Below are 64,059 nucleotides of genomic sequence, written 5' to 3'. Positions count from 1 at the left end.
CCCGAGTTCATTCAAGAATCGTTCCACATGCCAACAGTACCCGCATGTCTTCATTTCCGGAAAATGTGGTAACGCAATCCGGGAGGGCATGAGATCGGATATCGTGTAAGAATGATGTGGCAGATATTCCAAATTGGGCAAGCAATTGTGAATACATTAATTCTCTCCCCTTATTTTTGTAGTGGGTTGTCAGATAGTCAGTGATTCACAAAATAATTGTTTACACACCGCTTGAAGTTAGTCCTGTCTCCTCCAATCTTTCCAATAGCAATTCCAACTTTTACCCCGTCAAAGTTTTGAAAAGCACCAGAAGTGTAATCATTTTCTCGTTGACAAATTATAATACAGCTTCTGGTTGTACAGTTGTTAATGTATATTGCCCAATAATTTCCCCTTTATAGTGACACAACTGTGATAGCCAATAAATAACAGACTTCTGTTCTGGTTGGATGAAGTTCATAGTACTATTACTGAGCAACACACAAAAAAGTTGAATACATTTTGATCGAACCAAACATGCAAATAACTTTTATTTCCAATGATGCGGCCTGTGTTTTGATGTTTCAAATCATTATTTTGCAACTGGGTAATAGGTTCTAACTGCTGACTTCCGCCTTCAAGTCGCACTTGCCCTTGTAAACTTGTCGCAGGCGGAGTAGTCTGGTGACGGAAAAGGGGTCTGTTAGGGTAGACTAATGCGACAGTCGCTCATTACTCGACACAATTGCATTGTCATTGTGTACAGGTAATTGAATCATTGGGGCTGCCTACAATCAGCAAATTGCGCTTTACGCGTTGACAAATTGCATGTCCTGCTCTGTGGCGGGCGAGCTTATTCTGGCTTTTCCATGCAGTCTCTCTCACTCCCGGGGGGCTCTCTTACTCTAAGACGCGATCGAGGGAAGAAGGTGAAGATCGGATAAAGGGGAAAGAAGAGGAGAAGGGGTTAGAGGAGGAGGAAAAAAGGAGGTGGTTGCAATGTTAAGAAAGTTTGATGTTTTCTGCGAGTAAGAGTTTGAAAGAAAAAGAAGTAATTTTTCGCAGATGTCGGTGCGAACTGGGACAAGTTCACAAGATAGTTGGTCATAATGTTTCAAGAAGCAGTGATATCGCCCTCGGCTCCTTGTCGGAGGATGTCGCCATGAGAATTAAGCCAGTGCAGTCGTGTGGTATTATTGCATCATGAGTGTGAGTTCTTTCCCTTGGAATGTTGTGCAGGAGGAAGAACCAGGGTTGGGGTTGGGGAGGGGGGGGGGGGGGGTGAAGGGAAGAGAAAAAAATGAGACCTAGCATCAATTGTACAGCATATCATGAATGAATGCTGTTTTCATTCCAGGCTGTAGATTTACGGAGTGAAAATAAAGAGTTCTTTAATAGTATGCCCCAATGTGACTTGTACATATAAGTGTACATCTTGATGGAAGCACAATTATGTGCAATACGTAGAGTTCTGGTTGATGTTTTTTTTTTTTTTTTTGGGGGGGGCTCTCCTTTTATGCTTGCTGCACTGTGCTGTTTAAGGTCGAATATGCGACTTGTATGTATAATCATGTAGTCATGCTCGTAGACCAGACATGTGGGAGTGAATTTGGCGCCGTGTAGTATATATCATTGTATAGCAGAACAATATAATTATAAGAGTAAGTCTTGATGGGGGAGGCACAATAGAAAGGCCTTGATCTATCAAACATTTTTCTGTTTGAAATTGGTATACATATGTTTACATGATACCATTGTATGAAAGATTCCATTTTTTGGGTTTTTTTTTTTGTTTCAAGTATTCCATATTTGGTCCTAATGAAAGTGCAGCTCAACTCCACTCCATTCAACAGGTGTCCTGTTGGTAAACCATATCAAGCAGCAAACAATGACTTCTCTGAAATACCAGGAATATTCTGCCTTTTATGGGGCAGCCAGAGGCCAAACTTTGGCGCAGATGTGCCACTGTTCTGATCTGTTCACACTTGGACCAAAAAAAAAAAAAAAGCCAAAAGCCAAAGCAAGTTTTCGCCAGTAGCAGTCAGGTGTAGGGTGCCTCCACTGTGAACACTTGGTAGGCAACAAGTGTGAGTATGTTAGAGTGTGTAGGATGGGGGGGGGGGAGAGTTTGGTGCTGTGGTTGTTTCTCTTTGTTCTCTTACACTTCGTCCTGGTACATAGGGTAGGCATGTCTCAGATACTGTCTTTAACCCGTTGAGGACGGTTTGATTTTGCTACAACACCTATTTCCCATAGACGCGAGTATACTCGGGGACTCGTCCTCAACGGGTTAAGCAGTGCCTACAAGTTTGCACACAGTGCACAGTGCCGGCTGCGAGAAACGAGACATGATTGACGAGAATTTTAGCAGCAGCAGCAACTGGCCCTAATTGATTGCCACTGATCACGTCCGTACGAACATGGCTGATTTCCCCGGTGTCGGAAGAAAATGAGCGACTTCTCAACCAGGTCATGTGACCCGGGCATCCCACTCTATCAGCAGGCACGTTGTCTGTGGTTCGTCATAGGCTCATTTCTGTAAACCGTCACTGTTTTGCCTTGGACTTGTTCCAAAGTGTCATCCTGACAATCTCAACACCCCCCCTTCCAATTCTGGGAGAATGAGCAACAAATTTCAGCTGAGAGACAAAATAATGTTACAGGGGTGGAGGTTAGTGCACAGTTGACTGACAAAAGCAATATTGTGTACATGCTCAACTTTCGGTGCTCTTGGCAAATTTTGAGCACCAGGGTCCGATCGGCGACTTCTCCAATGGAATTGTCTGCTTTGCTAATCTGTGAGCTGTGTCAACATATTTGTGTGAAGAGCGCACAAATTGATTATTCATCACATTCCACTCAATGTGGGAAAAGGCTTCTAGGTATCTTTGTACATTCGTTTGAAGTAAACAATTCCATTGCATTTTACAAAGGAACAGAGCATTCAGCATAAGGCAAGCATTTGAGGAATGTGATTGTGTCACATGGAACATTGATTCACACAAATTATCTCTGCAGGTATGTTTCATTGTTTAATCATGAAAGAATTCATGGAAAAAAAAAAAGATTTCCTGCATGGATGAAAAATTTCCTGCATGGATGAAAAGGCACAGCTTAGGAAGCTTTGTCTTGCCATTCATTGTTGTGTCAAAAATATTATTGCCAATTTGCTTGTAAACAAAATTGTGGCAAAGGAACAGTGTAGCAATGTGCCTTAATATATTTCAGGCAATGAAACGTCTACCCTGTCACATATTATATTCTCCCCTGTTGAATTTCCTGCTATGCCAAGTTGCCAATTTAGTGATCACTCTGCCCGAAGACATTAAAATAATGCCATACCCTTTCTTATTTTTTCATCCTTTTCCCAACCCCCCCCCCCAAAAAAAAAACAGATACAGCCCCGATGATGATAAGTGGACGGTCATTGCCCCAATGAGCACAAAACGTATCGGAGTCGGGTGCGCTGTGGTCAACCGGCTACTCTACGCTGTGGGTGGCTTCGATGGGGTCAACCGACTCAACACGGTAGAGTGCTACCACCCGGAGAATGATGAGTGGACGATGGTGACCCCCATGCAGACCAGACGCAGTGGGGCAGGTGAGCCTCCTCCTTCTAATTTTTGTCCTTTTAGAAGATTTTTCTATTTTTCATACCTATATTAGGTTTCAGGGGGAAAATGTGAAATTGAAATTGAAACTATCAATCGTTATATCAAAATTAGACATCAAAGCCATTTCAACATGGTAGTAAGATTTAGAGTTTGATGTAAATCAATCATAGTAATTTTTTGCATGCCTATATTCCTCCATGGCAATTTGTGACCAGAACTGTGCTACAGAAATCTCTAAATATGTAAAAGAGGGATAATGCTGACCATTTGTGGCCAAGGTTGCTTTAAAGCTCTAGATTGTTGGGGGAAGAGGTGCATCAAAGTTCCTTCAAACAGTGAAAGGATGTTTTTTTAGGGATGTCTTTACAAGCATAGAGTGATCCCTGGCCTATGATATCAAGTATCTTGATTTTTCCCCCCTGTGCGTTCACAGGAGTAACCAGTCTGGATGGCTACATCTACGCCGTGGGCGGTTATGACGGCATGAGTCAGCTAAGCAGCATGGAACGCTATGACGTCGAGAACGATCGCTGGGAGTTCATGTCCTCCATGAACTCGCGGCGGAGCGCCCTCAGTGTTGATGTGGTCGGCGGCAAAGTTTATGCTCTTGGTAAGTGCTTTGTTTCTTGTAAGAGGGAGGTGAAGGGAAGGGGGATAGTCAATTGTCGAAGGACAAATCCAGCTGTTTTTTTTTTTTTTTTAAATCTCTTCACCAATGAGGTCTGTCTACGACACTGAGCAATGCAGTATAAGCGAGATAATACAATGTATCAAGAATAAAGGCAGTATTGTAGCTCTGCCCTGACGAAAAGTGGACACCCTTTCCAGATGTGCATGTTTGTTTTTCTTCTATCCAGGTGTATCATATTCATGCCATACCTTGATGAGAGCTCTTCCACTAAAGAAGAAAAAACCCAAAAACTAATAGAGTAGTTTTTGTAAATTTGTTTGTCGCTGACTATATGCACAATTCTTGGTTATTCCCGTTTTCCGTAGGTGGCTATGACGGGCAAGACTTTCTGTCATCTGTGGAGTGCTATGACCCGGGCACCAACACGTGGACAGTGGTGACCAACATGTGCACGGGCCGGAGCGGGGCGGGAGTGGCCGTCGGCATGGAGCCCTGCAAGACGGGGATGTGCGGCGGGGCGGGGAACTCGAACCGGTGACACTAGTCGTGAGGCGGTGCAGCGGGACGCTGACACATAACGTGTCTCCTTTTCTAACGCTTTCTATTTCTGTCGTTTACTTTCTCGACCTCTTTCCTTGTCTCTTTACTTTTTATATCGTTACAGAGCTCTGAGACTTTATGTCATACATGTTGATGGGTCGCCCTCTTCGCTTCCCCTTGTGGCTATATATCTCATTTATGTTCGCAATAGGGATCATGCCTGGCATGTAACAATCTCGGTTCCCTCCCCTGCTGTGTATAGAATACATTCTCTGGGATTATTGTGGTGTTGGGGAATATTTTGAAGAGTGTCAGTGTGTGTGTGTGCATGTTATTGTCAGTTATACTTTAATAGTTCAGTTTTGTGGGCATTTAAGGCTTTTCCATAAATGATAGCGTTGTGTTAGCCATGTGCCCCCATTCAATATCTTGTGCTGTGTCCCCCCGCTAAAGGGGAATTCATGTTACTCAGACTTCAATGTGTGATTTCCCAGATTCTTTGAACTATCGTGCTACTTCTTGTGTATTCATTTATTAGTGAGTGATGCTGTAAAACTGTGTGAATTTTTTCTGACATGGTTTCAAAACTGGCGTCCATATATCCTTTATGCCCCGCCCAGTTTCACCTTTCCCAGGTATATCTCCCTGCTAGTGATAAATCCCCCCCCCCCTCCCCTTTATGGTTACCTGGAGCTCATAGTGGAAAGAGAAAAGCTTCTGAAAATGGAGGTGATATATATCCTGCATACTCTTGCTAGCAGCATTCAGCCATATTTGACTAGTCATGGTTGTTTTTTTTCTCTCGACCAATGCTTTTATCCCAATAGAGAGTTTATTGATTTATCAGACGATGTATACTTGTCTTTGCCACACCAAAATTATCAGTTTACATACAATGTATTCGGTTACACTGATACATTATTGATATCCATGATAAACACTACTTCGAAAAGCCATACATCTAAGGAAACGGGGAAAGGAAAAAAGAAAATTGGGAGAAAAAAAAAATGAGTGTTATGTTCACTTTGGTGTGAAATGAGAACTTTGCAACTCAAAATATCAAGTTTGGAACCTTCCAGAACAGAGGAATTATATTGTATTTAAGTTGTTTACCCTTATCTTTCTTTCTTTCTTTCTTTCTTTCTTTCTTTTTTTTTTGGGGGGGGGGTGGGGGGAGAGATGGTGATATGTAATAGCAGTAAATGTTTGGTTTAAACTGGAACACACCAGTTTAGATTTGAGTCTGATGTGTAGACTTTATCTGGCCTTTCTCTCCTGGTGTCACACCACTGGGATCAAAGCAAATATTTGAGAACTTCCCAAGATAGAATGGATGATCCTCTGCTGCTTAACCCATTTGGCACCAGTCTGGAGTATACTCTGGCTTTGGACAACAGGAGGAATGAAACCCAATGAAAAGGGATAAGGAGTGACCTCCAGCAGGCTTCAAGATCCTAAAACAGTAGTGATATGAGAGAGAGAGAGGTTGGGTGGAAGGGGGAGGGGGGGGGGGGGGGGGGGTGGAGAAACGGGTCAATGTTTTGACATTGCAGATCATTACCCTTTGAATAGAGTCTGTGTTTGGTTTTGCTCTCTTTATTTTTTTTTTAAATCTACTGCATGCCAGAAGACATTACTTCCATAGGATAACAACTGAAGTGTGGACAGTACCCCACATTGCTGTAGAGGGGATTTTAGATCCCATCAAGTGATAACATTGTGTCTTAAAAATGCAGTAAGCGTCCGACAGACAAGGTCTGTTCATTTTAGTTTTTTGTGTTTCCTCGGCCTACTCTGAAGGGGGATTTTTTTTTTTTTATTTATGCTTGTATTCACTGAAGCTGATGAAACAGACCGGTTTCGAAGGAAACTTAAAATTTGGCAATATTTATCCCTGTGTCACTTCACTACTGCACTGTCAGGGCTCAAAAAGAAAAGTGTCTAACAGAAAATGTTCATATTTTTTGTAAGGCAAGTTGAGTCTCATATCAGTGCGAGTGTCAAATGGAAGCGTAATTTTACCTCCATAGCTTCAAGTGAGAAAGTGTATGAATGGAACATTGTCATTATTTTCTCTTCAATCCAATGTATGTATTTGTTTTGTTTGTTGGCTTGATCCCTTTATGTGTGATGAGTTCATGTGATGCTCGCAAATGTTTGTTACCATATCAATGCACCAAAGAACTTGCCAATACAATGTACATGTTTGCGTTATTGGTCTGTGGAGAAAATGTAGTAGATATTTTAATGGAACGTGATTATACCTGTTGTAGCAAGGATGAATGAGTCCAAGAGTGACATTTTTGCATCTCTCCTCCCCAAACATATGAGTAGATACTGCTTTTATTCTTATTTCTGTTTTCAGTAATAAATTTATGATTACAGGTTTTGGTCAGAGATGATTAGGAACAAAAAAAAAGAATCACATTACACTGAAAACTAATGACTTGTTGACTTCATATTTGAAAGAAATAGATTTAAGCTACATTACCTGTCGAAAAGAGTTTGGATGAAGACTAGGCTGAGTACTGAATTGATTCGATTGTTGGCAGAGTGCAAATTTCTGTTGTTTTTTATTAGTTGTTTTTGTTTCTTTCCCGAGAGGCAAGCCTGCTTCGTATGTGTTCTAAATGTTGCGTTAGCCCGTGATAGCCCAAGTTATGTCAAAACTTTAGCATTTTGATAGAAGAATGTCATGTTCAATCTTAAAAATTGCAAGACCAATAACACTTTGCTTATCACTACATTCACACAGGGAGACCAGTGAAAATTTCATGTTACGGTCAATTATACCGGCCCATAAATGTTCACACTGCTGACTTACATTCTTGATCAAATTGACTTTTCATCTTTAACTCCAAGAGATTCAAATGTGGGTTACGTTTGATAGATGACTAAATGTCAGCCAGGTTGCGGTGAGCCATCTTTCAAACTTGTTCAACAAACATTGCGTGTGTAAATAGGAGAGCAGAGAATTTACTGTATGAAATTTTAAATTGTACGGACTGGTCCCCACGTGGGGGTCAATTTTTTTTGTGTCTGTATGTGCCCTCTTCACAATACCCAAGCACAGATGTCTGCAGTTTGTCTGTACGCCCTCTTAAAGTTTGTTTTGTATGTTCTGTGTGTCACAGAGGCAGGTGTCTAAAGTTTCGAAAGGTGCGGCCGAACATTATCCCATCTCAATACATTTATGTGGGTGGCTGTGTTTGCATTTTCTTCACGATGTATTGCTCAGACCAACTTGGGAGTCAGAATAAATATAGGTAGAAAGCTATGTATTTTTGTTGTTGTTGTTGTTGCTGTTTGTGTATGAATTTCTTTTAAAAAGGAATTTCCAGTGTCACTTTGATTCTCGTGGGTACAGCTCTATCTAGCGTGACAACAATATCGTTGTCAAACATTTCAGGAACAATTTCAGCCAAGGTTTGGTCGCGAATTTTGCGTGAACAAAATGTGTGTAAAGTTGTGAATACTATCAGACATCTGGGCGATAAATTATTATTATGCTTCTGTTTTTGAGTGGTGATTCAGATTTGTCAAGAAGGTGATCTCTCTTGAGTGAGAGGGGAAAATATTTGTGTTTGTATTTTGTCTTCGCTGTCAAAATTTGCAGATTATGCAACCACTAGATCTTTGGGAGAAGGTGGTATTTATGTGTAGCTTATATCACAGCGGTAGACTCAATTCATATCTTTTTTGCAGCTGCAAACACGTTTTTTTTTTTGTTGGAAGATTTTATGATATGTTCTAGTGTATGCTTGCCCTGATTTCTGGGGGAGGGGGAGAAGGGGGGTTAGAAATCAAAATAGAACATTTTGTTAATCACAAGCTCAACAAAAGTGAACAATGATTGAATACCTCATCACCATGTTGGGTTTTAATTCATAGGTGCAGTCTGAATTTCAAGTGTTTCCCTATCCCAGTATTAAACATTTCTGCGAGCAAAATCTTACGACTGTGTACTGCACAAGGTAAAGCATTCAGTCAGGACTGCTAGTGAAAAGAAGCCACATGGGGTGTTTAAAGTTATTAAACCCTCTGTGTGTTTTGAGAGCTGATTTGCACAGAAAACCCCATAGCATTGTACACACCGTCCAAAGCCTGCGGCAGAGAACTGGTTAACCTTGACGTTACTGTGAAAGTGGAAATTTTTATGGTGTGGAATAAATTTTTTCATGCATTTCATGTGACATTGAAACTAGCACTTAATTAGAAATACATACATTTTTCGCTCGGGTGTAATACTAGATGTTATATTTGAGTCCGTGGAATTAAAACATGCAAATTTCATCTCGCCCGACCGAGCGTGAAAAATTACTCGCACAAAAATTTTCACTTTTAACAGAAAGTTGATGCGATTAAGCCATCACCTGTATGTGTAGTCTTGAGGTATGCCATATATGTCTCATTTCTTGCATAGATTTTCACTTTAAAGGATGATTAAGAAAAAATATAAGTGTCACAGACACTTCCAGGAGTATTTTGAGGAATCGTGTATGGGAATTACTAGAGAAATATCTTTACATAACCAGCACTGCTGCAATGGCACTGTAACTTGAGTTGAGGGAAATGTTTACATCTGATTGAATGCGTGGGACCAATTACAATCGCCAGTAATATTCATGCAATGACATTTTTAATTGTATCCTTGCTATACTCTATTTGTATATTGTTTTATTTTCTTTTGCGTAGAGAGAGAGGGAGGGAGAGAGAGAGAGAAAGAGGGAAAGAAAGAGAGAGAGAGGAAAAGGAAACTAGAAGAGAACACTGTATGCCAAACAAATGAGTGGTGCAATGAAAAATAAGTAGAGTGTTTGGCGCAGCACTGAGACCAGACTACAAACGAAATGTGCAAATGTCTCCGTTTGAAAAAAGAAAAAAAAATTCAAGCACATACAGAAAAAAAAAAGAAGAAAACAGCTTCTTGAGCTGAACAACTCGTGCAGACCTTTTTACATCGAAAAAAAGCAGGGTTTAACAATTTGCTCGTATGATATTGATTGATGTGTTCCTGAGTGTCACCTATTTATTGCAAACATGAAACTTTTGTGTATTCCTAGTGTGACATAGAATAGGGTTGTAAAAAAAAATAATAAAATATTACAAATCTGTGGAGCGTTATTTGTCTTTTTTCGCATATGAGAGAAGACGGTTAAAAAAAAAAGGCATTTCTTGCTGATTGTATTGTTCAAAAGGCTTAATGTCAAGAAGTATTACAGTGTCTTCCATTTTATTTTATTGGTCTGATTTAGATTTCTTTTTTCTTGAAATAAATCACCAGTGTGGGAGTTGATCAAGGAAAATATGTTTCAAAGATTTATTCTAAATGTGAGAATAAATGATAAATGTGGCAATGCATATTATGTTCCCTTGGCTGTCATCTTTCTTTCTTTTTTTGGTTGCATTATATCAAAGAGTGATGAGAGAGCGAGCGATTGTGTGTGTTCGACTGTTTGAGTGCGTCGGGTGTGTATGTGTGCCATCACACAGGCTTCACGGGGAAATTATACAGAAATATTGCCTGTTTTAGAGGTGTGATATAACACTGGACACCCACGCGGGAGTATATAACACTGGACGCCCCCGCGGGAGTAATATTTCCCCCCGAGAGATTATATTTTCCTAGAGCACACGTTGCTGAAGGATAGTACAGTCACATTGTTTCGAGGGGAAAATACATATGTACAAGTCCCACTTGACTGTCTAGCGTTTTATTACATCAATAGACAAGGCGATTTGTTATATTATTATGGTCTTCATACACTGTAAATGCACATCATTTCATTTTAGTCCCATTGACGGCCGGTCAAATTCTGATATATTTGTTGATGTGATGTCACTGCAGGAAATAGAACAGTTTTAATCCTTTATGCATTACTTGTGTATTTGCATGATGACCAATGAGCGAGAAGTACTTTTATGTAGACCCATTTAATATTGGACCATATAGCCCAGGGGATGACTATATTCCATCAAGCCTATGTGGTACAGAAACTGACCTGTGGGGTAGAATGTGTGTCTGTGTGTGTGTAAGGTAAGCATGTGCACATGTGTGTGTTTGTGTATGTGACTGTGTGTATGTGGGTATGTATCTCTGTTAATGTTTTATGTGCATCTATGTGTGAGTAAATGTCTGTGTGCTCTTGTAATATAGTATTATGTTGGCGTGTTTTCAATATTGGAATGGGAGGGCAAAGAACACTACTGAAAATGCTATGAAACATCAGGAATTATCAGTAAATAGAAACATGACATTTCAGAAAGGAAAAAAAATATCCCAGAGATCAAAGTTCTTTAGAATAAAAGCAGTGAGAGCATACTGTATGATGTAGCATCAGAGCAGAGGAAATTTGCGGAATATACCAGACATACATGTACACATGTACGAGGACTTGAGACAAAGGCCCAACTTCATGAAGTACTTGTACAAAATTGTACTTCATATAACAAATCTTTTTCACCTTTCCCAAATGAATAACTTGCATATATTTTTTTTTTCTTTTTATCATTGTCTAATACAGCAAAATACCTGATATACACTTTCCTCCCATCAGAAAGGTATTTTATGATAATTACATTGAACACAGAGTAAACATGTCATATGAATACAATAAAACACTCAGCACGTCATTTGGGTTTTCATTCATGGTATTAAAAATTTTAATATGTCATGTCACGCGCTTGATAAATATATATCATCGTATCTTACAATTTCTCATCAACACAGCACATGTTCTGTACATGAATCTGGTCCATTGTTTCATCTCACTCTAAAGGGCTAAAGTAAACTGATCACGCCTCAAATCCTGCAGTAGAAGAAGAAGCACCTTTGTACAATGTACCAGTCCTATTAAGAGACCCTTGTTCTAGCTATTAGCGCTGACAATCACGAAGGAGAACCTGTCAATGATTATTGTTCAGAAGCCAGCAGAAAGCCCAATACGCTTATCACTCCTACTAAATAACTCAGCGCTGAACAATTCTGTTGGACACTTCGACCAATAGAATCGCTGGATTCGCTAATTAGTCCTCAGTGCAAAATGCATTATGCACAAGTTTCTTTGAATAGAGATCTGCTGATTGGTTGTGATATTTTTTTGCTAACAAATGCTGTTTGCGACATTTGGTGCTTTGTCCAGGGGCAAAAGTTCTGAAATTCTTCAAGTCTTCAGCTGGAACTTCAAGAGTAATACTGACTTCAAACAAATGAATATAATATTACCACATTTACTTCTCGTGGTCTGACATTCCCGACAAAGACAAAGAAAAACAAATAACAGAACTCTCACTTTAACTAAGTGACGGCCATTGGCTGTAAGACATTTCAAATTTAGACACTGGCAGTGTACATTCAGTATCAGTAAACTAATCAGTGAAGTAAAATCCAGGGTTGGTGGAAAAACCTCTAACTTGTTGAAGACTAGTCCCAAGTATACTCCGGCAGGTGTCTATGGGATATGCGCGTTACAGCGTAATCAGCTCGTTCTCAATGGGTTAAGTGTGATGGGTGTGTGAGGGGAAAATGTGGTCTTGAATCCTACAAGCTCTTACCCAATGGTTTGAAGAAAAAAAAAAAGAAGAAGAAAATTAGGATTAACCTTTTCTGTGCTGAAGGCTTTGGATGGTGTGTAAAATGATATATGTATTTTTGTACCTACCAGCAATCAAAGTAAACAAAAGGGTTGATATCTTGGGCACAGAGTCTAAAAGGATCTTTACTAACAAATCACTTCGTTAGTCAAAATGCCCAGCTATATATCACAGAGCTCAAAGCCAAATGGAAAGACCGACAGCAAATTGTGTATCTGCACACAAGATTGAAAGAATTCAATGTACAAATCACCTCAATACAACAACATGAAATTCAGTTGCTTTCGGGTCATGGCATGCAAACCAACATACACTGTACATCATAACGAGGCATATAAATGTGCCACAATATGATGTGGGAACTAAACTGTCCACATAAAGTACTCTTATTCTTCAGGTTTACGAGAGAAATGAATATAATATTTCCTAATCTTTTCAATAGAACATAGGTATGATGTGTTCTTATTTTCATTCAAGCCTGCAGTAGATCTATGAACATACCGGGTTATGCTTTCCAACTAACCACCAAACTACTGTACATGGAGAAATTTTCATTTCGACTGGATTATATTCCTGAAAAATTGAAGGTCTGCCCGAAAGCAGAGCAGCAAATTTGTTCACTGGCCTTCCTTCTTTTTCTTTTGTTTTTCTTGTGACTTTTTAATCTGATGTATATGTTTGGACAGTTTTGACCAATTTGCAGCAAAACACTTGAGCATTGCTCTTAATCTTTTTTATGGGTGGGGGAAGAGTTAGAAATTGAAATTATAGTGTTATGCACATTAATATCAAATGTGTCACTGCAAATTGAGACCATTATCACAGAAAAAAAAAATGGTGCCCATAATTAGGGTAATCTGTAATTTATCATGACAGAAACCAATGAAATATGACCATAAATAATCTTGTTATTTATGCTGTAGAGAAAACAGAATTTCCAATATCATATCTGTGAAAAATTCAAGCATTAATGCCACACCCAAGTCAATCTAAATAAAAAGATTAATACATCTGAAAAAAAAAAATCTTCAAATTATCAAAAATGTAGATATTCTTTATGTGATATCTTATTCTACCGATAACAATCTCTTCATAAAAATGCACATTTAATGCACATGACTTTGCTTGAATTATGAAGGTATTTGCATGATAAATTCCATATATACAACTGACTCATAATTCCAATCAAATGTACATTTTGATTTAATTACCTGCTATATTACACTCTTAAAAGGAACCTCACACAAAGAATGGAAGATTCAAATTTTCAAACATCCCATCATCATTCCGGAATTACAGAATGGTTACATACGTGACTGATATGTCAAATACAAATATTATTTGCAAGATGAGTCACTTGAAGTCAAGACTGGCATCATTCAATTAAACTATCAATTGCATCAATATGACATCATCTTACTTTACCAAAAATTAAACATCCAAACTTAAATAACATGGTATCAATGCCATTTGACCAAACTCATCCTGTTTGGCTATATGTCTCCTGGCATCACTTTAAATAAACATTGAGGATGTTTTCACACAAAAATGAACTTCACGTGACTAAATTACGAGAGCAAATTTGGTAAACGTATCACTACAATCACGTCATGGCGTCAGTAAAACATTTACCTGTTAAAACAACAGAGATTCTTAACGGCCAATCTGAATAAAGGGTGTGAAGATAGTAGAGAAAGGAAAGCTTTCCACCAAAATATGAATTTGATTTCCAGAAAATCTGTTCTTGTCAAAACAACATTGTTGTGATGCATTATTCAGAAAGAACTTTTGATCTTCCGGTTGATTTTCAGTGCTAAATACATTGCCATCAAAATTGAGAACCGATTCCAGTCATGGGGTGTGGAGAAAATGAAAAGGGTTTACGATTTCTTACATTGTTAGAGAATACAATTTACAATCAAGCTGCATGAGTCCTGGGGGCATTTCATGAAGGAACTTGTCGGATAAAATATCTGACAAGTCAATTATATCCGACAAGTTCAGAGAAATCAGCCAATCAGACTAAAGAATTTCTCAAAACTTGTCGGATATAATTGACTTGTCGGACATTTTATCCGACAAGTTCCTTCATGAAATGCCCCCCAGTATTAGGAAATAATTCATAAGCTTCATCAACAAAATGACTACAATATATTGAGGTCTTACAATCTAAAATAGACTCGACTTGTTTTACTTAGCACTCATCTAACTTCAATTTTCTAAAAAATGTTTACAATTGGGAATACTATTCTAACACTCAAGTGTGTACAGTCCTAATTCTTTCACACATACAGTGTAGAATGGAAACATCATGGCAGCTGCACTGAAAAAAAGAGGAAATAAAAAAGGAAAACTTAATTATAAAAACAAAGACAGATATCACAGCTGAAATCAAGAGATTTATGTTGCTGGTACTTAGCATCTTTTTGAATTTGAAATTATAGTCTTTGTCAATGCCTTGTGATGTATTTTGGTACAAACAAGCTCTTTGCTTTTTCAGAAAGTATGCCTTCACATGAATTGATGAATGTCATTCAAAAACTTGAGTGTAGACAAATCGCTCCTAAGTTACAAGTCTGATACTCTCTGTTCAACATTCACAGAATGCATCCAATGTGATTCAGTAAACACGGCCCTATCCCTTGTACATTTGGCACACGAGTTGATGAAAAGGAAGAGCAAACACACAAAGAACACACTGAGAAATATCATTCATAAAATATATCAACAGCAAAGTAAATCCTGTGGTTTCTCAGAAAACAAGATATCATTGTTGAGACATATCTGATATTCCCCTAAACCAAAACAACACGGGGTTCTCCTCACTGAGAACTAGTACTCGTAATGACAATCGTTCTAAATTGCACTTCATACAGTAACGAGCGTGACGACCGACCATGTGTCCATCCAACTTTGGAGGCCAGCGGACTGGTAGCAGAAAAAGAAGCAGACGCAAATAAAGCTGTGACAGAAAGAACGCCCCCTAGTGCTTCTGTGCACTGTACTCTAAAAGATCTACCCTACATGCCAATAGAAAACATCATTTTTTTTAAACTCAATAGCAGTATTCACGGTCTCAGACTAACCCAAACGTAGCTTTGTTGTCCGTGAAGTTACGAAACAAATTTGAAGTGTGCTAAACACAGATACAACTGTAGGCAACTACAGAGACATTGGTATTCATAATGTTTGGGCGATCAAATTATGATTTTGACATTGTTGTAAGAGCACCGCATGCATCAATACTGAATCAAAGTTCCTGCAAAAGAGAGAAAATCTTTAACGATTTCCTTTTACAGTTTATTGGAAATACTAATTTCAAGTTTATTGGAAAAGACTATTGATCGTTATCATTATTATTACAAATCACTCAACAGAATTTGCTGTGATTTAAGACACACAACTATAACATGGATCTGACTGAAATATCTATTTTAAATCACAAATAATTTCATAGCCCATACCATAACTTACTCCTCTTCTACATGTACAAAGTGAAACATTATTTAACTTTATGACAAGACCATGAAATTTCATTCAATTTGATAGTTCCAAAGTTTGATGAAAGTCAAAACATTTTTTTTTTTGTCTTAATTCTACACTCGTACATCAATACCAAAACATTTATGAGGCTAATTCATCTTACTCTCCACGGTGTTAACACATGCATAGATGATGCTTTCAATCATGACCCGAACTCGATGGTGTCTTGGTCGATCCTCTTGAACTCATACGAGCCCCGCCCGTCAAACATCAGATAGTACTGAAAAATACAGAAGACAAAAGATGAGAAATTGGGTCAATACACAAGATTCCCAACTTAAGGAGAGACGACTAAAGCAGCAATTCACAACTTACTGAAAGTATAGAACTGGTGGTGTCAATCTACATCACATACAGTGAATATATCATATTCACATATATATCATATTCACTTGAATTTACTAAGGTTAAGGTCATTATCACCAGCATTTGATTATCACTGACAGTATTTTTTTTTCTTTGGGTGCATGAATATAGTACGAAAAGCATTATGAAAAGATAACATGGATGATATTTCCCATTGTCACAGGCCATGATATATAAGTAACTTGATCATTACAAAAATTACTGTTTCAAAACATATGAAAACAGGTGGACGGAACATCAAAAGTGGAACCACTGCAAGTTCTGTGATGGGTATCAATTTTGGACACTTTTACTATTCAAAGTGACACAAGGTGCATCACCTTCATGGCATTCATGTGAAGGTGGCGAGCCTGACACAACAAAATATGAAATCCTTCTGGAAACGTGACTTCTGTAAAACTAGTTCAGCAAATGGCTGCTAATGATAACATGGTCCTATTCAGACAAGGAAGCTTCTTCAGTGCTATTACTGCTCTTCCAGAGGGCCCTGTCATTTATTTCTATCCCAGCATGGCTAGGCATCCATTTTCACACATGGGTCATCTACGGGAACATCTTGGGGAGCACAGTGGTATAGTGGATATTAGGATAGACCAAAGCATTGTATACAGAGTGTCTTCAGTTTCAGTCCTGCCTGGGATACTGTATTTGCGATATATTTAGCGAGTCTAAATTTTTGCGAATCGGGACTCAACGACGATTTCGCAAGTGGTTAAATTCGCGATCGTGGAGTACTGTACTGAACGGAGAAATGTATAGGTGTGTGCACATTCATATCGGGATCAGATTCATTATTTTTGCATGTCTTTAATTTCACGAATAGCACCTGACTCACAAAATTCGAAAATTTCGAAAATAAAAAACCTCGCGAAATATTTGGCGTATACAGTATTCATCCCTGGACAAGATCTTCTGCCCACAATATCCCTACTGGACCCAGGCGTATAACTAGGTACCAGGCAATGTTGGGCCACTGACTAGGGCAGGATCCTCTAGGAGAAAGCATTAGCACTGGAAGAGATAACCACTGGGAAAATAACGCAGTGTTATTATCATAATTGGGTATAACACTTTTGCACGGGTGACTGGGAAGGAATCATATCTACATGTGTAAGAACTCTGTGTTCTGAATCTCAAAAAAATCAGAGCATTTTCATGGTACCACAGTGCTCCTGGCGACTGAAGGATGGATGGATAGAATGAACAAAAGATGGAAGACAGGATGGAGGAAAGGACTAACTGATAGGGCGGAGAGTTTCTCCTACCTCGTGGTACTTCCAGAGTGACTTCCTGTGTGAGACGGTGAAGAGGGTGATGCCCACCTCCCTGGCGTGGGTGTAGATGTACCCCTCCACATCCACAGACACCGCACTGGTGCACTCATCCAGGATGGCAAACTGGGGCTTGTGGTAGAACAGCCTGGCCATCTACATAACGAAAGCAACAAAAGGAAATTTCATGAGAAATTTTCTTCTTCTGAAACCTGTAGTTCATCTTTATCTTTACCTGCTTCCACACCCTGAACCTTTGTTCGGCTTAGCTTCTCTCCATACATTCTTGTAAGCTCATCATCACAATCATAATTAATGGTTATGCTGATATACAATTCAAAACTGTTTGCCAAATATCCAGTCCCTGAACCCACTGACAACAACAAACAAGTCATGTAAGACCACAGTCCTACTGTCTTTGCATGAAAACAGGGTTTATGTTTGTATCAATTTCAAAACGGTGTATCCACAGTGAAAACGAATATTTGAACTTTTTTTTACTTGCTTTAGTGAGTATTTGTCTCTTGATATGCACATTTGATATTCAGTATGATATGTTTATTGGTATGTAGAATATGGTTGACATTACTGACCCATCGTGATTTGTAAACCATCATCATCATCAATATCACCATCATCATCATCACCATCATCATCATCAATATCACCACCACCATCATCATCATCATCATCATCATCATCATCAATACCAACATCAATATCATCAATATCATCATTATCATAGTCACCACCACCATCACTATCAACATTACCATCATCATCATCATCACCATCACCATCATAACTATCACCATCATCATCACTATCATCAAGATCATCATCATCATCATGACCATCAACATCAACATCGGCATCAAAATCATCACCATCAACATCACCATCACCACCACCATCACCACCACCATCACCACAACCACCACTACCACCACCACCATCATAATCATCATCATCATCACCATTGAAGTCATCGCTACCAGTATCATCTGCAACTCCCCCTGGCATACTTACAGCCACTCTCTGCTTCTCCCCTCCACTGAGGACGTCCATCCAGTCCTGGACAGCATCCCACGATCCTTCTCTCTCCAGGATGTTGGCCAGCTGGACCTGTGTGCGACAGGTGGGACAACATCTCAAGGTCTGACCACTAAAATCATTACATCTCATCTATAACTTTGACCATTTTGAATTTTACAGGTAGGAATGAAGTTACTTCTCAAATTGTCTATCAAATGTAAAATTTCACTCCTGCCAACTTAGCTATCAGCTACAAAAACTATCTGATTTTCATTCAAACTGAAAAAAAGGTTTCTTCTCCAGTTCTGTAAATTTGCTGAACTTTTAAGTAATCAACGTACAGGTAAATGTGCCAGTCATCAATGAATTATAATACAAACAAATTCATAAAAAAATTCCATGCTCTTTCGCAAAATCGTAAGTACTTTCCAAATAACATCAAACTTGAAAGAGTTACGTCTAACTTCCAGGCAATAGTGTGTGACTATATCAATATCAAAAGATTGGATTCTCACAGATACTGTATCAGAACATTAATGACACCAGCCTTTGCTTTCAGAAATGAAACAAACAGTGACAAAATGCCTTCATCAGGGGGGCATTTCATGAAACATTCTGTCCGACAACTTTGTCGGACAAATTTGCTCTCAGCCAATCCGATGCAATGATTTTAGTAGCTTTTAACAGTTTGTCAGACAAAATATCTGATAAAGCACGTCATGAAATTCCCCCAGAAATCCCTCCCTCAAAAGGGGGAGAAGGAGAGGAGAGGGAAAGTTGGAAGAGGAGGAGGAGGACGGAAAAAGAGGAAGCACATGGGGAAACTGACCTTGTCGATCATAGCCTCCAGGTCGCTGTCACTGATGCCTTTCTGCAGCATATCATCCTTGGTGTCGGGGTAGATGATCTGGTCCCGCAGCGTGCCTATGGTCATGTATGGCCTCTACCATGGTAACAAAGCAAAACATCAAATCATTTCTCATTATTCTAGATAGAGATCCACATATATATACAAGATGGACACAGCCACAGAGGAAAATCACAAGGAGGTGGAAGGAATTTGTTGCTGAAGCGCTAAAATTAAAGCATGAAGATGATTATAGTTCCGTCAAAGTTTATGAAATAATGACTCCTTTGTGACTCATGGATTTCTTTTGTCATGAAAGTGTCACCTTTTCTACTGTAAATAATACCGTGAAGTAACTAAGTACCTGTGCAGAAAGCCAGCAGCCTAAGGTGCGCATAGGTTTTGGAAACATTGAGTTGGGGTGAATGTGAATATTCATATCACATCTCCATGGTTGCTATGGAAACCCATCACCTATCTGTCAAAGGCAAGATGCCCAACTCACCTGAGGTACATAGAAGAGCTTCCTGCCATCTGGTTTGGTCATCTTGCCCCCAAACAGAGGCCACAGCTGTTATACAAATAAAGAATGGGACATTTGGGAAAAAATATCAACAGCACATAAATTTTATCTCTTTTGAGGTTGTATAAACATTCACCTTCTTAGTCCCTATCTATTTTGAATAAAAACAAAAATGATTTTCAAAAATCCACAATGAACAACAGTTTACATTTTGGTCAAGATCAGAAGAGTGATATTGAGCACAGAAAATATCATTTGTCTTATATTGTCATTAAACATTTTCTCTCTTTCTTTTAAACCCTACAAAAAGTGCTATCAGAAGGGATAACAAATAATGTACCCTCCTGCACATGCAATGACATAACATCATACAATGTACGTCAATTCTCATTACATAAGTTGTAGCATTCACGCATACCTGCACATGAATGTACAGACAAACAAAAGCAGACATGAGATATATGTTGTACATTACATAGACATAAACATAAACATATCTGTATGTAAATCTATCTTTTCATGATGATGTACCTCTCCCAGTATCCTAAAGAGGGAGCTCTTGCCACATCCGTTGGGTCCGCACACCAGGACGTTGACCCCTGAGGGCACCTCAAATGTCATCTCCTTCACTAGGACGTCGGCGTTGGGTGTGACCAGCGGTACCTGCTCAAACCTTTGGTCACCATAAAACAAGACAAAATTTCCTTTAAAATCTATCTATTTTCTTGCCAATCTATCCCTTTTGGCACACACACAAACACACAAACATTCAAACATACATGTACAACTACAAACACAGACACATGACCATAAATATATGCACACTACAGGGCTTGACACTAACTTCTTTTTCTAAAATCTTTCATTCTGCAATTTTGGTGGCCCAAAACAAAAGAAAAATGACAAGTCATCTCGAAATAATAAATCTGAGTTGCCTGATCAGGCCATCAAAAGATGGAAATTTGGCGGCCTAACATCAATTTTTAGTGGCCCTAAGCCATCGCTAATATACATACAATATGTATACACAAGTGTGAACATTCCCACACAATAGCATATACACACATTTCTACAACTAATGATTTACTGTTGAGTAGATAATTGAAATAGGCCAACAAAAAAACAAAACAAAACATAAAGGGCTTTGGGACCATCAAATCCACCAAATTTTTCTGCTTCAAAAATGGCTGTGTTTCCCCCCCCCCCTTTTTTCCCCTCCCTCCAACAAAACTGATCAATCATTACTACCATCTGATAACACTCAAAAGTAACAGCCATTTTGTCCCAGCCGCAAAGTAGGAAAACATTCATGCTACATTCCATCAGCACAGTTGATGTCCATCTGTTTCTTTGAAGAGCTTTTCTCATTTCTCTCTGTATCAACTCTAGTCACTCATCAAACACAGATTTTTTTTTATTTTTCAATTTTTTTTTTAAATGAATGATCATAAATTCCTCATGAAGAATTTATTGGAGATCTGATTTAAATAACCTATTTGAATACTTATTTGACTGTAAAAGGCTTGGTATGGCATCATCTGCAATTACATGTACTAAGCAGTCATACCAAAATCTATAATCTCTGCTAATATCAGTCATCTTTAAATATTTCAGTATTTTAATGTCAAATTTGTGATATTTGCCTGAAAAAAATATACAGGATTTAGTTGTGACAGAGAATAGTCAATGATTGATAAAGCAAGGCATTGAGGAGACGGGAAATGAAAAATAAAACATGACAGATTTCTGCCATCCATCCTTACTTGATGATGTTATCAGCATGTACCAGCTGGCCTCCTCCAGGGATGAGAGGTTCACGCCCATTATCACCATTGGCATCTAGGGATAATGAATAATGATAGCAATAATAACAAAGATAATAATAATAATAATAATAATAATAATAATAATAATAATAATAATAATAATAATAATAATAATGATAATAATAATAATAATAATAATAATAATAATAATAATAATAATAATAATAATAATAATAATAATAATAATAATAATAATAATAATAATGATAATAATAATAATAATAATAATAATAATAATAATAATAATAATCATAATCATAATAATCATAATAATCATAATAATCATAATCATAATCATAATCATAATCATAATAATAATAATGCTTATTATCATCATTATTACACAAATTATGATGATAATTATGATAACAAGTTTTCACATTGCACATTTCAGACTTGAATGAATTTTAATGCACTTCACAAACAAATCATAGCATAAATGCCAATGAAAATTATAATGATTATACAATATTACAACAAAAAGGTTGAAAAATCTTATTCCATGAATACACCTTAGAGATTAATATGCTCCTGTCCATCATATTTGAACAGGAATTTGAAATTTTCACAGTTCATGGATATATTTCTGACTGATGACCTACAAACACTACACTCACTTCACTTGTTCCTGATGAGTTAAGTCTAATAATTTGTATTTAGTAATAGCAAGCAGTAATCACGTCAGGCAAGCCTTGGGCAAAATCCCTGGTTTAAAAATTTACATATACATGTATGATGATTTCATGGGAAGGGGGGGGGGGGGGCTCCCACACAACTGCAAATTACTACTTCTTTGAGGATAATTGTTGGTTTTGAGTATACTGATTAATGGAGATATTCTTATTCTCTGCATATAATTGTAATATAGTTTGTTCCTATTCCAGGCTTAATTACCCAACATATGTTGTATCTACAATAATACATGTAAACTTGGTTTTAAGTAATGAAACGCACTGAGTATGTACAGGTAGTTTGAATAGCTTTTTACTAGGTCTGCAGAAGAAAAATATCCATAAACATGAATGCATCAGTAGACCTGTCCATTGCAACAATGGTGTAATTTGCTAAGACACAAGGAGTGTTTGCATGTTTGTCAAAGACTACAGCTGTTCAAAGTGTTGAGTGTACAGTTTGATTTGATACATAAATGTCCTTCTGCTAATATCAAATAGCTATCTGCAGAAAACAGATCAAAATCATGTGATCCCTGCTCACAAACACACTTGCCCACAAACACACTTACACACAAACATGCAAACATGCAAACATAGCAAACTTTTACAAAGACCTTAGAATGAAATACAGTTCGACCTCGATTATCCGGCCATGTCGGGACCGGCGCTCATCCGGATAAGCGAATTGGCCGGATATGGGAGACATGAATGTTAATGTATAGCTGCCGTCCAAGCTGCCGTCCCAGTGCACTGGCAGCTAGGCAGGTAGCGTACCCCGCAACGGTGGTGTTTTGTATGCTAGCCTGCGCAAAGTCCTTTCTTCACAAAAATAAAGTATATAGGCCTATCTTTGATATGTGAAAATCATATGTGTTTTACCTCATTAGATATTGAGAAACCTATCATGCACATCTTATGAAATTAGTGAAATAGATCCATGAAAGTCACTGTTTTTTTCTCAATTTTTGGATGAAAAAAAAAAAGTCCTTCACAGCGTGAACGCGTCCGGATAATAGAGATTTCCGGATAAAAGGAGGCCGGATAATCGAGGTCGAACTGTAATGGCATTCTACTCTGGACCAACACTGACCTTTGTCTTCACGCAGCATGGTCCTCTCGTAGTGACCGTTGTTGAGGTCCTTCAGGACGGTCATCAGCTCGGTCACTCTCAGGGTGAAGCTGTTTGGTGATTTTGGAATAAATTTCAAGTTCATGAGAAAGAATAATGTGAATGTCAGCATGCATTTGTCATATACCCTGTCTCAAAATGTACTTACACGAATAATTATACTTTTCAAAATTTGTTGGTTATTTTTAAGCATATCATTTTAGCTTTTTATTCTAAATGCAGTTGAATGAGTGATAACACATCTCCATATCTATCTATCTATATACATATATATATATATATATATATATATATATATATATATATATATATTTTAAAGCATATCATATTAGCTCTCAATTCTTCAGTACAGCTTTTCATAGAGCTAATTAGAATGAATTGCACTGATTAAAACAATGATCACATCTTTGAATAATATCCATGCATTTCGCACAGGTGAAAATTAGCCTTGTGCAGCTGGAACACTAACAAATTCCACAAGCTCAAAATTAAGACTAAAATTGCCCTTCTCAACCAAGCAAAGCCAGTGTAAACATTTCCAGAGTAGGTGCTCCTAAATGTCCCTTACATGTATTGTCATATCTTAATGGACATGCTACTCCTGACTGAAATATAAAGTTTAACTAAAGCTTCAAGATTAAAGTCTCCTGCATTGATTGGCTCAGTCATTATTATAGTAACTGATGCATGATACTATGGAACAGTGAGACAATGAAAATGCAATGAGTGACTAGATTTTGTCATAGAGATTTGAAGAAGAAATGAACTTTCATGGTGAGTTTTGATCAAGCGTTGAATTTGGATTATCAAATTGGACAAGCACTATGGTTTAGATTTGAGGTATGGGTGAAGGGTTAGGGTTGGGGATGGAAATGTTTCAGGCATGGAAATCTAACTGTAGTGGGAGTAAACCAAACTGGATTATTAGAATCATATAGCACTGAAGCTATCTCTCAACTACAGGAGACCACATTAAAAAAAATAATAATAATAAACTGAACTTTTCCCACTTTTTAAAATTCTTAACAGAAGTCTGCCATCATATTGTTTTAAAGTGGCGTCCTAAGTTGATTTTGACTACAATACAGCTGAATAAATGTACATGTACATGTATGTATGTATGGATGGATAGATAGATGGTTCAATGGATGGATAGATGGAAAGGCAATCATGGCTGGCTAATTTCCTGGATGCAGGGGGGGGGGGATCAATGTCCATAACACAAGAACTCAAACTACTGAATGAATGTTATCAGACACAACGCAGGGGAAGAGGAGAGGTCTTGATACAGTTAGCACGGTACTTAAGTGCAGACAAGATGATTTCACAGCAAAAGCACACTAGGATTAGTGATATAACACAGGTTACTTTCTTTTCTTTCTTTTTTAAAATCAGAGCACAATTTTGGCAAAGCAGCTCATATTACCATTACCAAATGTCCCTCATCTTTCAGGGTCTTTCAGCTATCAGCACATATGTTATACACAACAGCTCAATGAGAAAATACATCTTGGACGAATATTGTGCAACCATTTGCTTAGATATCAATATCCTGAAATAGGCAGTTCTGTTTGTGTGAAAATACATATTTTGCTAGCTTTTGTGGTATTATGGTCATCGACATTTTTTTCTTCTTCTTCAAGGATACATTTCCTCGTAACTAGTCAATCTAATTACACTGCATATCTGATTCTATATGTAAATCTACCTACTGCACACTCGGATACTCCAAACACTTTTAATTTGCATCTTCTTAATTTCTGTAGGGAATACTATAGGTAAATCCTGTGAGTTTTGTAGAAGTTTTAGTCAAGTTTGGAAAAAAAAAAACTTTCTTCCATCCTCAAAATGAGAAAACATACTGGATGATTGAGAATTCTGGATAAGAGATGGCCCAATAATTAAGGTCAGACTGTATAGATAAGAGGTAGAAACAGCCGATACACTTCAAACATAAGACATGCTTGCACAGTTCCCTGTGATTTGTCAGTGAAAAAAATCTCCCCAGATAAAATATCTCAGTGAAAACACAGGATAGCAGGCACAGGGGAGTAGAGCGCCCCCAGGGTCCTGGGGCCAGACTTACCCAGACAGCCTGGTCATTTCTCTCCCAGAGAGGACCAGTCGTCCCACGGCCTGGGCCATGCGTAGCAGCATGCGTCCCGCCTGATAGTACTCCTAGCAGGGGACAAAAGGAATAGTTTTCGGGGGGACATAATAAAGGGAACGTGAAACCATTTCGGTAGGATCCTTCATTTTCATCAGCCAGATCATTTTTCAGATTTATGGTCTTGTATATTTTACTACCCCCCTTTTTCAAGAAAAAAGGACTTGAGGAAAAAAAACTTGCCGTCTCCTATACATACTGATGTGGGAAGAAAAAGGAGTTAGAAAGAGAGTTGATGTATGATATTGTACTCTGCACTGAAAACAGACAATATTCAAGCCTGTACAGAGTAAACATTTGGAATAATCTATAATCATTATTCCAATGAGACAAAACCCATAAATGCACAGACACACAGACATGAATACACATGGACATGAAGACACACGGACAGACACTGCGGGCGTAACATACGGTAAGAAAGAGAGCAGTTCTTTGCCATGCAGAAAAGGACAGCAAATGATGCTTTATATTATCGGCTTAGAAGCAGAAGAGTCCGGCTCCACAGACTTGAAAAAAAACTCAAGCATTAATGGCCTTCTGATTCTCAGGTGATGACACCAGTGTGGTGCAGAATTCAGATAGATGCAGTTATATGGGACTGTATGGCCGATTCCTTAATCGCTGTCTCTGCATTCAATTTCTACAGCTCTCTCCTCATCCATTTTTGCTTGGTGGTATTTCTGCACATTCACTGATGTCAGCAAAATGGTTAATGGAAAGGTATTACTGTAAGTACATGAAAGGGAAGTGGGGTGGGGCTATTAGTACGGTGAAATGAGCAAAACACCATGCATTTTGTTAGCATTTTGAACACGACACATGCAAAAAAACCCTTAATAAGTAAATAAATAAAGACCACAGACTATAGCTGAGCAATGTGAGCATGATGTGAGGTTTCATTGATAGTTTTGATTCTCTGATAATCATGTCTTCACATGCAGTCTGTGTTCACATGTAAAGTGCAGAAAATCAAATGTTTTGTATAGGTCCAGACTGATAAATATCAGTTGGTTTCTCTGATCAGTCTTTGGGTGTGCTTTTTTGGGAAAAGCGTTCCATTTAAAGAACAAATTATGGGCCACTGAAAGTCTCTACGAATTAATCTACCTTTCTCCACTAAATATCATTAATCAATTTGCAAAACAGTTGGAGAATCTTGAAGACTGGATTCTTAAAGGATATGTCACCAACAGTATTACACATTTGAAACTGGCATCTAAGTTAACAGGGGTCTTTCGACTCAAAGAGTACAAGGAAAGATTAAATGAGAAGCAGTCTCTGGATTGATTGCTTTAAAGGCCTATAAAAGAAGGCACTCCATTAATCACACACAAAGTAAAGAGCCAAATAGATCTCAGAACTGAGACAGAACAGTACGAAGAATAATTCCCTTTCAATGTCTTCTGCAGCAAAGGGTGCTGAAAGGCATTATTACTGTATTCCTTCATGCACAGTAAACTATGGGAAGCTATTAGTGTCAAGTGATGAATGTTGAAAATATGGATTATGCGCTTTTGGTATGTAGCTTTATGTAGCTTATGATGGGATGCACTGCCCACTGCCTGCCTTATGACTTGTGAATATAAGCTGGCACAATCATGATCTTTTGCTCTTTTAATGTAGCGATGAAGGCATACTTTCCGATGATTCGAGCTCATGCGCCAGTTTGGCGCTGCTCGATCGCTGACTCACCCCGCCAAACGGGTCATCTCGCGGCCAGACAGGACTACACGACCGATGGCCTCGGCCAAGCGCACCAGCATGCGCCCAGCTCGATAGTAATTCTTGACACACAACCATGCAAGAGAGAGAGACAGCATGTTTGTCACATACTCGTGGTGGTGAATATTAATGTGATGTGATTTTTAGTGTTGCGGCCTATTATAAACCCATATCTACATGTACATAACTCCTTTATCTTGTCAAAGCACATAAGCATACATTAGCAAAATCTAGATGATACTAAAAACATTAACGAAACCCCAACTTCCCCAAGGTGAAAATGGCTTAGAGCAACCCTATCACATTAAAAAAAAAAAAAAAAAAAAAAAAAAATATAGATAATATCAATCGAAGATAATACTGTGCACTCTCATTATAACAAACACATTTACAACCAAATTTCTTGAAAATGAAGTAAAGATTTAGGTCCCAAATTTACTATCTGTATATCATTACATTCTTCATTTGTTTGGCTACGATGAAATGTCAACATAACAAAAGAAAACAGCCAGTCCTGAGAAATGTGGTATAACAGGAGTCGCATGTATCATTTTGTGGATCTATTTTTGTTGTCTCCCATATACAGATAGTATAGCACTGTCTCAAGCAAGCTTTTAGCGCGTGTTTCCCGTTTCAGTTATGAGATGGATACACGTTTGTCAGCAATGTACGGATGAATTATATAATGCTTAGCAAATGTAAATAAAATCTGTGGCATGTTTGAACCTTGCTGTTACAAAGGACAACAAGTCCAAACCCATCCCCCCCCCCAAAAAAAAAAAAAAAATGGAAGATGTAAACTAAAGCTATCGACATTAGAGGATCTCAACCCTTTTTGACAAATAAAAAGCATGGACATCCTTTTCTTGGAAGCAAAAAATAAAAGAAATACCAAGATATGGCATGTTCTTAAAAGGCTGCAGGAGAACCGCATTGAAACCAAAACAAGATGAAGCAAATCAGATTTTGCATAATGCCAATTCACATTCTGCACAAATGCTCTTTCCTGTAATATTGCATAAAGAAAATATTAACTCTCAAAACTGAGATTATCCTGTTAATGCTAGGCTGTGAAGAATGAAATGACGTTCGAGTCCTTCCCCCCCCCCCCCACCTCAAAATAGATATCCTGTTTTGATACTGTCTCATTAAGGGCCATTAGATGATGAAGTGTTAAACATCAAATGATATACATTTTCTAGCATAGACACATGATAAAATCACTTTCTAGTATTAGTTGACAGTTGTAGTGTTTTCTTTGAGAATTGTGCACAGACCCATCATCATCATGGCTACACATCATTAGTTATTTGAAAAGTGTAAATCAAGGTGAGAAATCTGATATACATTGTTTGGCTTGAGTCTGAGATTATGTGTAATTCTTGTCACCTCAAGGAAATGAAAACCCAGATTAGATGCAAGACACACCGCAAATAAATGAAGATATTATTGCAGTACCACACTTGGTATATAATTGTAGCATGTCATCACGCCATGCAGTATTACAAACAGAAAAGAAATTAAGTGCAAAAAGTAAAGAAAAATGTGAAAAACTCTCATTTTCAAGCCAGTCTATACAGAAAAAAGAAGATAGACCCATGTATTTGACAAAACAATGCAACTCAGTCCACAGCAAATGAGAATATTAAATCAAAAGCACATATTATGACTGAAGCAGAGCATAAACCAATCAAATTGTATTTGGTGATAAAAGTGAAATTAAAAACAAAAATACATGAAACATGACAGAAAACAGATATTACAAAGATCGAGCATAAGTGTCATGTAAATGGATGGTATATCCAGGCTGTTTTAGGAAAAATAGTTCTGTTGCAACTGGATTTTTTTTTACCCAACAAAATAAAATGCAGCATGCAAAACTCATAACTGATATCTGCAATGTATTTGTGATTTGAAGTGTAACTTGTGAAATGCCAAGATTAAGGAGATAGAAGACTATTTTGAATCAACACATAGACATCAGATGCTTAGCCCAGAAATCACATGCCCTCTGGAGAAACATGAGCATTGGATTATTATTATTTTTTTTTTTTTTGAGGGGGGGGGGGGGAATAAAGTTGTAAAGGACTGACAGAGATATTAGAACAAATGTTTAACAACAAAAATACCTAGAGCAGTTTGACTATGGCACACACTCAGGTGGGATGCCTTCCCTTCTTCTGCTATCACTGTATCTGCCGTAAGTATGCTTTGCAGTCACATTTTGATATGCGTATCTTGGTGATCTTGACCACTAACCAAGGCTTGACATTTACTGTATAAGCCAAATATTCAGTGAGTCTAAATTTTTGTGAATAGGGACTTCCCAATGATTACGCGAGTGGTTAAATTCGCGATCATGGAGTACTGTACTGAACGGAGAAATGTATATGTGTGCATCACATTCATATCGGGATCAGAGTCAATTTATTTGCACCCTGTCCACTAAATTACATCACAACTGAACACTCCTAGCTGATGGAATGGCTGGAAATGACAGAGAAGTAAAGTGACTTCTGACCTTAACCATTGATCTTTATTCCTTTCCATTTCATTGAAAAATAATTGTTCACTTCTCTCTATCCTGAATCATATTACCATTGGACATTTCTACGTGAAGTGATAGCTAAAAATGCCAATTTTAGCCAAAATTCAGTGATCTTTGACCTTAATGGATTGTGTCTATAACATACTTTATATACATTCTTTTCCAAAATTGTCACAAGAATAATAGAATAATTCAAAATTGTCAGGGATAGCTTGAAGTTTTAAAAAAAGAATTGTGAAGAGTAGATTCTTTGCTATTCTCTCATGGCAGTTCTTTTATTTTTATTTTTTTGGACAGTGATGATAAACCCAAAAACTTAAAAAATATTATGTATACTAAACTTGATAAAAAAATACCAACTTTATTTGTAATTATGGCTTTGCTTATAATACAAGTCTCTTACCTCCATCATTTCTGAGTGTGACAGGTTCAGGAATGGCTTGTGAGCAAGGTTGAGAAATGGACGGCTGACCACTAGGTATCCAACAACAGTGGCAATATCTGGTAGGAAGAAAGAGAGAAGGACTCGGTTCGGAACAGCGGTTGATGTCTTCAGTGTATGGCTGTAATCTGGCAATATCATCTCACGCTTTTATGAAACATACTGAACCAATGTCTAATTTGGGAAGGAATGTAATGAAGGAACTGTGTGCCCAGTCATTTCTCTTAGTGCCTAAACAACACTGGCAATGGTCACAGTTAGCAGCGTCATTAGTGTTGACAAGAACAAGAAAGTTAGCACCAACATCTTCATCATGATTATCATCAGTTACCATCCTCTTCTTCCTCCTCCTTCTCCTCCTATTACCACTCCCCCTCCTCCTCCTTTTCATCTTCCTCCTCTTTCTCCTCCCCCTCTTCCTCTTCTTCCACCACCTCCCCTCTACCTCCTTCCTTTTACCCCTCCCCTCCTCATCCTCCTCTTCTACCTCCTCCTCCATCTCCTCCTCCTACTCCTCCTCTTCCCCATCTTTTCAATCTCCTCCTCTTTTCCTTTCCTAACATCATGATGTATCACACACACACACACACACACACACTAAAAATACAATCTATTCGCATATCATCATCTGTATTTTAACATAACTTGTAGGCAACTACTGGTAATTGCAAGCTAAGAAAAATAGGATACTCACACTTTGCAATAATGTTGTCCACAAATCCCATTGAAAACCTAAAGAAGATGAAGTTGTGCAAGTGTGACACCTGAAACAGAGAAAATGAATAGAGCACAATGGTTCGGTTGGTTATCTTTTTTTTTTGTTCATATGTTACACCTCTTTCTATTTCTTTATGGTATTAGTCACATGGTACATCTTCCTACTACTACCACAAATTTCTTCTTTTCATGTATATATATATATATATATCAGTAAGCTATTTCGTATGTATTCATACCAACAAAAAAAAAGATCTAAAAATTCAAGTTAATACAATAAATACAGCCACATTGAAGTGTTGCTTTACAAGAAGATTGGTCAAATCCTTACAAATATCTGCAGCATGTGAACAGTTATATCTATCTCATGATATTACATGGGCTACACACTGTCCCATTCCATTCATGTCACATTACTGAAAAGTTGTACAACTTTTTAATTCAGCTCAAACAGATTTTTGTCATTTTTGTTGCTTTGGGTTTTTTTTATTTCACTGTGCATATGCATGTGTTTCACTGTAAGCTCATGGACATTGAAGTTTAAGATATTTTGGTGACAGTGGCTTTAACCTTTTCTGAACTAGGGTCTTTGGACAGTGTGTGCAATGCTATGGGAGTGTCTGTGCCAATCTGCATTGAAAGAACACAAGGGATACGAATGATGCACATGACTTAAAAGATGAATGGTCTTTTGATTGCAGCCGAGACATCCTCACCAGTTTGGAGAAGGCACCCTGGATGGTCTTCTCCTCCCGCTTGTTGCCCTGGTAGAAGGCGATCTCCTCGCAGTTTGTGATGAGGCGGGAGTTGACGAAGCGGAACTGGCCCTCGTACTGCTGCTCCTGCACTGTCATCCTTCCTACCGGTCTCCTCAGCCTGGGATGGGGGATGGGGGGATGGGAGGCGGGTAAGGATCGCATCAGTTTGGGGGAAGATGTTGAAATGGTAGATGTTTATTGCCAAATTGGTATTTTCTGAAAGTGATTACAACAAACTGGAAACTGAAAGGAATTATATATAAATCACATCAGGTAGGATTCAATTACAATAAGACATCAAACAAAAGTCAGGCATTGTATATAAGATCACTTGTGCTGATTGCCATGATTGTTACATCGGGGAAACCAGCAGAACCTTGAATGAGAAACTCAAGGAACACAAAAGGGCACTGAGACTAAACAATCCATCACACTCGGCAATAGATGAGCACTCTTACAACACAGGACACAACATTGAATGGGATGAGGCACGTATCATTGACTTTGAAAGCAACTGGTTAAAAAGAAAAATAAAGGAAGCACTTTGGATCAGAAGGGTCAATCCAGCTCTCAACAGAGACTCGGGCTATACCCTTTCACCAATCTATGGTCCAGTGATTAATAAAGACTGGCAACGGCAGCAAGACAACACTGCATAAGGCTTGAGAAAGTCCTCAGGAGAGGACGAAAGCTTGCCCTCTACAATTTCAAGGTTGGTTGAAGCTCAGTCATTTAATTAAACAAAAGTCCAGTTTGGAAATCAAGCTGGACTTGACCTGACTTGACCATACTGCATTGATGGAAGTCTATATGAGAGTGCATGACAGGATTGAATAGGATTTTAAAGGGCAAGATGTCTTTGCAGTCTTTGCCACTATTACTGGAATAGAACAAGATGATATTGATAAGGCTGATGATGGGGGGACAAGACTTCAGACTATATTGAATTGACCTAGGTAGGTTTTACTACATTGGATCAGAGTGAACTATTGTACCCTTTGTATGAAATTAGTTGGCTAACACTGTATTTCATAGCTGTCCTTTCTCATAAAGCAACAAAGGTTTTATCAAAGTAAAAGTGCTGATAAAATTTAGCATTCATCTCATTGTGGGTACAGAACAGTATTAACTGAAATAATTACTTTACTGAATATACCACAAACATCTAGAATAGAAAAAGGAACCAAGAGTAAAAATGGAATTCCTACCGTGTGAGAACAAGCCCCGAGACAGCCAGGTAGAGGAGCATGAAGCCAGGACCCTGGGCACCAATGGAGTGGGTCAGCTCTCTCACATAGATCAAGATATCCAGGACAGGCTAGGGAGAGAGAATAAAGCACCATACAATTGTATGTTTCATCTCTGACTTCATCACATAGAATGGTCAACAGTTAAGTACTGCCCATATCACTGCTAACTGCATTGTAATGTGCATAAAGTATATTTGACATATTGTGAAATGATGCTACAGTCAAAGTTATTGCTGTTGTTAGTCCTGCATCAAAATCAATATAATCTGCAACATGGAACAACAGGCAGCAGCTTTGTTGCCTTATAAAATCTTTTTATTAATCATAGTCTGCTCATGTTTTTAGTAACAGTGGAAATTCAACAAACACTCATTCTTAACCACAATTAAAAAGAATAACACAGAAGTTGTGTTTATTTGTTTGTTTGTTTGTTTGTTTGTTTATTTATTTATTTGTTTGTTTTTAAGAGTATGGAGCTCCAGTTTTCAATATCTTGGTACAACTGAGAATTGCTGTAATATCTGATAGTATGTTGGAATCAATATTCTTGAATTTCTGTGGCTTTTGATTTGGAAGTCGGCATAAATTGCATGGGTAGTGCTAAGATCTGAGTACCAGCTTGGCAGTGGCTTTGGGAGTTAGCCCACAGCCATTAGGAATTAAAATGACCACATATTGATTTAGACATGGCTGAGCTCTCCCCATTCACGGCTAATTTGAGTAAGCTCTGTCCACAAGTCTAGTCAGAAATATGCCTGATAATACCAATCATGGAATAAGCGTCACTGACTGAACTCACTTTGCTCAGGTTGGAGTAGAGGTCAGCCACACTGTTACAGAACTTCTCTACGTCCTGTGTGAGGAGCTGGTCAGCATTGGCTATCCTGTTGTCCAGGTTACTCATTTTGTAGTATGTGAAACCCCTGATGAGGAAAGGAATGTGTGTTTACAAACAACATCATAAAGTGTGAAACCCCGGAAGGAGGAACATTTCTATACTTAAAGTGAAAACCTAGTTCTGGTAAGGGTTTGAGAACCCGTCTTGCACCATTTAACCCTAATCAGGCAGGGGAGGGCAGAATCCGCCCCCCCTCGACGTTTCACGCAAAATCTTCGCAGCGCGATAAGCTCCCGCTGCGATGTTTCATGACTTTTTTCTTTCAAGTATCGCGCAACTTTTGAGACCAAAATTGTTGCGCCCGCACGTACCGCTTTGACGCGACGCCCGTTCGAAAAAAATTTGTCAACCCCAAAATTGCTCCAAAACGTGATTTTGTGTACAAATCCAATGCAAATTGGGTTTTTTCAATTAATTCACATAAAAATTCATATCTTGACTTAGAATGGATGAAATTAATTTATTTTAGCATAATAAAGCTTCAAAAAATGTCTGTGACAAATTTTGGCCAAAAAACAAACAAAAACAAAAGGTCGAAAAACAGAGAAATACATAAGAAATTCAAAAAACAATCAAATACATAAGAAATTAATTTCCATACAGTTTTTTTTTATCCTATGTCTCAGAAGAATGATACAAGAAACATTTTAAAAAAGAAATTACCTTAATTAGAGCATTAATAAGTGATTTAGAGCCCCAAACTGATTTTATGCATAAATTACAATAAATTAATTAATGCAAAATATAAGAAAAAATTTTCGGAGAAAGCAACCATACATTTTGATAGTATACGTCGCGGGCGTCGCGTGTGCCGATTTTCAACGCGATCATGCGTTCCATAGGCGAGATCTGAAGGGGGGGCGGAATCCGCCCACACCCCCCCCCCCCCCCACCCCCAGATATAGCATAGCCGATAAAGCCCAGCCTGATTAGGGTTAATATTTGCTTGCAATACAGCTGTATATCAAAAGAGTCTACCAACTTATCTGGCTGATGAGATTTGCCGGATGATGAGTTGCTTTGGAATATTCTGAGATAAAAAATAAAAGTCGGTATACCCAATTTTATTCCAGAAGGATCCAGCCTAACTCAGTCTCAAGGACAACTCAGCCCTATTTAAGACAATTTACACGCAGTTCGTGTAAAGAGGAATGTCTGCTGCAAGTATGATGTTGTGATACAATATCATATGTGCAATATATCAAGAATTCTGGATACAGAACAGAATTGTAATCTTTTTGCACAAAGTTTTACCTTAGATACTGTGAATACAAGTGATTGGTCAGTCTGGCTCGGAAGTTCAGCTTCAGTTCATTTAGGCCAAACTAAATGTGGATGGGTAGGAAGAGGAGGAAGACAGAAAGAACAAATACGCATGTATGTTTTCAAATCTTACTGCAAAACATCCTTTGTTTACATTCTTAACTATCCAATATTGTCATCACCTCTACCATCTCATGTAAGCTAACGTGGAGTTACCACAACACCTTTATAATTAGTAGTGTGAGAAAAGGGGCATACAGTCCAACATAATTCAAGAACACTAATACAGAAATGGACAAAGTAACTATCCAGCTTGTTGGATGTTTCTATTGCACCTGTGACTAGCAGTCTCTAAATATCATTATGTACACGTCAATTGGATTTATCGTACAAGTTTCAAAATTGAGAGCTTACCTTGAGGAGGTTGTTCACCAAGGAAATCTATGAACAAGAAAAATGTTCGAGTGCAGAATAAATAGATGTTCATATGGTATCAGAACTCAGGATAGAATATATTCAATTGAATAAATAATCTATGCTGGTAAAATATTGCATAAACTTTGAGAGGATGTGATGGTAGCTGTGGGTAAATTGTCGTAAGTCTATTTCTGTGTTCAGTCAACACTGAATCCTTTCCACCGAAGAAAAGGTAAATGTTGACGGACTAAATGAACATTAATAAAACCATATCACAGCTTAAAATAATATAAATATATGATATATAGATGATAAACATATCTAACTTTATCAGTTAGCCATCATATCAGTTAAGACAGATATATTTCTCTAACAAGAATGAACATCTATGCTATAACATTTTCCCACTTATAGAGCCAATTCCAAACAAAGAGGGGGCAAATAAAAAATGACAAATATTAATTCTCATATTGAAATATTCCTGGCTAAAATTTTCCAAGTCTCCAGTATGTATATAAAGACGTATGTGGAAATACTAAAAGATATGGTTGTAATAGCTTCCATAACACTACCACTAAGGCACAACATTACAGGAAACTGCCGGGCAAGGACTTTTTTCAAATCAAAGGAATTTGTCTTTGCTATATGACAGATACACATTCAAAAGCATGTACATCACAACTATTTTCGTTCCATAAGTTTCCACTGACTATACAAAAGGACAACATTGAGCAATCTTTAGTCAGGTTTATACTTTGTACTGATGCGTCGCAAGATGCAATTGATGAAACATTGAGTAGTATATTGCTGGGCCCTTTAATCATCTCAAGAATTCTCTCAAGACTGCTTACCATTGGCATTGCATAGATAAAACGGAAGAGGTGCTTCTTGAACAGACCCATATTTCTGCCGATGATGGAACTGTACATAAAATAACCACAGGAAAACAATAAACAGCATTATATGTTGCTATGATAGGGATAACTGTTATAATATGCACAGTAAGACTTTGTGGTGTGCATAATAGTAATATGCGATTATGGGGACAGATACTGAAATGCTGATAAGAAAGGCAATACTTTGACACACTTGACATTTTCAACAGAGCATTAACAGGTTTTCTTGAGACACATACATGCTGTTAATTCAGCAGTATATAACACCTTTTTAGTCAACAGGTTTAGCTCACTTGCTTAGCTAGTGTGATTTTCAGAAACAACATGTTACGTATGATACCTACCAGAATATAGAAGCGAGAGATCATCATCCAAATCTATTGATTTTGATTTATCACAGATATTTACCATGCATAAAGTCTCCCCAAATTGATCTTTGCCTAAGATAATCACAGTGAATACTTAAAATAGACTCTACTTTCAGGAGAGCATGATAGCGTGATCATTAATAGCTCGCTCTGAGGAATTAATGTTTCTGTGAAGAGAAAAATAAATCTAAGATGTTAATCACTCATGAGCGTATACATACAAAACAGAAATCTCGACATTTGGGTAGACAGACAGACAGATACATGTGTATACACACAAACACAAACACACACAAAACGTACCTCTCTATGGCAGTTCCATTCTGTATCATCCATACGTCACAGTATGTCCTGGCAATGAGTGAGAGGGCTACAAGCCACAGGTAACCAGCCTGTCATGTAAAACACAAGACAACATCAACAACAGCAAATGTGAGTTTTACTACAATGATGTATTCTCATGCTTTGAAAGAAATTCTCTATCACATCGATGCTCAGTAACAATATGGAAATACAATATCATGTAAACATTAAAAGCACTACAAGGGAAACTGGTCATGGTCAATTACAAGAATTTTCATTGCTAACGGAAACTATTTTCAATGAATTGATTATCAACAATTCAGTCTTATAATACTCAGTTTCTTTCTTAAACTCCTGCTATAGAGACATGTTACATGACGTTATCTTTTCACCATGACTGCGAGAGAAAAGCAAGGAATTACATTACTTTCCTGTTGTTTTTTAATATAACAAGTCAATGGCTTTTATTACCTCCGCCAAGGAAGGATCATCGGCACTGGTTTGTCTGTTTGCAAAATAACTAAAAAAATGGAGTACGGATTAAAATGAAACTTGCATACAAGTAAAAGGTAGATATTGACACAAGGAACACCTCATTCAATTTTGGTAGTGACCCAGGAATTTTTATGGTTTTCGAAGGATTTTTTTTTTTTATCTTTCTGCATATAAGGTCAATGAACTTGGGTTCAAGCTGCGCATACTGGCGGTTTACATACACGCACTAAAGCGCGTGCTAGCTCTGCTCGGACAAAGCATCGTGCAATGACGTATAAAGCAAAAGGCTTCTGTTTTGGGAAACTGCACCTGTGTAAGGGTAGAAATGAGTTGCTAGCTTGGCGGGAGTCTGTGCTCTCCGAGTGCTTTTCTAGTTAAGACAGTTTATTACAATTATACAGTCTAAAAAGCCAGAGCCATGGTCTGGTCTTTACCTCTTTGCTGAACCAGCCTGGGATGAGTATACGTAGAATACGATATATCCTCCTGGAGAGAAAAAAAAAATTGTACATGTAATCTGTGATTAGAGTCAACCATGGTTCCTCTACATTGTAAAGGGATTGTAAAGGGAAACCTTGTAAGCCAGCTTGCAAGGTACAGCTTTTATGTAAGTGAATTTGGCAGTCCCTATTTTCCACACATACATGTACGTGTATTAGGCCAAAAAAAAAATGGTTTGTTTGCCCTTCGCGACCGATCGAAACTCACGGAAATTTCGGGTCGCGTTTTTTTTTTTTCTTTTTTTTTTTTTTTGCTCTTTCAAGTTTATTTTTTTCCACAAATTTCATCTTCTACAAATTTGTGAATGGTTTTAAACCCAAAATTATCCATTTTAAGCTAGAGAAAGAATAAAAAAAAAGTCTAAAAAAAAAAATAAAAATGTTTTTTTCATCTCATCGACCCATCGTAATTGTGTTCAGGCCGCGCGGGTCCAGGGGCTACGTTTTATAGCATGCACTGCATGCTACAATGTAGCTACCTTTTTGGCTCACATGCGTGCACGCGCACGAAATCCAATCAATGCATGTATATATGCACTTAGTACAGGGCTGCACACTGGCGACCAGTTATTCGCGCTAGCTTGCGCATTGGCGCTGCTCAAACTGCCATGCCATGCAATACATGCAAAGCATGTACAGTGCACTGCTTTTCGTTTGCTTGCGATCGGTGGTCATGCCAGAGAAGAAGCATTGATAGAATTAGAAGCGCACACATTTCTGGGTCATTTTACTCACGATCCGATCCCGGCGTCGAAGCAGCGTGGCAGTTGACATGTTAGAACTAATTTAATTGTGTCGATTTTTAGAAAAGTAAAAACATATTCGATATTCAGCGATACAGTAAATGGATCTGATTGCGTTCAGTTTCATCTTACACAGTCATTTCACAAATGAATATTTTCATTCGTTCAGAATGATCTCACAATGAAGATAGGCGCAAAAAGGATCACGAAATTGGCCCTTCCGTGTACTTTTTAAGAACGCATGCACAAAATGTGAAGAGATAATACTAGGGAGAAAAAAAAAATCATGAAATCATCGCAGTCCCGCTTACATATTTGAGGTAGAAATCGTCCCAAAAAGGATCATGAATTCGGCCGGCCGCGTCGTACACCATTCAAAAGCTCATGTACGAAATGCGAAGAGATTATAGAGGAGAAAAAAAAAATAAAGGACACATTTCGTACATGCATCGTAAAAGATTACAGCCGAATAAAAATTCATGAAATCAACGCAATCCCGTTGAAATTTGAGGAAATAATAGGCGCAAAAAGGATCTTGAATTCAGTCCTGCATGCCGTGTTGGTTATCAAAACGCATGCACAAATGCGACGAGATTATCGGGAGAAAAATAAAAAACACATTTTTACCCTTCTGGTGCGTGCATTACAAAAGATTACATCCGAAGTAATTAATGAAATCGCTTCAAACCCGCTGATATTTGAGGTAGAAATAGGCGCAAAAAGGAACGTGAATTCGGCCGTGTCGTATACCTTTTAGGAACGCATGTACGAAATGGGAAGAGATTAGTGGGAGAAAAATAAAGGACACATTTTCATCCCCTTTTCGCGCTTGCATCATATAGATTACAGCCGAGTAGTGATTCATGAAAATTTCGCAATCCCGTTGAAATTTGAGTAAACAATAGTAGGCGCAAAAAGAATCTCGAATTCGGCCCTGCATGCAGTGTATAGTTTTGAAAACGCATGCACAAATGCGACGAGACTATCGGGAGAAAAATAAAGAACGCATTTTCAACCCTTCTGGTGCATGTCTCACAAAAAGTTACAGCCGAAATAATTAACGAAATATCGCAATCCCGCTGATTGATGTAGAAATAGGCGCTAAAAGGATCGTAAATTCGGCCGTGTCGTATACGCATGTACGAAATGCGAAGAGATTACAGGGAGAAAAATACTGGACACATTTTCAACCCCTTTTGGCCCGTGCATCATAAAGATTACAGCCGAAAAATAATTCATAAAATCATCGAAATCCCGTTAAAGTTTGAGGAAACAATAGGCGCAAAAAGAATCATGATTTTTGGCCGTGTCGTATATCTTTTAAGAACGCATTTACGGAATGCGAAGAGATTATAGGGAGAAAAATAAAGAACGCATTTTCAACCATTCTAGCTGGTGCGTGCATCACAAAAGATTACATCCGAAGTAATTTATGAAATCGTCACAATCCCGCTGACATTTGAGGTAGAAATAGGCGCAAAAAAGTATCATGAATTCGGCCGTGTGGTACATCTTTTAAGAACGCACTTACGAAATTCGAAGAGTTTATCAGGAACAAATAAAGGACGCATTTTCAACCCCTTTTGGCACGTGCATCGTAAAATATTACAGCCGAAGTAATTTGTGTGATCGTCACAATCCCGCTAATATTTGAGGTGGAAATGGGTGCAAAAAGGATTGCGAATTCGGCCCTGCATGTCGTGTATCTTTCAAGAACGCATGCACAAATGCGAAGAGATTATCGGGAGAAAAATAAAGAACCCCTTGTATCGCGTGCATCAGAAAATATCACAGCTAAAATAATTCATTAAATCATCGCAATCCAACTGACCACCAAGAGCAGGTTACGCAGCAAGTTTGTGCGCTGATGTTTAGAAAAAGTCACAAACGCATTTGATACAATCTGATTTTGTTCCTTATCATTTTACACTAATTCACAAACAAACATTCTAATTTTTCCTGTCTTTATTTTTAAATTTCTTGTGCAATGAATAATGCAAGTTTAAAAAAATATTAATCTGTAAAATGTACAGGGGGGGGGGGTACATCCATAAAAAACAAGAAAATAAGTTTGCAAGTCATTTAATGTTTTTTATGTTGCCGTTGTTGACCGGTAAATTTTCTGTTCGGACCTGTAAAAAATGGTAAATCGGGGCATTTACCGGTCCGACAGAGACAGGTCGGACCGGCAGAAAAAATGGGTTAGTGTGCAGCCCTTCACAAGATGGCTACTTTTGCAGCATCCGTTACCAGCTGTCATGGCACCAAAACTGTTTGGAGTTCAGTTGCCAGTACTTTTTTGGAGCTGTTTGCAAAATTTAACAAAGATGAACGTTATTAGTGTTTGTCAGTGAGTGTTTCTGCCTCGCGTACCGGGCCCTGGCAAGACGTAAATTTGAATGAATCTCTTGGAGTTTTGAGTGCATTGACATGGAAAAAAAGGTACCCTGTATTAAAAAAAAAAAAAAAAAAAAAAAACGACCTACCGACCCTCTTGGGTTTTGTCAATTAAGGGCAAACAAGCAATTTTTTTTTTTGGCCTTATTACATTGTATATGGCAAAGCACCGTGCTTAATCAGTTCAACTATATTGAGATTCCAGCGACAGCAAGGTCAGTTTAATAGAATAACAAAAGAAGACATGATATAACAAGGAGATATTTCCAGATCTGATCTGATCACTCCCATTCAGAATTGCTAATAAACTATGAAAATCCTTTGAACCCAAACCCGATTTGAAGTCCAAAATGCCTTATTCGATGCTAGCAAAGCATTTTAATACAGGCCATCACAAATGGGGTTCCCCTGTATTGTTAAAGGTCTGTCTGTCTCAAGCGGATTTGTGTTCCCTGCTAGTGGCATAACACATAAACGTGGAGTTGTTAGTGTCTCTCCAATTATTGCAGGGCTACTTTCTCTAAATACCCCTCCATCAACTGTGCCACTATTCCAGCAAGCTCAATTTTTGCGAGGCAGTTTTGTGTAGTGCATTCTGCAGTAATCCACTTACATTTAATCCTATGATAGGCTTTTACACTCAGTCTTGGACCAGCGAACCCCTCTGACACTACAATATGCATACTTTTGCAGCATGCATGCAATCATTTCCAAGCCCAAGCTCAATCAGTTACAAGTGATTGCTTTCTTATGCAACTGCACCACTGGTCTTTCCTGAGAAACAGTTGCCATTACAGTGCTTTATTCAAATCTTGGCAAGGACCTGTCCACACTAATGAATGTTGTATAAAACAAATAATGAATGGCTTTTACTAATGCAATGGAACACGACTTGACATTCGGCGGAAGATGAGACCCTTTATTCAACTTGTTTTTGCCTCTTTGAATAGAGTGGCTCATCTCTCGACATCTTGTACAATTGCACTAATGACCTTTCACTATATTTACAAACTGTCAAGCAAGAAATTTTTGTGGCATGAAATTTTCGAGAATTAGAGCCGGCAGCCTTTTTTGCAGCATGAAGTTTTGTGCAAATTGCCACTGGCATTCAATGCGTACAGTGTAGAGAAGAACTTTCTCATGCATTTTAATTTTGAAAAGTTTGGCTGTTGCGAAATTCGCGAAATGAAAATGCACGCCAAAATTTCTGATTTGACGGTACTATTCTCACCTGAAGAATTCGGCATCCACAGCAGCTCTCTCCTTTTTCCTGTCTCTCCCATTTTCCTATTTAAATTGAAGAGAAATAGGATACAGGGTTACATGTACTTTCTGCTAATTACCTGAACAGCCATTTTAAAGAATATGAGGTCTCTTTCTTACAATATAAATTGCTGTACTTGGAATTATTCCCATTTGCTCCATTCTTTCCAGTAACATACATGCCACACTTTAATCAAGTACATTTTGTACTTAATTCAGAACTTTCCTTATGGAGTCTCTTTCCCCATTATCAAAATTTAATCCAAACTTGAAAAAAAAACGTCAATATATCACATGCAGATCACAATGCACAATTATTTTTAAAACTGCTACAAGCTATGATTGCATGTTAAAATCATGAAGCTGAAATATAAACATGGTCTGGTGTGTAATTTTTTCTCTTTTCTAGCAGTGTAGATTTTAGCAATAAATAACTTACAACTGTTCAAAAACTTTGGCTCTACACTCTTTTCCTAGTGTTATCATAAACACGTTGGTTGATGTAGCAATTACTGTAAAAGCGGAAATTTTTGCACAACCAGAAACTAGCGCGAAAATAAAAGCATGCGAATATTTTTGCTTGCTGTATGTCTTGATTCCGCGGAATTAAAAACACGCGAAACTCTTCTAACTCGGCCAAGCGCAGAAAATTAGTCACACGAAAATATCCACTTTTACAGTATGCCATGATCTTGTTTGTGCTTTCTCACCAGTAGCAATTATATGCTGGTAACGGAAATCTGTGCCTGATCTATATCTGGGACTGGATATCTTCCACTTCACTGTGCACTGAATGGACACCACTGGACTTTAAACTTAGCACAACGGGGCAATGAGGGGGAAAAAAAAAATGCTGCCTTTAATACTCAAGTCCTATTTGTCTTGACCAATCACACTATTTGTTCTGTGATACACAACCAAGTTACATGTATGCAGGACAAGCAACAAATTTATGTCAATTTCCACTCCTACAGAATATCAAGGGGCCACATGCTGTAGAGTATCTGTAAAATCTGAAAGAATTTGTGATACCTGCATTTTTTAAAAACTTTTTTCCTGTATCTGACATGACAAATCAGGTTCATTCACCACTACACGCTGGTACAGGACAGCAAACGTGAACACTGTGTGAAAGTTACAGCTACCAGCAAGTTCTAGGTCTGCAGTAAAATTATCAATGGGAGTACGAAACATGTAGTATAAAGAAGCTTTGTTTGGGTGCATGGGGCAAGGAATTACTATTTATGCAAATGATACCACACAGTAGTAGGTCAGTGTACGAGAAGTGGAATAGAACCAGTATGACTGAGCAAATTATTTCACCGGCTTCCTATTCTTTGGGTACAAAGTCCATTCTTGTGTGCCCACCAGTGATTGAGTTCACAGCCCACAAGTTCAAGAAACTATCTGATATTATGGTGGCTTACTTCCAGTGAATGTCATACTTGGCTTACTGAGCTATTCGCATTAATGACGCTCAAACTGATGAAGAAACACTTGGCATGAACGTATGTATACCACAGTAGGGATTACTGGGAATATAAGAAATTATAGACGCAAATTGTAACTGAAGACCAGTCCAAGTCATTGTGCAAGTGGCTTCGGGAGGAACACACTTTCTGACAGTTACTGTCTACATCACTTCACTTACCTGTAGAACAACTTGCTGAAGATTTGCAGCACTGTGTGGAAGGGAGATAAGAAAAAACCCAGTTACGGCACATGAAAGAATAGATTAATCATGTTGATACAATGCTTAATCGTACATCAAATACAACGGTATTTTTAAACTTACTTGTAGTACTGTAGTACTTAGACTAGCCAGACAACAGATCAGACTAAATCAAGATTATAGATTTCAAATATTCCTATGTACAGAATGCATTTTACCTTTTTCTGAAAGAAAAAATTCACAAAATTTGCTTTCTGTTCCACTAAAACAAAACAGCACACAAACAATTGTAATGGATTATGGCAGCTTTCTTTTTTTTTATCATAAGCAATTGTCAGTTGGCTTCTGCTGATGTGAATATGACTACAAATTATGATTTTTTAATTTTTTTCAATGAAAGTACACACAGATTTCCAATCATTTTTTTCTCCATTTTCTCAACACTCACTACACTGTCTCACTAGACTGTGAGCTGGTGCACATGGTCAAGCAAGATGCTTACTTATTATTGGGTATTATGTTACATGTATGCTTACAAAGTATTTCAGCTAACTTTACTGCTGATAGCATCACAAACACCTCCATTTCTGGTCAGTTTCCTTCTGTTTGCGTTTGTTACATACTCAAAAAGCTGCATCACTTTGGTGATTCCTCCCATTTATCCCCAAGTTGAACTATCCTTCGGGTTTAATGTCAGGTCTAAGTGTGTGCACGTGTGTCACACACTTACACGCTGCTACAGCTTCTGACCATTCCAGCATTCAGAATTAACGGTTTCTGGGACGAACACTATACTAGGGCTTTCTATAGCTCAGTCAGTAGAGCACCGGGCTAGCAATCCGGAGGTCTCCGCTTCGAATCCCGATGGAATCCCATTTTCTTTGCCCATTTTTCCACTAATTTTATATTCATTTCTGGTCAGTTTCCTTCTGTTTGCATTTGTTAAAAAAAAGGAAAAGAAAAGAATGTTTCGAAGGTGACGTTTATTGGGTGCACAAAGAATTGAATCATTGAAAAAAAAATTGATCAATACTACATTTGCACAAGTCATAATGGGCACATGACCACAAAAGGATGTCACAGGAACCTTTAACCACAACTTTATAGAGTTTATAACTCGTCAATGGAGTGTCCAGTATTCCTTTGAATTTGATGTGTTCTGCCAATACACCTGTCTATACTACTGTAGATGCCATATATTTCGCGAGTCTAAATTTTCGCGAATTGGGAATTCCCAACAATTTTGCGAGTGGTTAAATTCGCGATTGTGGAGTCCTGCGGCTGTACTCAACGGAGAAATGTAGCAGTGTGCGTCACAGTCATATCGGGATCAGAGTCAATATTTTCGCATGTCTTTAATTTCGCGAATAGCACCTGACTCGCAAAAATAAAATCTTGCGAAATATTCAGCGAATACAGTACTTGTGCAAGCACTGAATCCACATAATGGGATAACAGAGGTCTGGTGTGTGCACTCAACACTTGGTGCAAAGTGAAATAAAATCAAACCCTTGAGCTTTACTGGCAACCTGCCAAGTGCATGACCTTGTACACTGCCAAGGACACTGGGCATGAACATCAGCTGACATACAGTACAGGACACAGAAAATATCAGATTATCAGCATTTAGGATTGTAATGTTTTACACCACCTCCAGCAATAACTCCAAACGTATGGTCACATAAAAATATCACACTTGCATATGTGTGATTGGCTCAGTACCCGCAGTCTTTCAAAAATCTTTCTTAGCCTGCTACACTGCTAGCTTCATACTGAGTGAGAGGAGAGGCTGCCACGAGAAATCTGTATGTTGGCAGAAAATCATTTCAGAGAAGTGCATACTTCTGCAACTGATGCGAGGAAGTTAGTGGTGAAACACCTGTCCACACTACATCCATAAAATGGCATTCAAGACTTCCTTATAATATGCCCCCCCCCCCCAATACCCTACCACTTACCAACGCAAATGTGTGTGTGTGTGTTTGTGCATCAGTGTGGAAGCTAGCAAGGACCAAAGGGTAGGGTAGTGTAGAAACAACAGAATAAATAAAGTGATATAGATGGCAAAATTAGTGAAATTGTTGGGGGGGGGGGGGGACACAGAGCTAGGTAATAGTAGCACTATTAAATGAACTTTCCATGTTGATATCACAAAATCCACTTTATCGCAACAAACTGCATTACATGTAATACTAATACATAGCGCCAAACAGGCTGCAACTTCCTGCAAGTTCCACACTACTAGCAAGCCTACAGTTAGTGGCAGAACAAGACCTGCATAAATTAAATCATACAAAGTAATGTAAATCATAAATGTATGCCATATACTTGCCAGGCATGCACTTAATTTGGGCTGTGAACATGGTGAATTCTACACAATTAGTCAATACATTCAGTATTTTGACATTATCCCAAATGCATGTGTTGAAATCCTAGCCTACGTTAAATGTACCACTGCGCACCCACTGGCTATAGCTGGCTATATTTCAAATTTTGTAGATTGGTAAGTTGAACTCTGTAACAATTGTAAAAATGTACGATTGTCCAATGAAGTCATACACTCTAAACATGTGAGATAAAATGCCCAGAAATAGTCTAGTTACCAAATCCTTAAATTGCTTATTACCTCCACCACGGGAGGATGTTATGACTAGGCCTAGGCCTACCATTTGTTTGTCCATGTGCAAAACAACTCAAAAAGTAGGGATGGTCTAGTAAACGGATTTGGATGAAATTTACAGGAATTTAAAAACATGCATTGAGAATGATACAGGTAACAGACGATTAAATTTTTTTTTGGAAGTGATCCAGGAAATTTGGTGCATTTTATGAAGGATTTTCGATATTTATTTTGGCCGGTTGGGTAAACACTCGGGAGTTCAAACTGCGCATTAGGTTTTCACAAGCGCACTAAACTGTGCCTGCTCTAGTTTCTGCTAGGGCGAGGCTAACTATACACAGCCCAGTCGCCGCTGTACATACGTAGCGCGAGAGGGCTGTACCAACGAAGCTCCAAACACGAAGAGGGTCCAACGATCGCATGCGATCGGATTGAATTTTGATACTTTAGATCATTTTTTTTGTCACTTCAAACTCATCTGACGAACAAAATGATAATGAGACTTCATATCTATGCTATGAATATTGAAATTTAGATTTAATAACTTACCTAAAATGATGGTTATATGCAGCATGTGTGAACGGTTCACGAACGGTACATCGTCTTTCACGCCAGGCCATTTCCAATACTAGTATCCGGGAGGTCACATGATCTGAATGCCCTTTCAAAAGGTCGCGCTGTCGACCGTGCTGCTACACCAACACTCAAGCAGCGCATCGCACGCACGCAAAAGATTTCCGCAGAGATCAAGGCGCCAGTTTGAATTCTGCAACGATGAACCCTGACGGTGTTAGGGAATCCGCCAGAAAGTATCGTTTTTTGGTTCCACGGACTTATCAAGAGGGCTCTCAATGGACTTTCGAACCTTCTGTAATACAAGCATGCACTTAAGTAACCCCGGGACGCTCCGTGTACACAGTTACACACTGTGGGAGCGTCCTGAGTCAATAGAGTGCTATATCGGTAAGCTTGAAAAACATACACAGTCTGTCAAAGATTTTCGCGCCTCCGTAAGTTCGAATTTTACTTGAAAAAACTTACTTTTATAGTATACATAAGATTCTTATCTAATTCCTACCATACGTTCACCTTGTTCTTGTTCACGCTGGTCCAATGATCTTGAAAAAGCGTTTTTTTTACAGGTCCATCTCCTAGCTCCCCATCCCATTCACCATTTTCGAAATCAGTATGCAGTACACTGCGCACGTAAATATTCATGTGCTGGGCGGAGTCGCAATGCTTTTAGCCTTCTGACAAGGCCTGCGCGCGCGTACCCACCCAGAAAGCAACGCAATATACAGCGAGAGGGTTTGCCACAACAGTATGATACGGCCTTGCCATAAAGCTACAGCTGTACAGATGAATTGACAGCCAGCGCATGCGCACAAGTTTCAAATCCATTGACTGTATAAGATGTCGTTCTCCCAAGTTCCTTTCGACCGAGTCGTATTTAACTCATCAATTCGAGCAAAAATGGAATATTCGCAGGACCAAAAGTTGAACGCAGTCAGTCTTCAACATTATAACTTCACCTGTAAGTCTTCATATTACAGAATTTTTGCTATTTCATATTGATATTTAGGCGCTATACTTCGCCTGTCATGATCATATCTGCTACAATGCGCAGCCCCAACACTGCGTGTTGGGGCTGGTCGCAGTTAGCACTTAAGGTGAGTAACGTTTGGTAACGTGTACATTGTTTATAGGGTCTAAAGAACGTATGAATTTTCATAAGTTTTGTAGTTGTGTTGTGGTTCCCCACTTTGTAGGTGCCCGCTCGTCGGTCAGACGCTGTATTCGCGTAGCGTATTAACAGCGTCTGGTCGGGCTAGGGCAAGGCATGCCGCGCAGCAGCTGGAGGTTGATTACATAACAAAAGGGTTCTATATCAGTGATTATCAGTAATGTTATATTGGGAAATCAGGCGACTTTCCACATATCAATCTGATATAGAAACCTAGGGCTAGGCCTATGCAAACGTTGTGTGGAAATCACTCATCTATATGGAGGAACAAGATCAGTGGTGTAAAATGAACTGCTTTAATTGGCAAAAGATCTGCGCTCTCAGCTCAGTCTCACTCTCACTAACGTTAAAGGAGTGCTTCTGACTCTTGTCTCTAGCTTCTAACATGTAGGTCCATGCTTCTAATCAATCACATTCTTCATGTTTTTGCTGCTGTAAGTCCGACAATGACTAAATTTATGTCGTGTCTATGATCTAAGCATCAACTAACGTTAAATTTAGTTTACATTTGTATGATCATATTCATGATGATCGCATTGCACATTGATTGCCTAGGATAAGTTTTACAGGAGAGTTGCATAATTCGAGCTCGAAAATAAAGACAGCACAGCACAGCTGACTGTGAGCTGGTCATTTAGACACTGAGCTCGAGTCGAGCCTAAAAGTAGCTCCAGCTCCAGTTAGTAAATTTTTTAGTACTTTTAGGCCTAGTTGTCATGTGTGCTATGCTTATAATACCCCTTTGCGGTTTGCTATCGCCGCCGCCGGCGTGCCGGCTGGCTGAGTGTTCGCTACACGCTAATCCAATGGCAAGCAATGCTAATAATACAGAGGTACCCGGTAGTACAGTGCGTGTGAGTGAATGGCAGTGTCCACCTCTATGACTATGAGGCAATCTACGACTAGACTGCAATGATTGAGAGATCCTCTCACCTCTTGTTCCGACTAATTCTCTTGCTTCTGGCTTTCAATATGCTGAATATCACGAAGGCACCTGCAATAGATCCAGCTGACGTTCTACTGAAGAATAATTTGCTTAAAGCGGGTGCCATTTTTCCAAAATTCTGACCAGCTCGTAGGTCATCATGTGATGAATGATACGCGAATTCATGCAGGTAAGACCTTGAGCGGTTTAGTTCGCCTGCGGAAGCCCAAACAAGCATTAGGCCAGCCAAAGTGAAAAAAGTGCTCTGCGATCAGTTCGGGGTTTTCTTTTGTGGTTGCTCGGACATCATGTTTTAAGATGCAGGCAAATATTAGATGTCACTCTTCAATGGCTAAAATCAATTGTTGTTGGGTTTTTTTTTTTTCAAAAAAGAAAAGAAAAACTAGGAATTGTGCTATCTTTGATACCGGTACTTTTAACAACTACATCGTGTCATATAATATTGTATTATTTTTATTCTCTTTTCTCTTTCTTTTCTTTCTTTTCTCTTCTTACTTTTTTCTGTCTTTAATTATTTTTTTCTTAATCTATACATGCAATATATTCTTGCCAATGAAAACCAGTTTAGCTCTAATGTTTACGCAAGTGTATTTGTCTAGCTTCACTTATGTGTATTGAACTTTAGTATCCATTCATGTATAATTCGTGTATTCATTGTATATATTCATTTATAATCATTTACATGTTGTTGTTGATCAATAAACTTCAAAATTTGATTAATTTGTGCACTTTACCAATCTTAATGAGGAATTCAACGCCAAAATAAAGAAACTCTGAAAAAAAAAGAAAAAAAAGTCCATAGAACATTACAAAAATGAAGAAAAAATCGTTTAAAAAAAAGTATATTCCCATACCAAATATATATCAGAGTTAACGTTGTACATTTGTTTCTTTTTATTTTGGGTTGTTTTAGGGTAAGTCTTACATTCATGTAGCTGATGAGATTTTTTCACTAGCTGTTTACATAGGCCTGTTATTGAAGTGAATATGAAAATGTGAGATCATGTCATTTTTGGTCAACTTGGTGATTTGCATATTCATGATGACTGGTCAAGAATGCGGTTTAAAAAAAAAGAATGAAATTATTATTTTCAGAATGTTATTACACCCTTATTTCTTATCCGATTTCCATCATTTTTATTTTTTGCACTGTTCTGCAGGGATTTTTCCTCTCTTTCTTATGACATTAATGAAGTTCTGATGAAACAAGTTCTTGCAGAAATACAACGATAGTAACACATCTATCTCTACACCGTGACCTACACTCTCAAGTATACAAATTATTTTCTTTCTTTCTTTTTTCTTTGCCAGTGAACGTGGGATTTATGGATCCAATTTTAACGGATATACAATGTTGATTTGAATAATTTTATGGCAATGAGGATATGATGATGATCGATGCTCCGACGATGGTGACGACGATGATCGGATGATGGTGGCAGTGATATTACTCATCATAATATGATGATGATCATAGTGATAACAATAATAGGACCTATGTTGATAAAAATACAAAATTTAAGTAATTGAATTTGTGTAAAGTGTATATGTTATGTCAGTCTATATAGAAGGAGACTGCAGAACAAATTGTGTTGAAAGTAGGCCTACTGGTAGGCAAAGTTTGAGCTAAAAACTAACTTACTAATATTAAGTTGATGGAACCAACATGTTTTAATTGCTTAGAATAAATACATTTAATATCCATCTGTACTTTGAGGTTATAACGCATCCAAAGTGCGCATGTATACTTGCTCCTATACTAAAATTTCACTGTTTAAAAAAGAATGGGATGATTTGATATTTAAATATTCATTATTCTATATAGGTCATTAAAATCTTCATCCCATTTTGTTCGTTTGTTCGTTCCATTCGTAAAATTAAACAAAAAATTATTTTTGTGTGGAATTGTGTATTAACCTTCTTCTACGCCGCCAAGGTGAATAGATTTTCGACATTAGGAGAAAAAAAAAGATAAATACAGTACACAGCAAGCGATGGAAATTGAGGCATACCGAACTCATTGCTGTTGGTGTATTCAAAGACACCATACACCTAACTTCGTGCATGCATACAGTACCACAGATCAGTGATACACGATGCATACATGTGCAAGATCATGAATCATTGAGCAGCGAGCTCAGCATGCGCATGCATGTAGCAAGCGCAAGCGGCGGCTGCGCTGTCAAGACTTCCTTTTCTCTCACGTGTACAACTGTGCACCATCGGCTGTCGCCAGTGTCGGTAAAATGTCGAGTGGATTGATAAAATATGCCATTTTATGATGTTTTTATTACACTGTTCAGAGTGGAAGAGTCATAGTTCAATAGAAACATACATGTTTGTAGGGAACAATTTGATGTTTTAGTGACATTTCGTAACGAAAATATGTTATAACGTTAGACCGTGCGTACTGCTTGATTTCCCACTCACTGACACTGTCACAGACAGGTCGGTGCACGGGCTTGAGCCTTGAGGAATGAATGAATGGGATGGTTTTCGGGGGATACGATAGTAACAACCCCACCCAGCCCAGATTTACCAAGGTCAAGGAGACTAGTGAAACTACTAGGCGAGCACGCCTAGTAACTCCTTGGATTTACTAGGCCTAGAGATCTACCACTACACTCTCACTTGCGGAGTGTCTAAAACAAACAAACAATAAACTCAATAGCAAAGGGAAGTCGGCCTTCCAAAGATTGAAAACGGTTATGTTATGACTGTATTGTGGGATGACAAATATTTCGGTTCATTTGTATATAATTAGACTTGACGTTAGAGCTCTACTTTAGTCTCTATGTGTTATTTCACATTGATTAATGTTAATGTAACGTTAAAAGTGAAAGCAGTGAAGACTATTAAAAGTGTATGAATGATTAGATGTAAATTTATATCTGACTGAAATTGTCAATTTTTATATGAACCAACACACAGAGTGAATGGGTTTCACAATTTCTTTTTCTTTTTTCTTTTTTGTTTTGTTTTGTTTTTTTTTTTGTTAATGTTTCTTTCCTCTCTGGATCTTCACTGTGGTGTGGGAACTGTATTTCATTTCATCACCCTTAATGGTCTCAGTACAATAGTAGGCCTAAATTTACTACTTTGTTTCACATTTGTATTAAAAATCCAAAATATCTGGATTGTACTGTACATGTAGATGAAATTTTCTATGATAAACTACCACATTATAATAATGATTGTTAGTCCAAGAAATAAAAATTCTTGTATGTTTTTAGTTTACTGTCCATTATCTGTCGATTATCTGACAACTGGATTAAGAATGGGATTTAATAAACAATTTATAATAGCTATTTTATGTCAAGATAGCAGACTGAACCCTTTAGTATTTTTATTACTGTGCTGTGGTTATATGACTTTAGTTGTTGGACTCTGTATAGTTTAGTAAACTGTAGGTTACCATGTGTTAAAATTTACTTCCATCTATAGGCTTTCTCCCGCCATCTTTGTCATCCAGCAGAGCAGTCACCCCCCTTGCTTGACCACACACCATGGCCCACCCACTGATGCAAGAGTCCATCTGGTTTGACCGCCCCAAGTTTGAGGAGGCTGAGTACAAATACCAGGAGCATGTCGCTGCCCAGCACAGTGGTCTTGTGGTCCAGGTGAGGAGCTGAAGTCGATTTTGGGAAGGGCTGGGAATAGGCTTGGCTTGGTTGGTCCAGGCAGGGATGGCATGACCTTGGACATACCGAGTGCAGCATTCCTGTACATCTTCTCTTAGTCTTTTCAGTGTTTGGCAGTATACAGTGATTCTACCGTGAAGCATATCATTACAGTAATGACAACATCAACAACAAAAAAAGAACAAGTGTGCGTCTAGCTGTTGCTGAAGCTTATGCATGTGAAATGATGAAATACTTTACACATAAAGATAACAGCTCAAATGTGGTATTTATTTGAATTCTGTTTTACAGCAATTTCATATTAATTGATTAAAGTAGACCATTCTTATCTCATGAAAATTGCAAAGTGCCGTAAGTATTGAACATGTGAGATTGCCAGCCTTCATAGCAGTAGTCTGAACAATTTGCTGTTTTCATCAGGAAGCACAAAGACACATATCTTCCAAAAACATGCGACAATCCTTGCCACAAAGCTTCAGTGAGCAGCTTGAAAGTCTATCTTATTGCCCTTCCTCCCGAAAGGGACGTAATGCCCAAAAACTTATACGATTTGCAGAGCATACCACTATTCTAGAAATATCGAAACATGATCTTGCATGTCGTTATCACAGCAGAAACAAACTTGCATGCCTACGAGTACAAACACTAATAAACAACTATCACAACTATCATAATCTTCTTTTGATTTAATCACTGCAGCATGTTTGTAAATCATCACTTTGTATAAAGACAAATATAAGCTTACTGGGCAGTGACAAGCCAATATTAAAAGATTTTGCAAAAGTTTTTGTACTTTAATATCCCATGGGTTTGAATATCATTAAGTCAACCACAGTGTTGATTTTCATTTTGAGAACAATCAGACAGATTTTGTATAACTTTGGAAGCTGAGAAAGTACATAAGCAACCAACAAATTTTGAAATTTCTGTGGAATATTATATGCTTATGTATTTCAGCTTTGATATTGCTGTCATTTGAATGAGCAGTTGTACATTGTAAGACCCATTGGAAGAATGAACAATTGAAGGTGGTTTTGTGTTTTATCATTTTTGAAAATGTCATGTAGTCATTTTTAATTGAATCTTTCCATTACTGTTAAAGTGGAAATTTTCGCGGTGTTGAAATTTTCGCGCATTTCACGCAACCAGAAACTAGCGCGAAAATTAAAGCACGCGAATATTTTTGCTTGCCATATGTTCCTGTGCGTGATGTCTTGATTCCGCGGAATTAAAAACACGCGAAACTCTTCTTACCCGGCCAAGCGCGAAAATTAGTCGCGCGAAAATATCCACTTTTACAGTAGCATATTTGAATATATATTTCTTTGTGTTTTCTTACATTGAATAAGTTACCACATAGCAAGGCATTGTCTAACCATATCCTTCAAAATAAACAATTTGTGTGTGTGAGTGGTAGTGTACATGCATGTATGGTTGCATACTAACTTTCCATTCTTTGATGAAAAATAATGCTTTACTAATTGCTTTTAACCCCACACTGCTGAATTCATACTGATACTGATGGAAATTTGAAGTTGATTTATTTGTTCCTCTAGTTTATCCATTTATAGTGAATGACTAACTGTTCTTGTCCAAGTGTGGAAGTCAATCCCCATCTGTAGTCAAGATAGTGACTCTCCCCACAGGTGTTAAAACCATTGGTTGCAACTAGTATTGTCTTTCATAGTTTTCCTGCTTTCTTCAAACAAAAACAAAAAAAAAGAAAAGAGGAAAGCGTAGTGAGAAAATGATCATTGACTATGACCTAAATTAATGCATCTTGCGATCAGAATCATCATCTAGTTTAGATGAACTGAAATTCCTTCATCTTGAAAGTCACAATGGAATTGCCAGTACACAAATTATGCTGACCATAACAGCAGGCACACATTTATGTGTATGTTGAGTACGTGCATGCCCATGTCATCACACCCTGGTCCGAGATTAGAAACGGTATTTACATCATGGGTATGAAAATTCCATAAAGATCACCAGGAGAATGCCATCTGTGTCTTTTAAAGTCGTCAGACAGGTCCATACATGATCCAGTGCCTCCTTGCAGTCAATTCAGTTGGAAAAATTAAGGACGGTCGCTCTGCAATGTCAAAATGCTCAGTCTATTTTAGTGTGTGGTGTCTGTCTGGATAAATGACCTAGAAGGATTAACATGATAATTTCAAGTATTGTCCATGAAAGAATTCCCAAGGAAGGTAGAATACTATAAAACGAGGAATGTTCGTGTGCATTTTAATTTCGCAAATTTTGTGGGAGCCACGATTCATGAAATTGAAATGCACACGAAAGTTCTTGTCTACACTGTATGCATTGAATGTTAGAGGCAACCTTGAATAATTTTATGCCACGAAAAAGGCCGTCGGCTCCAATGCGCAAAAATTTCATGCCGCAAAAATATATTGTTTTACAGTAGGCCTACATGTATTTTCTCTGCCACACACAAACAAGGTTCATTTATATCATTTGTATTTCTGTTCGTAGCAGTGTAGCCGAAGGTCTAGTACATTTCCTCATCAATGACAGTCAGTGAAGATGACAAATTGATTGCATGGACATTGAAAAAGATATAGAACTTTGTTGGCCCAAGGAGGTCTCATACCTCCTTGGTTGGCCTTTATTTGAGAGACAGTTGGGCAAAGAAAATTGGCACCTTGCAAAGAAGCTGTTGCCTAACATTTACTGAACAAGGTTAAATACAAATATCTCCTTGATAGCAAAATAACTTCATCCAAATGATTGTTGTTAACACCGGAGAAGAATTTGTGAGAAAAGGTGTCCTTCCTGTATGCATTCGAAGAAGATTGCTACTGGTATGTGTAATTCAGTCATGCCGTTACTGTGTAAATATGCGCACCAAGATATTCTATATCACTCTGTAGCTAAACAGAAAGATTCTTAGGTGTTGAAGATTGGATAGATTGTAAGAAACACTCAAACATCCATCCATTAGAAAAGTCAAGTCAAGTCAAGTTCAAGTTTATTTAACCAATTCATTAAACATTTGACATTTTACAAAAGGATTTGAGCAAGTTCAGCAGCTTGGTAATCATAGAAATAAGTTCCAAAATGAGATTGAAGTACATGAAGTGGTTTAGCGGACTACAAGTTGTAAAAATGATAGATAATGAGCCAAATATCATTCTGTGATTCTCGGCTTATGCCGATCTACCCTCATTTTTTTCTCTCTCTCCTCTCTTTGTGTGCTTTCTACTCACAGAAAACGGACGGTGCGGCCAGCAATCTGGTTAGCGAAATTGCACGCGCACGTCAGAACATTCAAAACACTTTGAGTGCTGTGAGTAACTCACACACTGCATGGCATTTCTCTATGTGTCCGTTTGTTTAACACGTAACTACTGTATGGTAACATTATTTTACTATGACAACTGTAGCTCAAATGTAAAATCCCCAAAATCTGTCATTATCTCACACAGTAGTATGCCTCAATTTGAATTGTCTTTGCATGCAGTTAATGAACTTAATGAGTACAGTCCACCAGCTTACCAGTTTGACTTTTAATAAGGGTATAAAGCAGAACTTTCATGCTTGGATTCAGATTATGAATTCTTTTTGAAAATATTTCCATGTTATGCTGCTCTTAGCAGTCAAGGAAAAAAATTACCCGGTGTACGTTGCGAATTGGAAGAAAAGAAAATTGTCCACATTTCTTGTATGAAACATTGGATAATTGCTTGTCCATCAAAGACTAAGTTTGAGTAGGAGCACTAAAAAGGGCACAGATCAGTGAAGGGCTCTTAAAGCTGATGGATATGTGATTTTCTGTGGATTGAATATAATACAACATCCTTTTGGTAGCCCAAAAAGCGAATATAGTCATATGACCATGATGGCTCTACAGCCGTACGGTTTTGTGTTGAACATACATAATACAAATGATACAATAATAAGACCCTGACGATGAGTCTTGTAAGAGATTGTAAATCTAAGAGCAATTTCGTGTATGAAGCCAGTGAGGACTTGACTGCGAATTATATTTCAGGCAGAGAGTTCAATGTTTTTAGTGATGTTTCTGATTTATTTGTTTTTCTTTACGAATGCTTGTTAATAGACAGCATTTGAAAAAAACCAAAAAAAAATCACTAATCGTTTTGTGAATATTTACAACTTTCTGAAACCTACAGTACATTTGCCCACATTTCACTGATCCATTGATGTTTTGAGTGCTCTGCTTTCAATTCAAAATTGCAGATGAATAATATCCCCTGTAATGTTCTCTGCATTGTATGGTAATTACAAAGTCTAATATTTTTGAGAATGGCTGCATTGAAATGATTTGTCTAGACATGTTTGCCCAGTGCCCCAACCTGTGCTAGAGTTTGTGTAATTTTTCACATGATTGAACAATTTCGTTCTTCCCGCCTTAAAATTAAGAACTTAAGAAAGGGGGGATGATGACATATTTTGTTGTCATGTAAATACATTGTAGTACCTTTTTTTCCAGACACTCACAAGTGTACCAAAAAAAAGTAGGAGTTAATGTGACACAAACAGATTTCTGTCTAAATGGGGTGTATCCTACATGAAATTAAATCAAAAATAGGTTGTGAAAAAAATAGTATATTAACTTGGAACTATTGACCATGCGACCATTTTCCAAGTTGTCCTATATATGACTGATAAACCTTTAAGGGCTTTACATGGTGTTATGTAACATATTTCATGTTTTTGTTCATTTGTTACTTGACCACATACCCTCAATCCTGATAATGCATGTTACATTTGTGTGCTAAATTGACCCCATTTTTATAATTTTGCCCCATTGTATGTACCTGTCCGCTATTTGATAACCATTCCACTGTGTCCCTTGTTGTCTCATATCGTTTTCTGCCCAAAGCTGCCAAATGTTTCACCCACTGTCTCCAAGTGAAACTGTGCTCCTGTGTAATGAGTTATTGATGTTTGTGATCGTAAACTTGTAAAGATGTTTGTCTCTTACATAACCTCTTTATACGGCTTTATAGATATGCAGATTTATTGTTAAACCTAATCCATAGTCAAATAGAGCCATTACCTGTGCATTATATTGATTTAAGAATCAATTTAATTGAACAGTTGCAACTGCTATGTCAGGATAAGTCAAATAAAATCCCTTGTTATGGGTAGGTAACTGTCCTAGTTGAAAACTCACATTCTTATGACAGATAGTCTGTTTACTTTGAAAGTTCAAAATAGTGTTCAAATTTATGAAATCTGGTGTAGAATTGTTTCTATTGCAACTGATTGACAATTTGCTCTTTATTGACACATTGAAATAAGCACCGATTATTCATTGTTTTACAAGTAGTAGTAGCTTTGATAAACATCATGGGCACATGTACTCGAGTTTAACCCGAACCAATTATCTCCTGATTGCTAGACTGGTGTTGTATCCACTAGACTACCGAACTTTCACACGCCAGCCATTGCTAGTAGGGATGCCCATGATTTTTATCATGGCTACTACTAAAACACTGGGTAATCGCCAATTAAAGGCAGTTTGTCAATCAGTTACAATTCAATACCTTGACTTCCAAATTATGCCATAACTTGCACACGCTTGAACATCACTAATACCAGCCCAGACTATATATGTACCTAAATAATGGCAGACACATTTTTACATTTTGCTCTTAATGGCGCATTTTGTCTAACAAACTTGTAACGGAGCTGGTACACTCAAGTATGAGTTGCAGTGTAATTTGTCACGGGGCTCAGGGCTCGGCATGGTGGGTGGGCTAAGGACCACATTTGTCCAGCATAAATCTGAAAAAGTACTGTTGCTGTAATACTCCTTTTATGCATCTTTCTCATTGCTAAAATAGTTTCCCAATTCCATTTGCAACAATTTTGTAACTCCAATGAATTTTTGTCCATAATGCGCTTAACTATAGACAAAGTTTCAATTTCATACAACTAGTTGATAAAAAATATGTCATGTTTAAGGTTCCATTTTAGTGGTATAAATAATGTGTGTTTGAAATTATAACATGGTAAGTGTCCTATCATGGAGATTCTCCTGTTTCTATGAGCCCCAATGAAACAATGGTGAATATAGTCACTTGAGCTTAGATGAGGGTGGATTTTGTACCTAAAAGAGTGTGCATGCAATACTTGTTCATGATATGAATTCCCCCACAGTCTATTGTAATCATGCAAAACATTGCAAGTGGGATATTTGTCTGACCATGAATTTAGATGGATTTGATTCTCTTATCATCAAATGCTAAAGTACGATAAAGTTGGAAATTGGGTAAATCAGAATCTGCATATTCCCAGTATTTGTGTGTCAAAGACTGAAGAAATATTGTAGAAACTGAGCTGTATCTCGTAAAAATGTGAGAATGTTGTTAGAGGGAGGTGCCAACCTTGAAACAGAAAATGAAAATTCTTAGATATGGAAGAGTACAGTGAGAGAAGATATTTGCCTGACAATGATTCGTTTGTCTGTCACTCTCACACAGGGAGTCGGTCTGAGCGTGGGCGTCGGTGTCGACAACGCCGAAGTCCTGGCACGTCTCTCGGCCGTGGAGAAGGAAAACGCCGAGCTGAGACAGAGTGAGTAGCAGCATTATTCATGATGGTTGGGATGTCAGGAAACTACCATAATACTTGAAAAGACTAGAAATGTCTGATAGAATCTGCCACCGAGCTGTCGTGGGGGGGGGGGGGGGGGGTGTACAAATGTGTGTGGTTGAATTATTTTATGTGGCCACTGAGAAATTGACCATAGGACCAATGGCTGGTGAAGGACTAGGTAATGAGGATATGGTGCCAAGGGACACAACCTCTGCTACCCCGCTTTCTTGAACCGGGAACCTTACAATTGTGAGCCCATGGTCTTATCCACTGGACCACAATGACTCCTCATATATCATGATCAAAGTCAAAAACTTTATTTGAAGTGAGAATGATGGTAACAAGTCTATAATTTCTGATTCCAAGTATTCAAATGCATTGCATAGATGGAGGTAAGTGGACAAGCTTTTTGCCAGATGCTCAGAGGAAATATATCCAGGAATATAGTTAGATCCATCGAAAGTACCGACCATTTGGTGTGGCATTGACATGAGTACCGGAAATCTTTTTCTCAAGTACCAATGTCCAGTGTCAAGTGTCAGTCAGTCAAGGTTGTACTTCATTCTCATCCATCCCATCTCTCTCTCCTTCCTCTGTCCAGTCACCTCTGACCTCCAGGCTGCCGTGGCCAAGTTGACCGAAAGACTCAGTGCCTTGAACACCTCTACCATCCCAGCAAGCAAACCCTCAGCAGTCGAGGTTGGTCTCAAAGCTGAACGAAAAATGCAGCAATTTTTTAGTCTTTAGGTTGTTCTTTTTAGATTTGATTCAAAAGCTGAACTAAGAGACCGAGATACTTCAGTCAATATTCACAAATCTTTGTAATGCTGATACCAAGATGTGAACAGTGTCAGAGCGAGAAAGGATTTGAGGAATCACCATACTTTGCATCCTGCGTGAAGTTGATTGCGTAATGAAAGTAAGTCATGCATCTAATCAGCTGCTGTCAGATAAGACATTGGCCCTGTTTCATAAAGCTGTTTGTAAAGTTACGTACAACTTACAAATGACTGGTGATCAGTTCTTGTGCTGAATTATTGAAATTCTGATAAGTATAGCACATCAGAACTGATCACCAGTCATTCGTAACTTTACGAACAGCTTTATGAAACAGGACCAATTGTCCGCAGCGGTAGACCATTCATTGCTTTACCAGAAGTACAGATCTAAAAATGTATACCCTGTTGTACCATTTTCTCTTCCCCCAATCTAGGCAAAACCAGTTCAGAATGGAAAACCAGCTGACAAAGATGACGACTTTGATCTGTTTGGTTCAGTAAGTGTTTGTTTGTCAGTTTGTATTTCTTTGTACCCCCATTTCTTGGAATCAATGCTATAGGCAAAGCCATAAGTTTTTATTAATGTCCTCACACACACACACACACACACACACACACTTACACACACAAACATCCTTTAATTATATACTTTTTCTGTAATTTACACAATTATGTGAAAATAAGAAGGTTGATAACATTGTTATTGAACTTTAAGGGTGGAGTATGATAGAACAACAGATCAATTTTAGGAAACCTTCAATTAGGTTGAGGTCATATTCTAAACTTTCCCAATATAATAACTCAAAAAGTAGTAGTACATATTTATGGAAGAGAATGTGAAAAGACAGTTTATCGTTCTTTTGCAAAAATCTGTTAAGTTAACCCTAACTAGGCCGGGGGGGGGGCCTCCGAGGGCCCCCCCCCCCTCGACTTTCCGATGTATCGCTAACGTGAAAAGCTATCGCCGCGACGTTTCATGACTTTTTTCTGTCGAGTCTCCCACATCTTTTGACACCAAATTTGCGATGCCCGGTTTTGCGGTTCTGAAGTTTCGCATAAATATGTACATGCACGTCAGACCAAAAATTGCTAAAAAACGTGAATTCGTGTACAATTTCAATGGAAACTGTGCTTACAGTCAAATTTCATAAAAGCATGATTATTTTGGGGTTTTATTGATTAAAATCAATTAATAACATATTTTCTTGTTCGGAACAATGTCGCGGACAAGTTTCATCGAAAAAACGATGAAAAACATAAAGTCGAAAAAACAAAGAAATACATAAGAAATTCAAAAAAACAATAAAATACTTAAGAAATTTTTTCGGATAGCTGAATTTTTTTCTCTTATATTTGCTTAGGACACTAAAAAGAATATTTACAAAAAAAAATGTGCCCATTTCGAACTTTATTTAGTGATTTATACCAAATTGTCTGATTTCATGCATCATTATGCATAAATTAGCATAATTTAGCATAAATGACAATTTCTTTAAAATCTAACTTCGTAGTACTTTAGATTACATCATATGCAATGTGTGTGCCAATTTTCGTCGCGATCGCGCGGTCAACGGCCGAGATCTGGAGGGGGGGCCTGGGAGGCCCCCCCCCCCCGGCTCTATGATCTACCTAAATAGCCCGGCCTAGTTAGGGTTAAAAGGAATGAGATCAAAACTTAAAGGGATCGTACAGTTTTGGTTAAGACCTAATTTCGGGTTTCTAACATTTTTTGGTGAGATAATGAGAAACCTTGTATGAAATATGAAAGAATGTAATTCTATGAGGAATTCAACGTTTATTTGATGAAAACTGGTTTTGAAATGGCTGAGATATCAAAAAAGAGTAATTCTAATAAAGTGTGGGACCTACACTTTATTATGATCACTTTGTTTTACTTTGTTTTTGGATGTCTCAGTCATTCCAAAAACCGATTTTCATCAAATAAACTTTGAATTGCTCTTAGAATGGTATTTTCTGTATTTTCTGATCATCCCATACTCTGATAGAAATAACCTAGCATAAATGAACTACTACCACTATCACCCTACTTGTTTTCTTGTTGGTGTTTATCTTTTCATGAAGATAATGATGATGATGATAATGATTAAGGTGATGATGATGATGATGATTGAGGTGATGATGAAGATGATGATGGTGATGATGGTGGTGATGATGGTGGTGGTGATGGTGGTGATGGTGGTGGTGATGGTGGTGGTGATGGTGATGGTGATGATAGTGGTGATGATGGTGGTGATGATGATGGTGATGGTGGTGATGGTGATGATGAAGATGATGGTGATTATGATGATGATGAAGATGGTGAAGATGAAGATGATGGTGGTGATGATGGTGATGATGATGTGATGATGGTGATTATGATGATTATGATGGTGAAGATGATCATCATCAGTATCACCATCATCATCACCACTCATGTTCATAATTATTATTATCAATGTTCTAAGTATTATTTCCATTACTATTTTTGAAGGATTCAGATTCAGATGAAGAGGAAGAGACTGAGGAGCAGAAGCGAATCAGGGAGGAGCGTCTGGCGGCGTACCACGCCAAGAAGGCCAAGAAGCCCGCCCTCATTCCCAAGTCCAACATCATCTTCGACGTCAAGCCGTGGGATGACGAGACAGACATGAAGGCGTTGGAGAACGCCGTGAGATCGGTGGAAATGGACGGTCTAGTGTGGGGAGCCTGTGAGTAGGACAATGCAGTATAGTATAGAAATGACGTACAGTTCTGAGTGGGTCATTGGAATTGTGCGCATAAGGTAACCGTGGAAAATGCTTAACCCACGAGGTGAAGGTGAACTGGTTTAGGCTAAATTCCATAGTTACCAAATGCACACTAATCTGACTGACGCACAAAAAGAGATGCATGTCATCATTTTGTGGAATAAGGACAAATTTCTTGCCAGAAATAAGTTTTTCGATCATGTTACCTAACAAAGTAAAACTATAAGTCCCAAAATTTATTATCTATGGATCTTTATATATTTTTTGCTCAGCTGTAACAAAATTTCATTATAACGAAAGAAAATTATTGGTTCCATAGGACTTTGTTGTAACAGCAGTTGCCTGTACTCCATGATTGTTTATACTCGTCAAAATAAATACAGTCAGTGATGGAATAAACGTGATTAGGTGATAGAAAACTAGATGTGCTGCCATTCTTATTGGCTTTTAAAGGGACTGTACAGTACTGGTTGAGGTGAGGATTCAGGTTTATAACATTTTTCGGTGAGATAATGAGAAACCTCATGAAATATGAAAGAGCATGTAATTTCAAGAAGGATTCAACGTTTATTTGATGAAAATTTGCCTTGAAATGGCT

The 64,059-nt window shown here is 38.0% G+C and overlaps 3 protein-coding genes across 5 annotated transcripts in view; 2 read left to right on the top strand and 1 right to left on the bottom strand.

Annotated features, from left to right (window-relative positions):
- Positions 1 to 3,392: 3,392 nt before the first annotated feature.
- Positions 3,393 to 4,762, top strand: LOC140236626 (uncharacterized). The gene is made up of 3 exons (XM_072316544.1): positions 3,393 to 3,580; positions 4,027 to 4,203; positions 4,590 to 4,762. Exons 1-3 carry the CDS (start codon positions 3,415 to 3,417, stop codon positions 4,760 to 4,762), a joined length of 516 nt encoding a protein of 171 aa, XP_072172645.1. The 5' UTR covers positions 3,393 to 3,414.
- Positions 4,763 to 16,042: 11,280 nt separating this feature from the next.
- On the bottom strand, positions 16,043 to 49,863 carry LOC140236761 (ATP-binding cassette sub-family D member 3-like). The gene is made up of 22 exons (XM_072316690.1): positions 49,691 to 49,863; positions 44,373 to 44,403; positions 42,690 to 42,745; positions 38,253 to 38,304; positions 37,324 to 37,412; positions 36,608 to 36,677; positions 35,754 to 35,780; positions 35,331 to 35,401; positions 33,978 to 34,101; positions 33,137 to 33,246; positions 31,887 to 32,046; positions 31,148 to 31,217; positions 30,415 to 30,512; positions 25,658 to 25,749; positions 23,533 to 23,621; positions 21,706 to 21,781; positions 20,474 to 20,615; positions 19,925 to 19,990; positions 19,402 to 19,515; positions 18,567 to 18,662; positions 17,532 to 17,693; positions 16,043 to 16,120 (listed from the first exon to the last, which is right to left on the bottom strand). Exons 1-22 carry the CDS (start codon positions 49,807 to 49,809, stop codon positions 16,043 to 16,045), a joined length of 1,992 nt encoding a protein of 663 aa, XP_072172791.1. The 5' UTR covers positions 49,810 to 49,863.
- A 2,010-nt stretch (positions 49,864 to 51,873) lies between these two features.
- Positions 51,874 to 64,059, top strand: part of LOC140236783 (elongation factor 1-delta-like) — a 16,531-nt gene continuing 4,345 nt past the window's right edge. The window contains exons 1-7 of one of the 3 annotated variants that reach the window (XM_072316718.1): positions 51,874 to 51,944; positions 53,148 to 53,323; positions 56,577 to 56,654; positions 59,821 to 59,914; positions 60,537 to 60,634; positions 61,149 to 61,211; positions 63,206 to 63,422. In XM_072316718.1, the coding sequence (XP_072172819.1) occupies positions 53,210 to 53,323; positions 56,577 to 56,654; positions 59,821 to 59,914; positions 60,537 to 60,634; positions 61,149 to 61,211; positions 63,206 to 63,422 (664 nt within the window). In that variant the 5' untranslated portion in view covers positions 51,874 to 51,944; positions 53,148 to 53,209. The remainder of the gene's footprint in view (positions 51,945 to 53,147; positions 53,324 to 56,576; positions 56,655 to 59,820; positions 59,915 to 60,536; positions 60,635 to 61,148; positions 61,212 to 63,205; positions 63,423 to 64,059) is intronic. The other 2 variants (XM_072316719.1, XM_072316720.1) reach the window with 2 other exon arrangements.

This window comes from Diadema setosum, chromosome 13 (genome assembly GCF_964275005.1).
Source record: "Diadema setosum chromosome 13, eeDiaSeto1, whole genome shotgun sequence".
NCBI lineage: Eukaryota > Metazoa > Echinodermata > Echinoidea > Diadematoida > Diadematidae > Diadema > Diadema setosum.
This window is presented reverse-complemented; position numbering and strand designations above follow the sequence as displayed.

Excerpts from the sequence above, each read along its gene's own strand:
- LOC140236761 (XM_072316690.1), bottom strand. The coding sequence starts at position 49,809 with ATGGCACCCGCTTTAAGCAAATTATTCTTCAGTAGAACGTCAGCTGGA. Across the intron at positions 19,991-20,473 it reads TCTTTAGGATACTGGGAGAG|CTGTGGCCTCTGTTTGGGGG; the intron begins GTACATCATCAT and ends TTTGTATAACAG. Across the intron at positions 19,516-19,924 it reads AGCTCTTCTATGTACCTCAG|AGGCCATACATGACCATAGG; the intron begins GTGAGTTGGGCA and ends TTACCATGGTAG.
- LOC140236626 (XM_072316544.1), top strand. The coding sequence starts at position 3,415 with ATGAGCACAAAACGTATCGGAGTCGGGTGCGCTGTGGTCAACCGGCTA. Across the intron at positions 3,581-4,026 it reads GACCAGACGCAGTGGGGCAG|GAGTAACCAGTCTGGATGGC; the intron begins GTGAGCCTCCTC and ends GTGCGTTCACAG. Across the intron at positions 4,204-4,589 it reads CGGCAAAGTTTATGCTCTTG|GTGGCTATGACGGGCAAGAC; the intron begins GTAAGTGCTTTG and ends CGTTTTCCGTAG.